A 72,089-nucleotide genomic window follows, 5' to 3' on the forward strand; every position below is an offset into this window, starting at 1 on the left:
GCAAGTTAAAGCTGTCAGAAAAGAAGAATTCACTAGCTTCTTTTACTTTGTTATCAATGGCAAATAACAACACACCACTTACATGAACTACATGTACAACTAAGTGCATCACACAGGTCTGTAAAACTAGACTAGTATTTAGATTTGTAAAGAAAAAATTATTCAAATCTTAACGGTCAATTTAACTAAACAAATAAAGACCCTGTTGATTTCAAAATTTACAGGAGGTTTCCAAATAGTTTTTTCTTCGATACCTAAGTTTTCTCACCAATTTTTCAAAAATTTGCAAGCAAAAGGGATTGGCTGTCTTTAACCCGTTGAGGACGAGTCCCGAGTATACTCGGGCAGGTGTCTATGGGAAATGCGTATTGTAGCAAAATCAGTCCGTCCTCAACAGGTTAAAAGGACACACCACTTTGTGTTGGGGGGAAGTACAGTAGTGTTCAGTCAAAAATATGTTGACGCTACAAGTTCTCTTCACGACTATGATGTGCCTGATCACTTGATTATGTAAAAGCCCCTTGCTAACATTTGCAGATTAAAGAAAAAAAACACAAACAGCTTCAGTGTTTCAAAATAGCTCTAAAATGTGAGTTAGGGATAAAAATGACCAACACAAAAATGTTAGTCAGTATGATCAAGGTTGTTAAATTATTGTTAAATATACAAAATGTGAATGATGATTTTATTAAAAACCATTTCTAGAATAAACCATCACCATGACAGTTTATTGAGAAAATTAGTGATATCTCCTTTTATTTGTGGCTTTACTGCAATTTTTTCTTTTTTGTATGGGAGGGGGTTTTGTGATACAATTGAACTAAACATATACATCAAATGTGATAATTTGAACATTTTTTTAATCACTGCTCCCAATATCAAATAGTGGCTTTAATGACATTGAAGATGCTCCTCCGTACTACACAGAGTGTTCAAGGCTGTAATGTGGGGAAGGAAGAGACGACAAAAAAATAAAAAAAAAAGTGATCAGCTTCGCAAAGAAGCTTCCCTTCTCCTCTTGATATCAGCATGTTCACGTTGGATGGGGGAAGAGGAAATGAACGGAGGGATTTTCCCCTCCGTTTTTGCATGTTTAGTGTCACAACAGCCCCAAGGCTTATTCAAACAAACACCTATCTCACTCATCTCCCTGGTATGCCTTCACTGACTGAATGAGCCTTCCAAACAGAATGGTTATGGCAAGTACATCATAGGAAAGCTTAACCCGTTGAGGACGAGTCCCGAGTATACTCGGGCAGGTGTCTATGGGAAAATGCATGTTACAGCTGTATAGCAAAATCAGCCCATCCTCAATGGGTTAAGAGTCTCATACAAAAAAAGAAGAAGAAGAACGAAAAAAAGAAAGAGAAGAAATGGCAACAATAAGCAGAGAGGGGGAGAGGGAAAACAAAATATGATCACCTTTCACTCAACCCCTTAACCCGTTGAGGACGAGTCCCGAGTATATTCGGCCAAGCGTCTATGGGAAATGTATGTTGTAGCAAAATTAAACCATCCTCAACGGGTTAAACAAGAAAATAATTGGAAAATATACTTAATTTATCACGTTTTCTTGAAGCAGAGCATTAAATCGCTATTCAACAAAAGGGGTGCAGGTAATCTACCAGTAAATGATCTTAACAATTCATTTTGTACAGGATGCTGTGACTATCATAGTCTTGAAGAGCTGGAATAGGTTTTAGAATTTTGTTCTCACTTGCATGCAGATCACAAGACGACTGCGACCTTGGGATGAAGAGAACACGCTCATAGTATTTTTGAGTGCTTTCCTGTGCGTGGTGGAAAAATTATGTACTGCATGAGTCATGAGTATTACAAGATCTATTTCTCATTCAAGCAACCTGCTTCTAATGATCTAAATCCAACAATTGACACATACATTTTCATACTCCTTTTATGAATCACTGCTTCAAGTGTATAAAAAGGATGAGTTATATGAGGAGGTACCATGGAGATAGTTTGATAAGATAAAAAGAAGATAATCCCATCATTGTGGGCAGAGGGGCTGACATATATAGAGCATAATTATTTAACCCGTTGAGGAAGGACTGATGTTGCTATATCACGCATTTCCCATAGACACCTGCATGAGTATACTTCGGACTAGTCTTCAACGGGTTAAAGTGACTACACAAAGGCAGATTGATGCTAGATGCCTTTGTCTGATGACAAGCATTTTTTAGACCCGCGCTCCTCGACGAGTGGGTCGCGAAGCTCTCGCAGATGGGCGCAGCCAAAAATGAAATAAAAAAGATTAATATGTGATCTAACTGGACCTCAAACACTTTTTTTTCCTTTTTTGTAGGAGCCAAAGTGGGCCTTGGGTGAAAAAAAGGTTGGAAAACACAGTCTTAGACCATTATGGTAGGACTTTGACTGGAGGGTCAGAAAATCAACCGGTAAAATTCATATGGCCCATAATCGTAGACAAGGCTCCAATGATGTCATCAAGCTATGGCTGGAAAACTGCAGATGCCCCCCCCCCCCCCGATACATGGGGAGGCGTGTAAGCGTTACATCCCACTTCCCATCATCGCGTGGCATTTTATCAGGCCAGCCAGGCAGGTGGGTATGCAGTACGCACTGGAGCTCTTGTATGCACTTAAAGGGATGGTCTAGTATTGGTTGAGATGGGGCTTGAGGTTTCCATGTTTTTTTGAGGATTATTTTTTTGAGATAATGAGAAACCTCTTATGAAATATGGAAGAGCATATAATTCTAAGAGGAATTCAAAGTTTATTTGATGAAAATCACTTTTTAACCGGCTGAGATATCCGAAACAAAGCGATCCTAATAAAAGGTGGGAGCCACCTTTTATTGGGATCACTGAGTTGTACTTTGTCTTTGGATATCTCAGTCATTTCAGAACCGATCTTCATCAAATATATTTTGAATTCCTCGTAGAATTGTATGCTTTTTAACATTTCATGCAGTAGTTTCTAAGTATCTCACAAAAGTTAAAAGCTGAATTCTGACCTCAACCAATACTATCCATCCCTTTAATACACACATAATTTGTTTTTGACCCTAAGGCAATACAATTTATGATGTCATGAAACCTTGCCTAACTCACTCCTGAGAAGGCGTACTAAGCTATGAGCGTGTAGGATGAGGTCATACGATATCTACCTGAGATATAGACATATAGGCCTAAACTCTCTCAGGCATTCCATCTACACTGAGGACCCAGCGTCATGAAGCAAACTACCAAAGCTCTGATCCTGAATTTAGGAATGAAATGCTTGTGTTCTTTCTCAAGTGATAAGACTTATGTGGAGAAGGCATCTAAAAAAACACAAAAACCCTATTTATTGTCTCCAGGGAAAAGACTTCTGAACAGAGAAAAACATGTTATACTGGACTGCCTACGAGATTACCTGAATAGGATCGATCATGCAAACAATACAATATCCCAGAATCGAGAGGCATACATAAAGACTGTATGCCTATAGGTCATATCATCATGCAACATAGCATGCCGCCACTGTGCGCATTACATACTTGCCAGGGGCGGATCCAGGAATTCCGAAAGGGGGGGGGGGCGGCAAAAATATTTCTGGTGCCACTTCCTTTCATCCGCTGACAAGCAAAAAAAAAGGCCTTCAGCGCAATTTTCTGCTCCCACTACAATGGGCTGACAAAGATGGTTTCTTCAAAAATTAAAAGTGGTTGCCCTCGCCCCCTTTCATTTTTTCTTTTTATTTCTTTTGTTTTAACAAAAAAAAAGGGGGGCATCCGAGGCGCCCCCCTCTGAATCCACTTATGCTTGTGAACCTGACATGTGAAGGGATAAATAAGTGCTTGAAATGAGCATGAAACAATGTTGAGGGCTTCCATGGACTGATATGCTGTTTGTTAATAGCAGTTACCTCCTGTCTCAATATTTAACCTGCTGAGGACAGGCTGATTTTGATACAACACACATTTCCCATAGACACCTGTCCGAGTATACTTGGGACTCGTCCTCAACGGGTTAATGGGTTAAGGTCTAGGAACATTTGGAAATAGGAAGCTTGCTAGGTTGTTTTTTTTTTCGTACTGAAACATACAACTCAGCCATATTAATTAACCTATTTAATTTACCTTGAATTTACCTTAAAGTGCCACACTTCAATGTTCACATAGATAGATTGCAAAGTGTGACAGGGTTTAGGGGCTATGTAGCCCATTAGTAATCCAAATTGGACAATTTCTTTTTGAATGTGAGAAGTGTTGGTGATTGGATGACAACTTCTTGGAGTTTGTTCCAACTGTCTACCACTCTCTGGTTGAAGAACTGTTTTCTTGTTTAGATTGTATGACAACTCCCATGCATATTGCAGAAGCCATTTCTCTAACAAATGCATATGTGTGGTGGATCACTTAACCCGTTGAGGATGGGCTGATTTTGCAACCACACGCATTTTCCATAGACACCAGCCCGAGCATACTCAGGACACATCCTCAATGGGTTAATTTACAGTTTCTTTTGGTAGTTCTTTGTTGGTTGGTTGGTTGGTTTGAAATGAAGCGAGATAAATAACATATTGTTGGAAAGCTCAGTGTCGGGAGAACTTCACGATTTCATAAATCCAGAACATCAACGCTTGGCGATTTTCATCAAGCTTTTGTAGGAAGGAGTCTCATATTGTTAGCGGATCATGGTTATTTTTATTTCATATTAGTATCGACATGAGAATGCGCCACTCTTATTCTAGCAATGTGAGTCTCAAGAATACCATGATTCTTCCACTCATTTGTACTAAAACTAGATCAAGGGACGCTTATTGTTCACGCTAAGTTCCTCTTCAAATCAATCAACAACAGCAAAAAAAAAACAAAGAACCCGCCCCCCCCCCCCTCATAAAAAAAAAAAAAATTAATCAACAGCAAGAAATGTAATCATCTCCCAAACCGATTAAAAGAAGTTTCTAATCGGAAATTCCTGTTTGGTGATTCCACGCTCATCAGGCTTTTTCCAGTACCAACTGTTTTATTGAGTTTGACCCTGCACTTCTCCCAAAATAGCTTATACCCTCCAATCAATCGCTCTATACTAAAAGCTGTTTAGTAAAAAACATCTCATGGAAACTAGGTCGCAACGATGACACTACATCATTTTTTGTTATTCATTCACCATATGATGTGCATAACATATGGAGTTCCTGAACTCATAATTTGCTACAACACAGGAAAATCCAAGTTGGGGGAAATTCCCTTTCTTTTTTTTTCTTTTTTCTTTTTTTTTTCTTCTCTTGTTATACAGCACGCTCTCTTCTCTTTCATCGACAGAAAGTGCAGGAACTGCCCTGCATTAAGTCCCCATCTTCAACATAGGGCTTGGTAAAATTATCCCTGAACGTTTTCGCAAGCGAACTAAACCTTGAAGCTTGACTTCCTTCACAAAGTCTACTGCCAACGATCATTGTTGTGTTTTCCTGGGGTGATCTGGTAGGTAATCTGTAAATTATGGCCCCGGTGGTTGTGAGTGGGTGGTTGGGTGGGTGTGTGGTAACCTGCTGAATATAAGAAGAATTCTACAGCTAGAAGAAAGTGAGCACACGGGAAGTGAGTGGCCAAATTGTACCCCTTTCAGTAACTCTCTTGGCTTGGGCCAGACCCGAGCTAAGTTGTAAAATTTTTAGTTTATGGATGGGTCGGGCCAATATGGCCCGCACCAGGCACGGGCTATTTTGGCCCTGCTGTCAGCTAGCACCAGGAATGGGCCAGGCTCGGGCCTGGTGCCGATGGAAGAGTGTATGAACGATATCAGCGCCAGGCTCGAGCCAAAATTCCTTGCGCGGTCAAAGGTCACAATTACCTGGCCTTGCCTCCGCCAGAGCACGCATTCAGTTTACCATGGTAGTTATCCCTTACGTGGCCGAGTTCGTGAATGGGTCATTGTTTAAGTAGAGAAGCTCTGCTATAGTTACTGAACGCGATTTTTACTGCTTGGAGCGGACTAGCTCGGGCCAGGAGCTGGCCAAAATGTATGAGTTACAGAAAGGGGTATTAGATGCCCATGGATACAACATCCTACATTCTCAGATTGCCATTGTACACAAAGAATGAGCTCCATGCATATCCATCAACTCATAATTACTGGCTGAAAAATGATTATTAACATTTTGTTGTTGTTGTTGTCTGCTGAAAAGATGCTGCTTGAATACAGATGAAATGTGTGGAGCAAATAATGAATCTATATATACATCACGGTCAACGATCATGAAATTGCTTTTTTTTTCCAAATTTGTGTTTGGTAAGTTTGAAAGCCAACTATACTTTTTAGCATTTGTCTATGTGGACTGGATGACTAATTCAAACTGTGTACAATTTCTGTTTTTTCAAGTGACTTGTTTGGCTTTTGCCCTTTTATCCACCCCCCCCCCCCCCTTTTCCACCATTGTTGAAAAACTCATGAAATAGATACTGGCCACCTCAAACAGCAGGTTTGTTTATACTCTTGATCAACCCAAACCCACTCACACTTCAAAATCAAAACAAATAAACATGTTTTTGGAGCTTTTCCAACATACTAATCCCTAAAGGAACTCTCCTTACGTATTTTTTTTTCTTTTTCTCTTTGATGCAGACAGACAATTTCGACTGTCTCTTAGGATCTGAATACAATTGTGGTGCTGCGAATGCTCGCAGGTTTCTTGAAAAGGAAGCATACCATGTGAAGTATCAAGACCACAAAATTTAAACAATGACTTCACACAGTACTTTTCTTTTCTTTTCTTTTGTTGCAGTCTTCTTTGATGCAGCAGTAAAGTTCAGTTTTTGTTACCTTCACCTTCTATTCCTCCAAATGGATGATTCACAAAAGAACACCCAAAATATAACAAAATAATAACACAACAACAACAACAAAAGAAAAAGAAAAAAAAGAAGGAACTACAGTATGAATGGAATATGAACAGATAATTGAAATTATGTGAACATCTTACAAATGTCCTTAAAATCTTAACTTTTGAGTTGTTTTTAATCCCCCCCCCCCATGAAAAAAAGGCATCTAACAGGCTTATGAAGATGATAAACTCAAAATAGCAATAATTATAATCATGTTGCAGCAACCATTCATGAGTAAATCTCATCAGTTATTCAGCAATTATTGAAAAATTAATACTATTCCACTTCACTCAAGAGATGCCTCTATTAAGATGCTGCCTACGATTCCTGCCAGACACCATACTCTCACAAATTTCCTGTAACTTTGGAAGTCAATACCTTTTTATTACAAATTCATGAGAAATCAAAAATCTGCCTTTTTGTTTACATACACAAGTTCTGTATCTCGGGAGTCAAATTTGCATGATGAAGACAGCCATTTTGAGTTAAGTGAATGCAAAATAATCAGCTGCAGCATGATTGTCAAGCCATGATACAACTTTGGCATCTCCAAATATCTCTACAGCACAAATGCTTATCTTTTCTGTCTCACCAACAGTTCCTTGAGTTTTCAATCTTCCTTCATAAGAGACAATCCATACCATTACAGAAATGAAATTAACATTTGAAGCAGATATCAAGCAAGAGTATGGAGAAACATTAAGAAATAGGAGATACACTCCCATACCAACTGAGAGCCACACTCCTTGCCGGAAAAAAAAAAAAAATCAACACTTTTTTTTTTCAGGATGCACTACCCCTTCCTCAAAGTGGACCAGTCCATGGGCATGAATATTCATGACCAACTGGGATGTCCAATGCAAATTCATTCATGAATCTTCCATGTAGGACATGCCCTGTCTTTCAGCACTTTCCTAGTCTCTCTCTGTTTTTGTTTTCTTTCTTTTTTTCATCTCTTTCTCTCTTTGCTGGAATGGCACATTCTTGCTCCTCCTCCTCCTTCACGCCACATCAGCGTAGACGATGATGTTTCGGCCCCGCCTCTTTCGGAGTGGGTTGAGCCAGCAGACGATGCGACCGCGGCCGAATACATCGTGGAAGTTGTCCATGACTGTTTTGGTAACTTTAGGTCTGTGAAAACAAAGAAGGGGAAAAGGGAGAGGGTTACTGTAATTATAAACATATTTTTTTTTCAATTTTGTTTCTCTTCCTCTGTTTGAAAAGTTGCTGGGATTGTCTAGTACATGATATGTATAATACCAACAATGAGTAAAACGATAATATCATTATCACCAAAAGTTAAGAGGGAATAAAAAGAGCATGAGGCAGAGGAATTGGAATGATGAAACAATGGCTGAAGATTTTAAAAATCTTTGGGAATGTCCTATTTTTTTGAAATAAACTGTGGAATAACTTACCACATTAACATCTTTAGAGACAAAATATCATGCAAGTGACTACTGTGTTACAACAAAAGCTTCTGTTCCACACAGTGATGTAATTTGATTGGGTGCATTTCTGCAACAAACAATTAATATTAATGTTTATACATTTGAACACTCATAAGCATTTGATTTTAATTAGTCTTAACACCTGAACAATATGAGTAATTGTGTGCTTGAATGAGTGGCAGAAAGTTTCAGGCAACCCCTACTACAGTTTCCTATGCTCACTGAGCTTGAAACGTACAATATAGCTGAAACAGACCCCAAATTGTGCTTGTCCATTCAGATCTCACAAACATACCTGCCACTGTGTTCATTGCAGCCATCATTTTTTGCACTAAGTGGTGAGTCCAATATAATTTGACAAACAAGGTACAAAAGAAAAGTAGAAAATGAAAAAACAAACAAACAAACAAAGAAACACACTCAAAGGCATTTTTGTATTCCCCAACCTCCGATTTCTTGCTATCAATTTTTAAAGGTACAGTGTATGAACATTATAGTAAGTGGATATTCAGGAAATTATTTAAATTGGAAATAATCGTAATAAGTGGTCATGTGGTTTATAGTACCCTGCCATCAGCAAGACTCCAACAGCATCTGTGGTTTTAAAGTTACCAGTCACATCACAGATCAACCACAGCATTTTTTTTTTTCCCCCAACGATATCTGACCCCGTTCCACTTTCATGCCACCTTCCTCGCCCTTTCATTGGTTCCTCGTGGATCACTGCAGTTTGGGGGCCATGTGCTTGGGTAGGCTCACAGCAGAAATTGACATTAAGAGGAACAAGAAATGCTGTTAACACGAGCTCAACATGCTCAAAAGGGAAAGCCCCTAAGGCAGTTTAAAGGAACACATCAGTCCAGCTCACATGCAATGATTGAGGGGTAATACCTCCTGCTAAATACATAGCAGAATGATTTTTTTTTTTTTTGGGGGGGGGGGGGGGGAAGAAGAAGATATAGCTGTAAGTTGTACTTTCATTTCTTTGAGGGAAATTTACAACACACATATCTGTGGATTCGGAGAATGCAGAAATATTAGTAGAACATATCAGTGACATTTGTGGAAATTTGGACAATCTGTTCAATAGTGATGGCTTTGTAATTTTTTTTTTTATTTCATTAAATCCATCTCACTTCATCACTGACTTGGAAAGATAAAATATACTGTTTTCATAATATCAATGTGGTACTGCAATTGAAAATGAAAATATTTTTCGCAAAATTTAATGTATGAAATAAACACATTCCCTAGACCTTTTATCAAATCAATATATATGATTTTATCTAATAATATTTTCTCGACCTTCTGAAGGAGATAAAGTCATGTTCTCTTTCACTATACTAAAAAAAGATGTGTGTAATTCTCTTTTTCATTCCTTTAAATCGTGATTCTATTGTAAAATAACAAACTTCTGCACCCTTTCCATCCTGCGAAGACAGAGCATATGGCTTTGACAAACTTTCACAATATGGAACTTTTGGATTGCTCAATTTTGTCCCCCCCCCAAAAAAAAAAAAAAAATAAATAAATAAATACATAAAAATTAAAAAAAATGATGCAATCTATATGGTCATTATATCTGCCTTATTTCACTGAATCCACATGTAACTTTTGGGTAAATGTCATGTCAGAGGTCCACCTACTGTGTTTTTCTATCAGTCATATTCCAACTTTATTTTTATGATTGATATGTAACAGAAGGTGGATTAACACACTATTTTTTTTTTCTGAAAGCCACAGTTTGTAAAATAAGAAAATAAAAAAAATCATTTTTTTTTTTCCAGACCCATTATATTTTGAACTTTACAGAGTAAAAGTAATGACTAAAGATACTTTCACTGCGAAAAGAACAAATCTTGCAAAATCAAACAGCGTGAAATGGCTGGGTGGGACAAACACAGAAAAGACAGCTCTGACTCAAATCTGAGTGATACTTGATTAAACGGAGATCATAAGAAATGAACAACTTTAAACAAAGGACTAATGCGTGCCATTTTGAGACTTATTCTGAGAATCTCTTGATGGGGGGGGGGGGGGGAGGGTTGGGGTAGGGATGTCTGGACAAGAGAAACAAAGAAAAGGAGACAGAGAAAGAGGAAGAAAGACAGCTAGAGAGAGAGAGAGAGAGAAAAGGAGCAATTTACGTACAAAGGGTTGAAATTGTCTCAAGTAGTGCTTGGTGACCCTTTTGCCCCCCCCCCCCCCCCCCCCCCCCAAAAAAAAAGGGACAAGACGAGAGAGAATCTGAGACACAGTCTGGAAATTTAATTCGAAGCGACCTTTTTTCCATGTTTGCGGATGCGTATCATCGGACAAAAGCAAAACCAAGAGTGATCAGCTTTATCCCAAAAAGTGTGGTTGTTTCCCCCAAAATTGCTAAAAATATTTCCAGGTCTCAAAATTGCGGCAGCCTGAAAGGCGCGCAAAGATACAACGAAAGGCTTTTATCAGATTTCCCTGAATAAACAGAAAAAAAAAAGGTTTTGAAGTTCGCGGCTCATGAATGAAATAAACCCTCAACAAATTTTTCTCCCGCCGCCTCGGGCTACGCATGTATGCCCTTTAGTCTCTTGATTTGGAGAACGGGAATATTACAGTAGATTTTTAATTGGAGGATATGGTGTCTACCAGATGGATGTGTAGATACAAGAGTCGAGAGATCACGCAGAGTACATGGGTTGTTAGACTAATTCAATAGAGGGAAATCAGCGACATTGATAAATCCGCAGATAAGGGCCAATATTGAATAATATGACGAGAATCTTCAAATACATATCATCCTATTCTCTGTTGACGATTATTCACGATTCAAAACTTCTATGCTCAGCAGTCTATGACTGGCTCCATGAGGAGAGAAAAAAATGCAATAAACAAAAAAAAAAAAAAACCATACACAAACACAAAGCAAAAAACAACACTTTCTCCACGACACCTAAAGTCTTAAGAATGGACAGGCACTAGTTAGATCATTTTGACTTTCAATAAAACCCATCAGTTTCAATGACGTGACAGTACTTGAAAGTTTGGAATCACTGATTAATGAGGGTTTTTAAATCATATAATCCAGGTCACATAGATGATAAAATGAAGAAGAACAAAAACAAAGAGAAATCAAATACTCTAGTAAGAATTCTAGGAATCCATGAGGACTGCACAGTTCCTAACATAATCATTCACTTCTAGTAATTTTATTTATTTACTTATTTAATTACTTTTTGTGGCTGTCAATGACAAAACTCTATTGACCTACATGGTAAGTACCTGGCTATTCTGTCCAACTTTGGTCTTTTAAAATATTCAGAAGATTTGTTATCCAAAGTAAGAGGATATTTTTGATGTTCTTACTTAAAAAAAAAAACAAGTCTAATGAACATTTGAAATGCAGCAGAAATATCACAAGAAGAAGCAAAAACTAAGAGCCATTTGAATTTTGGGAGTTTAATGCTAGTGATGACATAATTAAAGATAATATAAAGTTTTGATACCTCAAAAGTTTCCCTGAGTTTCCTTGTCTTAGTTTGTGTTTCAGGTTAAAGTACCTTTCATATAACTAACACTGTGAGACTTACTCGCCCCAAAGTGCTCTCATGTCTTAGTAATCATGCAATAATGGTTTCGTACAATACGTGTATATTGATTGTCGCGGTACCGCGTTGAGTCAAACTAACGGCTTGTTCGAATTTTTCAGAGCCCGCTCTGCTCTGGTACGAAACCATTATTGCATGATTACTAAGACATGAGAGCACTTTGGGGTGAGTAAGTCTCACAGTGTTAGTTATATGAAAGGTACTTTAACCTGAAACATGAACTAAAACAAGGAAACTCAGGGAAACTTTTGAGGTACCAAAACTGTATATCATCTTTAACTAATCGGAGAGCTGACTTGGAGTGGTTCAGAGAATACCATTTAATCAACTGGAAAACCTGGTAAATGCTTTACAAAGTTTGTGGTGACTACAAAATCTCACTGAGTGTAATGGGTTAAAGATGTCTGTAGATTCGGACATTCAGGCACTGGCAACCTTTTCTGTTATTGTTATTGTTGTTTGGAGCACATCTGGATACTAAAGTTTTACAGGTTCTGTTTACCTTTGGGAACAGTGATTTTAAAAATGTTCAAGATATCACATTTGATGCATATGTGTAGGTCTGTTATATCAAAAAACATCCTACCATATAAAATTTTCACAGTAAAGCCTAAAATATAAGGAGATATCAGTATTTTTCTCATTAAACCATAACTGTAGATGGTTTTTAAATAGTCTGGCAAAATTTTTATTATAACTATTGTTCACATTTTGTCTATTCAACAATACTTAACATTGATTATATGGATTCAACTTTTTACAGCGGTTGTTTCTATCCCAAACTCACATTTTGGAACTATTTTAAAGCACTAATACTTGGTTTTTCTTTCTTCTGCAAATGGTAAATTATGCCTTTAATCAATTGAGTGTTGCTATTACATCGTCAGCCTCACTCAAAGAACAATTTCTGGTTGGGCTATAAAGGTCTCTCAAAGATCAAGTGTTACAACATCAGGTCTGGAGCGCAGGATGTCATGAAATTTGACTCCCTCCATTAATATTTTCTCTGTTTTGTGAGTGAAGTATAAGTCAAATCACTGATGGCTTTCAAGTACTTGAAATCTTCAGTGTTAAAAGGAAGAGGAAGAAGAGAAAGACAGGTCCATTCTTGCTAAACACTACAAGCACAGGAATGGAACTGAATAAATCGAGCAAAAGGAAACATTCCATTATGAATGAGTCTATCATGAAAGCTCTATTTTCACATGAGAATGCAAATTTATCACAATGTACAGCAGCAATAATAGTTTGTGTAGATATAACTATGATTACTGATGCTAATCAAAATCATTTCCAGTGATACCACATCAATAGAGTGATGAAATACATAATACATTTGTACAAAGCCATGATCGCCATTTACAAACTAAAACAGACTAAACTGATATCAGAACTAAATACCAATGAATTCTTAAAAGCATTTTCGAGAATGATTCCTACCTTTTTAAAACAAAACACTGCACAGTGAAATATCAAAAAAAAAGACAAATCTATGAAGCCTGATTCAGCTAGAGAGAGCAGACTCGACATTAACTAATCATCATTCTTTTTTTTTTTTAGTCAAGATTTCCAGAGTCCAAGATTGTTCCAAATTGACAGCTTTGCTTATCGTCGCTGGGGCGACAAGACCTCGTATCTACAAAATGTCAAATGTTCAGGAGAGCCAAAAAACATGGTGGCCAAAGCACTGTGGCGAATGGGATAGCCTTTCCTTCGACATGCCGTGGTGGCTTCATTTTTCGAGTAAGACAGTTGGGATTTAGACAGGACATCACTTAATCCATTATTTGACCATTAAATCCAAAAAGTCATTTTCACCAAAACTGCAGATAAAAGGTCTTGTCACCCCAGCGACGTTATGTTAGCTATCAGACATGATAAAAGTTAAAAAAGTAAAGAAAGCAGAGAACATTACACCTGAAACTTGTACAATCCACCTCAACAAGGCAAATTCAAACCAAGCGTAATGCACTGGGGAGCTATAGGGCTCCTTCATGCACAACGAAGTGGCGTGTATTTCCTGCACAGATTGTTTCGAGGGATTTAGCCTCAGCTTCAGGCGTGTCATAGAAACATCTGTCTCTTTATTTTTTCTTCCTCCTGCTATTTTTCATTTGTTTTGTTATTTTACTTGTACAGCTTAAACCTCACTATTTTATCCCCAAGTTGATTTCTATCCTTGGGTTAGTGTCAGGTTTAGGTAAGTTCCTGACCACATGAGCATTGAGAATTAATAGGGGTTTCTGGGATGAACAGTGTACTATGGCTTTCCGTAGTTCAGTTGGCAAGAGCACCAGTCCATAGCAACCCTGATGTCTGGGGTTCGAATCCCAATGGAATTCCATTTATTCTCTCATTTTTCATTTTATATATATAAAAGAAGATTTTGGCAAAAACCTGAAGAGAAATTTAGATGAAAAAAAATGTGAGCTGATGGAGATGTGTGACAGAGGATAAATCAATAACCAAATGGAGAGAAAACTGTGAAAAAGGAGAAAATTGTAAAAAAGGAGAGTATTCATACAAAGTTGCGAATGTCCATTGGCTGTTGCAGTCACACGTCAATTTACGTTGATGACACAAAACTCTCGTCGTTAACCAGCTTTTATTTCCTTCCTCAAGTGGAAGCAGCAAGAAGAAAAAAAAAATTCAATCATCACAAATATCCTAAAATAGTTTCTCCACAAACTGCCCAGCCCCGGGAGGGAAAAAGCCTCTACTATTAAAATCAAGAAGTACTTGTGCCAAATAACATGCAGAGCAAGTTGTAGGAAGCCAACATACATAACATTGATGTTATTTGACTGGTTTACTATTACTATGGCTTGGACTCACTAAACAAAACAGATGTTGGGTTCATACTGAGCTGGCTTCATTTCAAGTTGACTGTTAAGTGAATGAAGTTAATGGTCTGTGTTAACATTTTCAGCATGCCATGTGAACATACAATGCAAGTAAGGGTCCATGTGAACATAGTGGGCTGTGTGATTGAAATTAGCAGGCCATGTGAACATAGTTAGGTGCCTACATGAAAGCAGTTAATAGCTCATGTGAACACAGTTAGGCTATGGTTGAACCCATTGACACCTTGACATTGACACCTTGAATTTTTGACATTGACACCTTGAATTTTTCATGCAATGTCACCTTGTAAGAGTCTTATGTACAGTGTGGGCCTCCAGTGTTGTGTTTTTGGTCCACCATGAACCCAGCTAGTTATCACCACAGGCAGTAGCTGCACTTTCTGTTACTTACTTCAAATTTTTTTGCTAGGCACAAAGACATTATTGCATGTGACATACTAAACTTGCAAAATTTCACTGTCAAGTCGTGTTCATTGATAAAAACTGTGAGACTGAAACCCCGGTCACACAGCGCTTTATGGCTTAATCACGGCCAAAACACGTCAAAAAGTGGTCTCCCGTGAAGCAGACGATGTTGTTCGTGTTGGTGTCGAGTATAAGACGAGCTATGGTTGATTTATAGACGTGACAGGACGCAGGGAAAAATCTGAACGGCGTCAGACGCGGTAAAAAGTTTTGAACTGCTCAAAATTTTATTCCACGGACAACCACGGGCGGCACACGTGGTAAAGACGTGCAACACACGTGAAACACATATGATAATCCGTGTTCCGGCAGTGATTAAAACTTGGGGAGACGCGGTAAAGATGCGAAAGTTTAGCGGTCTGTCACGGGCAGAGCACAGTCATATGACGTGTGTTACGCGTTGGTATAACGGGAAATAGCGTGTGTTTAGCGGCTTATTGCTGACAAATGGATTTTTCCGTGTACACACACGTGGCTGGACGTGGTTAGCCATGCTTAGGTAGTGCTACAGCAGTGGAACAGCCGCCAATGGCCATACCCCGTACAAAGCGCGGCCAAACCAAAATTGACCAAAAAATTACCACTTATACGACCACGTCCACCAGATTTTCATAACTTTTTGTACGTGATTTGGAAGTGGAGTGCTGTGTGACTGGGGCTTTAGCTTTCAAAAGCATCATAAGGCTGATCACAGTCAAGGTTTGAAAGAGAAAGCCACTGGAAAATTAGCTTATGTGAAAACAGGCGACTCCTGTAAAAACGAAGTCCTTGGGATGAGCTGTTTTCTTTGGTTATATTAAAGTTTCGTTATAGCTGATCAAACAAAGTGTATAAAGATATACAGATGATAACTTTGGGGCCTGAATTTTTACTTCATTATAATGAAATATTATTATAACCTTGTTTGTTATTTACAGGAGTACAACTGTAGAAGCAGAAAATTATAGGAACAGGATACCGAGAGTTTGAGCAATTTCTGATGAAAACTGAGAAAATTAAGATTTTTTATCATTGCGATCAACCAAACACAAATTGGCAATTCAGCGATTTCACACACACGGTCACCCTCATGTGCTCTGTACTTTCAAATAGGTAATCTCGATTCTTCCATCAAGTAAATGTCCAATCGTGCACGCACCCTTAATACACAAACAACGTAAATATTTTTCTACACAGCCCCTACATAGAAAAAATATATTCCATCATCAATAACTAGAAAAGGAGAAAGTTTATGAAATTTCATACACACTGCACATGGAAGGTGGGCTCAGATGACACATCATTGAGTGGCAAATTTGTACGTCACTGATCACAACTAAGAAAAAATCTTTAAACTTTCAGCATTTTGATCAGAGTTTGCTCAAACTTTCAATGTTCTGTTCCTCTCATTTTCTGCTTCTAATCACATAAATCAAATTTTCAGGATGGACTTCCCCTTCCCCTTAACCCGTTGAAGACTAGTCCTGAGTATTCTTGGGCTGGGGTGAATGGGAAATGCATGTTATAGGAAAATCAGTCCATCTTAAACAGCTTAACCCATTGAGGACGGGCTGATTTTGCTATAACACGCATTTCCCATAGACACTTGCCTGAGTATACTCGGGACTCGTCCTCAATGGGTTAAAGGAGCATGTTAACCTACAGTTGTCTCATCAGTGGTAGCTACCATTGATGGTCAGGTCACCATGTGAACACAGCTATAGATTATATATTTATGCTGAAATTAAGTTCAGCTTTCCTCCTACATATGAGGAAGAGAAGAAAGAACTACTTAAAATATATGAGGAGAGAAAGAAAAGGTCTGTTTCTTCAGACTAAATTACGCTCTTACACCAACCTACTGCCTCTTATTGGGTAGTCGTTTACCACATTACAAACAAATCACTGCACAATGAATGAATACAAATATATGATTTCTTATTTCACTTTTAAAATGAGGTAAAAGCAGTGGTGGTTATTTATTTATTACCAGAAACTGCTTTGAACCAAATGACACACATACATGCACTTCTAACAAAGGGTCTGAATTTGGAGTCTATACCATGCCTTGCATCATCTTGGCCTCCTGTCATGGACAATTACATACATGTAGACATCAGTGAAATGTCCCCTCCCATCCCACTGTACCCCCTCCCTCCTACCCCGCCCCTCCATCCATGCTTCTCAACTAGCGGCCAAGGGGAATTCCTCACATGATTGACTGTTTATCATTTACTGCTCAGTTATCTTGACAGCAAAGTTCAAGTGCTCTATGAACTTTTATCCCCTTCCTCGATCCACATCTCCACCCCCCTTATTTCAGTCTTCCCATAATCCATAGCATCTGTGAGAGAGAGGCCTGCCTTTCATCGTAGTTTTGGTCGAGATGGGGATTCAGGTTTCAATCTTTTTTGTGAGATAATGAAAAACCTCTTATGAAATATGAAAGAGCATGTAATTCAAAGAGGGAATCAAAGATCGTTTGATGAAAATTGGTTTTGAAATGGCCGAGATATCCAAAACAAAGGGATCCTATAATCAAAGATGGGACCCATCTTTCCTTAGGATCACTTTGTTTTACTTTGTTTTTGGATATCACAGCCATTTCAAAACTAATTTTCATCAAATAAACTTTGAATTCCTCTTAGAATTGTATGCTCTGTATGATTAATTCATAAGTGGTTTCTTAATAATATCTCAGTGGCCAAAAAGTTAAAAGCTCAATCCTCATCTTAACCAATACTATACCATCCCTTTAACTCATTGAGGATGAGTCCAGAGTATACTCGGACAGGTGTCTATGGGAAATGCGTGTTGTAGCAAAATCAGTCCGTCCTCAACGGGTTAAAGACCTGGCATCTGGGGATACCTTGGAGTGGGAGGCTGACCCAGCTCAGCTATAATCAAGAATTGTGTACAGCTCTCATTGGGTGCGTTCAAGCGGTCTCCTAAAGCGAACTGTACCGTACCGTACCCACGCCAGAGGAGCGCTCGAACGCTCTTAAAGTGTACCGTACCGTACTGTACCGAGCCAAAAGTGGACCACTTCCCGTTGTGCTCCGAAAGCGTACCAAAAGCGTACCAAAAGTTCGCTGTAAAGCATGCGTGTATCATGCGCATACGTCACAATGCAAAAACATCATTCTTTTTGATCGGGACAGCTGTAAGTAGTTCAAGCGCCAGGTGGATGACATTCTTGTTACAAAAATGTGTGACCTTTTCTAAAAATAACTCGTGAGGTACGCTTTCTCGACAGAGTGCTCAAACGCTTCAAATCTGGCACAGTTAGGTACGGTACGCTTTGATTCAGTTCGCTTTGGTTCGCTTTAGAGCGCTCGAACGCACCCAAAGATCTCTCTGTATTAAAGTACACACACAGCCAGAGAATCTCAACTGCAGTTGACCATTACCAATGATCGTACACTTTGATGCACACATATATTACTGTGAAAGTAAAAATTTTTACACATTTCGCGCAACCAGAAACTAGCGCGAAAATAAAAGCATGCGAATATTTTGCTTGCCATACATGTATGTTGCAGTAGTTGACGTCATGATTCCATAGAATTAAAAACATGCGAAACTCTTCTTGACTGGCCGATTGCGAAAAATTAGTTGCGGGAAAATATCCACTTTTACTGTAACAGTAGCTGATGCACGGCTGACGGGGGCTATTTTTTATTATTATTAGAATGGTTTATTTGGTTTAAAAAATTGCAAAATCGTAGCGTGAAGGCTAAAATACATTGCCATTACATATAAATACTTCCAAATTTAAATAGAACACACTGAACCGTCGTACATAACATCCACATCATTTGTGGTCTTTAAATGTACCTGGTAGGCAGCGAATGAATATGAATTCAGCCGAACCACCCATATGTTTCCCCCACACTACTGGCTCTTTAACACTGGGGCCTCTTTTTGCAATTTTGGTCATTATCGAATTGAAAGTAAAAAAGCAAAAACAAAAATCACTCAAAACCAACAACACGACACCCGTACCCTGCAGCTCCAATCAGCACAGGATGACATTCTGTTTCCTGATATTTTAGCTTGCTCATCTTCAGCCTGACGCAACTTTTTGTCATACATTTTGGCCATGACTTCCCCATGCATGATCCCACTCTCAAATTGTTGGAGCAATGCAAATATTACCTGCACGCCTACAAAGCCACTGTATTTATGTATACACCCTATACACCAATCGGTACCCGGAGAATCTTTGTTGTTCTGATTATGACAAACATTCAGGGAACCGTTTCATGAAAGTTGTCAGCCCTGACAAGTCAGTCTCTAACAGTCACCATCATAACAGTCAGTGTCCAGAGCTTCTGAGCCCATCAAAATCACAGATTTTACTGAAATTGTTGGAAGAGATTGACAACTTTCATGAAACGGTGCCTGGGTAACTCAATAAGCAATATCTAAGTCTTCTTGCTTACTTTTTTTTCCCCCCAAGCACTGCACCTGTAAAGCCTATTGTCTTTTGAAATATACTTGTCAAGTGAAAGCACAATTTTGAATATTACACATGTACTTCTCCTGCTTTTTTTTCTGACAGTTTTCAGTGCACCCACATAAGCTTCTCTGTTGTCATTTTCTTTTTTCTGTCAGGGACTGTTTCTGACCCTGACCCTAGATGCTAAACATACCACTTTTCTGTCCTCTGCCTAATTTCTGTGGTTGCGTTGTTTGTTTGCGAAAGCAGGTAATCAAAATCTTTCCAGTTGGCTGCGCTACTCCACCACACGGCTATTTTCGAAACAAAGACACGAAGAGAAAAGACAGGAAATATGTGATTTCCTCGATGTAGCATCATGAATTAGGGCTGAAATGCATGTGCAGCCCTGTATGTAAAAGTCATTATGAAATATAGTACACGTATGTCAAAGACACATGTTTTTTTTTCTTCCAATTAAAACCGGTTTTAACAGAACCTCTTAAACCATAGTTACCGCGACAACATCCGAGCAAGCTCTTTTTACCCTACCTGTTTAAAATGGTCCCCGCAAAACGTTGCTTGGTGGTTGGCGCGGTAAACTTTGCCATATTTCACTCTAGCTACATTGTAGAAAGGGTGATTACCCCGTCCAGTCCAGAATTGTCCTTTAAAGCTAAAGCAGCTATAATAGCTTTCTTTTTTTTTTCATAATTGAGCCTTCACCCCCACTTGTGATACACAAAAATAAGTTGTAAGTGTGATGAGCAAAGATATATCTCAGGCATATAGCATGCCACATGTGGTGCATGCAAAGTGGCATCTATTTACAATGTTCAGAATGTTCTAATGTGTAATGTCAATTGCAGCCAAACAGCTACACCTGTACATGAATTACATTCCACTTCTTTGTGTGGCATACAGAAACGTTAAAGGCGAATGTAGGACCCCTCCTAAAAATCCAGCCTGCTGCTAGCCAGCAAAGAATCCATATGGCATATAATCATTCACCCAACATTTTTTACCCATCTGCACCCCCCAAACATCACAAAGTTTCCAAATTTAGACACCGAAAGCAATGATCAGCGGGCAAAGCTACAAAATCAATGTCTTGGCCTCGCATTGCTAACACCAAGGCATGCAAATCACGTGCAAACCATCATCATTGCCATGACAACCAGTAATGCTCTCCCTGGATGCGTGCTCGGGGCTCTGTTTCTAATTTAGAGGTACATGTACGCTTGCAAAGTGTCACTAACTTTGCAATCACAAACTTATGATCAACGCATGAGTACCTTGTGATCAATTAGATTGTGGGGCGAAGACATCACTAGCCTTGCTACGAGGTGATTCGGATCTGAATTTGGATGACTGATAATCAGCCGCATTGATTGATAGGATGCCTAACAAGTGGGTGATGTTGATGATGATTGTACTTCAGGGGATCGGATATGAGCTGAATGGCTATCGTCAATCGCTGGGGGTACTATGATTATTTTTGTTGTTGTTGTGACTGTTGAGGATGGCATTCCATACCCTATTACAGGACATGCCCAGCTCTGAAAATTATATGTATATCTGTATAGCATATCTATTCAAACATACATGCAGAATACTGTACACGCTGTTATTTTCGCGTACAGATATTTTCGCGAATGAGGAGGTCATAGACATTTTCGCGAGATGCTGTTTTCGCGAATTGACGCCGATGCTTACGTTAATGCTCTATTAACACAGCGAATAGAATTATTTTTGCCTGTTGTTAAATTTGCGATCTAACTGTGATTCACGTGATTCACGAAATTCACGGAAATTAAACCCTCGCGAAAATAGCAGCTTATACAGTATATGTATTTATGTATATACGTATAATACACATACAGAAAAGAAACTAGGGTGCTATTATTAATCATGAACTGATCTACAGAACTCGACATGAAGATGGATATTTCAAGCAAGTAATTTTCCGGGGGGGGGGGGGGGGGGGGGATGGTAGCTAAGATTACAAAAATTGTTTCTGTGTGAATATCATTGCCACCATAGAAGGTTGCGCTTATACAGTCAGATATGGAAATACATACATGTATGCGACAAAACAGAAAAAAAAATCCTCACCAACCTTGGGAATATATGATATAAGCCATGAAAAAAAAAAAAAATCTTCAATGCCTTCTTGCGGTTGAAATCAAATGTTTGGGGTCCCTTCCCCACATAAAGGTTATGCATTAAGTTGAAAGTATGCACACACGATAAAATTGATGTCTACTCCAAGATAAATTGGTAAACCACTGATTAAAAGCATTGCATTACACTTGCAGCAGTAAACAACGACTTACTTTGGGCATCCACGAAAGTCTCAAAGTAGCTTAACATTTATGTGCAAAATGAGAAAATACATCACAACAAAATATCAACCAAACTCCCACATTCCAAACTTTCCATGGTGACCAGAACTCATCAACAAAATTTGAAGGCACTTCTTTTTTTTAAACAAAATCCTTGCGATACCCTTCTAGCAAACATCACGGCCACTTGAAGTCTATTTCAAGAGAAACACATCCATTTAGAGTGAGAAAACACCAGAAAGGATGAATTCAAAAGAATACGATGTATGTATAAATGACAAATAAGAGCACCAAAGGAACCACTGATAATTTCTCCTTTGGAGCCATTTTTTTACTCTTTTACAACACTTTACTTCATGATTTTTTTTTTTTTTTTGTCCAGTTTTGTAATCATCAAGAAATCATCTTGTAGATATATGAAAAGATACCGGAGTGCCTTTTCAAAGGGAATAAAAACCCAACCCTTACTGATTAGGAAGTGCCTAGCTTGGATGCTAGTATTTCACTGAACATATTCATACTACATACTCATATTACATGGAGTGAGTACTTTGAGATATCCCATGGAAAAAACAAAGATAGCTTAGAAGAAGTATGAACACATGGTATGGGATAGAATCCCACCCTTAAACAGCCAGCATGACAGAGAATCTGGCTTTAGCTCAAATCTGAAACTTCTACTTGATATCAAGTCTATGTTATTTTAAACATTCATGTTATCCCCCATTTTTTTTTACAAAGTTTTCCCATGAAAGAAAAAGAGATAGATAAGTAGACGAATGGATACCTTTTTCACACGGGAAGAACTCCACCCTTAATCACTTACTTCGAAATCCCCTATTACCTTTCCAAATGCTCTGCTTTCCTTAAACACCAAGCCCAAAATCCTAAACAGGAATCCAACCCTCTCTTGGCACCAGCACTCGGTATAACCCGCTTTCCGCCAGCAAGATTCATTTTTCTCCCCCTTTTTGATCTCTCTACCATATTCCTCTCTCAGGGGAATAGGGGCGGGGGGTGGGGAGGAGACCCATGTATGTATGTATGTATGTATGTCTGTATGTATAGATGGATGGATGGATGGATGCATGTATGTTTGTTTGTTTCTTTGTTTGTATGTACAGTCAAACCTGTCCACAGCGGCCACCGAAGGAAGATCCCAAAAAGTGGCTGCTAAAGACAGGATCTTTCACCCATTGAGGATGGACTGATTTTGCTACAACACACATTTCCCATAGACATCTAGGGGGTGTTTCATAAGCTGTTCTTAAAGTTACGAACGACTTAAGAATGACTGAAACACGTTCTGATGTGCTACATGTATACTTATGAAAATTTCAATGACTCAGCACAAGAACTGATCACCAGTCGTTCCTAAGTCATTCATAACTTTCAGAATAGCTTTTATGAAACACCCCCCTGCCCAAGTATTCTCGGGACTTGTCTTCAATGGGTTAACATGGCTTTTCTCGGGGGGGGGGGGGGGGGGGGATTTTTTTCATTGGCTGTGTACAGCAGGTGGCAGCTATGGACAGGTGGTCGCCAAGGCAGGTTTGACTGTCCCATTCTTTTTTAAATATGTATGTATGTATGTGTTTAAGTACATGTATCCATGTATATATGTATGTGTGTACGTATGGTAGGATGTGTACCAGTAATGTACAATGTATGTATTAAAGGGTGTGTACAGTTCTGGTCGAGGTGAGGATTTAGCTTTTAACGTTTTGTGAGATATTCAGAAACCACTCTATGAGATGTCAAAGAGCATGCAATTCTAAGGGGTATCAAAAGTTTAAATCGGTTTTGAAATGGCTGAGATATCCAAAAACAAGGTGAAACAAAGAGATCCTAATAAAAGGCGTGGCCTGTCGCCTTTTATTATTATCACTTTTTTGGATAAGTCAGCCATTTGAAAACCAATTTTCATCAAATAAATGTTGAATCCTTCTTAAAATCACATGCGCTTTCATATTTCATAAGAGGTTTCTCATTATCTCACTTAGGAATGTTCAAAACATGAATCCCCACCTCAACCAGTACTGTACAGTCCCTTTTAGGTAATAAAGCAGATAGGTGTATGTATACTGCTGCCCTTTTTATCATTACTAGGTAGAAGTTTGGGAACTACTTTTTCATTTTATATTCACCATTTACGATGTACTTCATCTGTAACTTCCACTACTTTCTACTTAAATGCTTCCCTGACTTTTGCTTCATCCTTACTTTCACTTCAAGATTGCTGTGGGGACAGACACAAGAGAACATACAGGCAATCACACAGCAAAAAAAAAAAAAAAAAAAAAAAAAAAAAAAAAAAAAAAATTGGGTCAGAAACAATGCATCATGATGCTAAGAAATTTACAAACAATTCTATTGACTAGGTGTCCCATATCTCACAGTCATATTCACACAGTTACCGTATCAGCAATGACAGGCACATTAGCTCCTATTCTACGAGTTACTGTAAAACATGATATATTCGTGGCACGAAATTTTCGCGAATTGGAGCCGATGGCCTTTTTCGTGGCAAGAAATTTCAATGCATATAGTGTAGATAAGAAATTTCGCGTGCATTTTGATTTCGCGAATCTTGGCGCTCGTGAAATTAAAATGCATGCGAACATTTCTCGTTTTACAGTATGTCCACAAGATGCTCAATGCTTATGACTGATGATGGGACTCATAGCTTAACCCATGGAAGACTAGTCCCGAGTATACTTCAGCAAGTCTATTGGTAATGTGTGTTATAGCAAAATCAGCCCGTCCTCAACGGGTTATATAATGGCTAACAACCAGCTAAAATCCACAGCAAAATTCAGAAGTGTGGTGTGCCAGGTGTAGTGACCCCAGTTACAAGTGCAAAGAGTGTTCGTGCAAAATCGCTGTAGTAATTGTGCGCAAATGATTTCAGGTGCTCATTGCCGAAGAAATTTAGTGCTCGCGGGAGTCAAGCTTACTTACAAGCATGGTGAGTTGCATTCACATGGTCCTGCTAACTACAACACTGCATAGAGGGTGCACCTATCATTCTATTGAGCTACGTGCATGGTATGCATCTTAACCACAAGATTTCTTGCGATTAGGGGAGCAGCACCAACCATTAAAGTTTGCTAGCTGTAGTTACAAAGGAGGTATCACACATCTCCTTGGAGACCCTTAGGGTACCTTTATTATCAAAGGTTGCTAACTGCAAGTTACATTTGACTCATTGAGGACTAGTCTTGAGTACACTCGAACAGGAATCTATGAGAAATGCACGTTATGGCAAAATCTGCTCATTCTCAAAAGGTTAAGTTAGGGCAACTTGGCGTGAACCATGGGTAGATATGAAAGATACTAGAGTAATGGTCTCAACCAAATTTCTATCATTTTTTTTCCCATTTCCAGATTCTCCTCACTCTCATGTCACATATTCAAAGCATGATTAGCTAGTCAAGACGTAGCAGACATTACAAAAGATTGGAAAGAAGATGGCTCATTTGGAGTGGGAATGACAAAGAACCGAGGAATGGCTCTTTTTCTCTTTTCTCAAAGAAAATCACATTTAACCAGACCACACTTTGATTGTGAAAACGTTCATACTGTAGACAACCCCCTGACAGGCATTGTCAGATGTCATTGATCTGCAACCTCCGCAAAAATCCTGAAATTCCAGCTTTGGCTAAATTCAGCATTTATACTCTTTTTGAATATCCCCGAGTTCAACACTCTGTAGGTTAAAACAGATGCACAGACACACTTACGCACGAGCTGGTAATAGAACTTTTAATCTCTCTCTATCTCTATTTCTCCCTCTCCTTCCCTCAACTCTGCAGTGTCCTAATTCATATTCTCCACAGATTAGGCAAAGGACCCAGCTTTGCCCGTTTGGAAACTAACGATCTTTTCCTTTGAGCTTCGGAGGAAAGAAAGAGGGAAAGAAAGGGAAAAGAAAAAAGGACACAGGAGAAAGGTACTTTCCTTTTTTAACAACTGGAAAAGCAAACAAACATGCAGAGCGGAGCCTCTCCCCTGTTCCCCACAGCTGATTTTCATTAAAAATCCAGTGATTCACTTCTCCGATAAAAGAGAATTCCAATGCTCCGCTTTCAAGCTCTGAATTGGGTCAAATCTGACAGAAAACTGGGGCAGAAAAAGAGGTTTTGGTTTTTGTGTTGATTTCTAAACAAAGATAACACATTTTCCCCTCCTCTACTTTTTTATTAGTTTGTATGAAACTCATTTATTATAGTTGCTTATGTGGTAAGCATGCCAGGTCACCTTTTATACTTCATACTTCATATGCCTGTAATTGTCTTGGTATGAGATCTTTAGAATTTAAAGTGAAAAAGAAAACACATGATATTCTTTTTAAAGCGGAAGAGAAAAGTAGGGTGCTCTGATTTCAAATGATAAGAAAGATGTAGGAGATACATTATCGGGGTTTCTAGGGCAAGAAAGACAGAAAAATGTTTAAGAACATCAGAAATCTTGGTTCTTACCTGTGCATGCAAAGATTAAACCAGGAAGGGAATTTAGATCATTTCTTTTTTTTATTCTTTGATTCTTTTCTATCTACCATTGATCCTGGTTTGATTGACTGATCTGGTTCATGCACGGGGAGAAGTCCCTGTCAAAACCAACATGGCCAGTTTGGAAATGTGTTAGGAAATTGGTCTCATTCAAAGTCTCCTTTACCTGAACATCGACAGTCTTGCCAACACACAGACATGCCAATTTTATGAGAATTTTGATAACATTGATGACAAAAATGACAAAGATTATAATGATGATGATGATGATGATGATGATGATGATAAACAAGATGATGGAGATTATGATATTGATGTGATGATGATGATGATGAAGATGAAGATGACATTGATGAAAATGAAATGACGATAATGACAATGATGATGAACATAAAGATGAAGCTGTTTATGTTCAAAATGGTGATGAAGATGATGATGAAGATGATGTTGAAGATGGCAAAGATAAAGATGATGATTGAGATTTTCATCAAATAAACTTTGAATTCCTCCAAGCATTGTATGCTTTTTCACATTTCATAAGTGGTTTCCCATTATCTCACAGAGAGTTGGAAACCTTAAAGGCATAAAATCGTGGCGAGTGGTTTGTGTGGCACGGAGACGAACGCAACACGCTGCCTCCCCCATTCTGTATCAAATGTAGTGACCCCGAATGAGAATAGCGCTGGCTCAATGGGTCAGCGAACAACACTCTAGACTACAAGAGTTCTGTGCTACAAATCTCCTGACCCAAAATGGCTGTCCGACCGAGCCACGAGAGCTTCCGAATGGACGCACACTCTCAGTGCGCATGCGCATGAAGAGAGGCCAAAAGAGCCACGCGTCTTCTGGCCTCTCTCCTCCAATCACCACAGCTCGCGGTCACAGTGTTTGTGTATGATGCATACACACACACGCACATACACACACTTGTCTCAGTGGCAGCATTGTCCAAAACATTTATGGATATAGCAGCGAGTCTGGCATTGCACAATTGCATGCACAAACTTCGGTCGTTCGGAGTTTACGTACCAGTAGGGATGACGATCGTCTGACTTTAAGCTTTATCTCAACCAAAACCAGGAAATGTGTTCTTCCTATACATTAGTACACCCCCCCCACCCCCACACACACACACACATTATACAGACACACACATACAGAAACACAAATGAAGTGTCAGCATACTTTATGGGTAGCAGTTGTCGGAGAGACAACTTCAGAAAGATCACTCCTGGTTTTCGTAGTTTTTGTAATTTTGTTTTTAAATCATGACTAAGCCCATATGCGAGGTAAACTTGGTTCCATGACATTTGATCCTGCTGCAATTAATCCCATGAAATATCTGCATGCTAAGCCAAACATAAATCATACCCACTAACATAACCCTAACCCTAATCCTAACCCTCTAATCAAATTATAAAACCTAAAACTCTATCACAACGTCACCCTAACCCTAAGCCCTTGGAGAAAATAAGACCGGAGCAACTGTTGCAGGAGCAAAATGTCATGTCACCGAAAAACTTACTGTTCATGGAGTGGTCTGTTTCCGTATATCAGTGATTCCACGGTGGTTTTATCCTGCACAGAATAAAAACAAAAGAAAAGAAAAAAATGATGAATAGATATAGCACAACAGAGAGCGCAGACAAAAATATGACATTGTTTGTAGAAAAGGACAAAAAATGAAAGCACACCAGTGCACCGAGGGATTGCATCATGCCTTCTTAAAGTCATGTGCCTGAAAAATGGTTACCAGCTTTAAAGGGACGGTACAGTACTGGTTGAGGTGGGGATTCATGTTTTGAACATTCCTAAGTGAGATAATGAGAAACCTCTTATGAAATATGAAAGAGCATGTAATTTTACGAAGGATTCAACGTTCATATGATAAAAATTGGTTTTCAAATGGCTGAGAAATCCAAAAAAGTGATAATAATAAAAGGCGACAGGCCATGCCTTTTATTAGGATCTCTTTGTTTCACCTTGTTTTTGGATATCTCAGCCATTTCAAAACCGATTTTCTTCAAAAAACTTTTGATACCCCTTAGAATTGCATGCTCGTTGACATCTCATAGAGTGGTTTCTGAATATCTCGCAAAACATTAAAAGCTAAATCCTCACCTCAACCAGAACTGTACACACCCTTTAAGGTGTTTCCCTTGCGAATTGCCCATGAAATTACTGGCTTAACATCCTCAGTGGAGGTCACGTAGGTCCTGTTCTGTAGCTGCGCCTTTAAAAAGTGTACTTTTATCGGTTGCATGAATGAGTCAAATCACCAAAATGTTTTCAAAAAAAATATAAAGGTCTCCCCAGATGATGGCATTTAAGCTTTCATTTTTCAGATAATGTGATTGCTTATCTCTCAAACCTCAAATTTTCATGCATCAACACCAATCATCTATGTGTGTGTCTGCAGGAGTGACTACAACATAAAAATCTGACAGAGCGACAACATGAAAATCTGCGCATCTGTCAACACATGCCCACCTTTCTTTTTTTCTTTAAAGATCTTGCATCGTCTGGAGATAATAAACTACACAGCAGTTGTGGTAGGTCCAAAGATACAGATCCAGATTAAAGCCACTGTATCAGATCATAGACCAAAACCAGAACCAAAACCATCACAAGAGTGACTGTCAGTCCCACCACATGACATTTGCCGTAGGGTACTTCATGTGTCCATGTTCATTTCTAACGAGGCGTTGCAAAATGAATGTGACATGATTTTGCAAAGCTCAAGCACTCCCTCGGACTGTTGGCACATGCATGGTGACACAACCAAAATGTTTCGCCAAGGCAAGTTAAGAATGTCACTTGTCCGTTACCAGCAACAGCAAAACACAAAATGCAACTACTTTAAAGCACCAAAGCATCAGTATTGAAGAATACACAACAATAACAAGGAACAACCCCTCAACCTTGTTCCCTATCTTCCACCATAAAAGACAAAAAAAAAAAACCCCCAAAAACCAAAAATGCAGAAAACAAGGGTAGACTTTACATAGCTTCTCAGGTAATCAAAGTACATTTCAACACTTATGAAAACATCACAGATGTCTTAGAGGTATGCTCTTACTGTATTTGTTGTTGTTGTTGTTCCCAGTATTACTCTAAAAGATACAAAATGCAGCATTAAACTTTACAAATTTGTTTTCAAATGCACAGACTCAAAAGCGGGAGATTTCCTGCTTTGAGTTCATTTTTGTAAAAATCTCCTACCCTCCCACTTGAGTTTACATTTCTCCCGCTCAAGGCTCAATAAGACATATTTTCTCCTGCTTCAAATGTAGCTTCCTCCTATCCAGCGTTAGCTTTTTATGTGTGTTGAAAAAAATAGACTAAGACAGCACCAGAGAGCGTCTACAACCGTAGAGCTTCCAGAGCCCTTAACCCTAAAAGGGCTGGGGGGGGGGGGGGGGGGCAGGATCCACCCCCCCTCGACAATTCTGTGATGCGAGAAGGCCTCGTCATGAGGCTTCTCAACTTTCTTTCTTCAAGTCTCGCCCAACTTTTGAGACCAAATTTGCAATGTCCGCACGTACTTTTTTGAAGCCACGCCCATTTTTGTAACAGCATGTCACCCCAAAACGGGCACAATTTTGTGATTTTGTGTACATTTCATATGGAAAACAGTGCTCTGTCATGAAAGTCATAAAAACCTGATTATTTTTACAATTAATCACTTTCATTGATTAATTTCATATTAATTATGGTAGAAAAGTGGTCAGTGACAATATCCAATAAAAAAACACCAAAAGTCAAAAAACAAATGAAAAAAAAAGTTCAAAAACAAAATAATACATAAGAAATTCCGAAAACAATAGATTTCAATACTGTACGAGCAGAAATTTTTGCGTTCAGATAGTTTCGCGAATTGCTACTTGGAGGACATTTTCGTGTGTTGTTAAATTCACGGTTGCGAGGGTCTAACTGAACTTAAACTTAGTTATGAGTGCGTTGTTATTTTCGCGTGTTGTTATTTTCGCAGTTCAAAGGCGATTCGCGAAATTCGCGAAAATAAAACCACCGCGAAAATTTCAGCTGGTATAGTACATAAGAATTGAAATGACTTTTTGGAAGTTTTTATGATGTACAATTATTGAACATGCTAAAACAGCTACAAACCAAAAAGTAGACTCCCAATGTTTTTAATTATGCTAAAATATGATCTTGGACTTAATTTGCGTAATTAATCAATTAAAATTAGAAATTGATTGTTTCAAAATATCTTATGACACAATCTTGTAGATTATGACGTGGGTGTCACGCATGCCAAATTTCGTCGCGATCGCACCACTGATGGCCGAGATATCGGGGTGGGGGTGGCCCTGAAGCAGGCCCCGAAACCGGCCACAAGGAACATCCTGTTTTGCTCTCCTGACGGACGCTATGCGCACATAATATTTTGTGCATTTTCATGCAATCAGAGTCTCCAATGTGCGAGGGGCTCCTGGTAGGAGAATCTCCAGTACATGAGATGCTTGGGGTTGGAGCCTCTGGAAATGTATATTCTTCTCATTTCAATACAGTGCACTCCCATTATAACGAACACTGTTATAACAAAATTTTGGTTACAACGAAGTAAAAATTTAGGCTGCAATATTATCTGCTCTCTGGTTACCCACGCCGATGAAAATCGGCAGGGGGTTATGTAAAGGGTTCCGTATGTTTGTTTGTTTGTTTGTTTGTTTGTTTGTTTGTTTTTTTTGTTTGTTTGTTTGTTTGTTTGTATGTTTGTTTGTTTGTTTGTTTGTTTGTTTGTTTGTGTACAAGATAACAAGAGAACGGGTAAACGGATTTGCACGAAATGTTCAGGGAATGTTTGGATAATGACAGGAAAGAATCGATTAGATTTTGGTGATAATCGGTTGACCCTTGCAAATTCTGTGTGACCTTGAAGTTTTGACCCCATGGTATAGTGACCATTCCGAAAATTTCCCGTTTCTCACTTTGCGATTTTCCGCTACCATACGAACACATAAACTCCCCAACGATCCGACTTCGCTGCTCAAATGTTCGTAAGAATTCCGAAATTTACGTTTAGGCCTATTTGAGGGACTATGTCCTTCTAGATTTATGAAAGTTCGTTCTCCGTCATCACAAACTGGCCCGTATTTTGATGATTTTTCAAATTAACATTGATTGTTTTTTTCGTTAGAGGAGCATTTTGCTCGGTCGCAGTCACACTGCACGATATGCGTGCTCAATGTCAATGCGTGTGCAAGGCCGCTGAAAATGCATCGCGCTCTACACTGTTGGTGCAAAATTGCACCGGGGACGTTGCGGCGCTCGTTGGTAGCCGAATACTGGTGCAGTAGACATTTGCATTCAACCCTTGCATTGAATAATTCCCGTAGACACTAATCATAGGGGTAATTGCCTAGGGGGTACGTAAATTTTGTTTTTCTTTTTTGCTTTTGTGGATACCATCAAAGATCGTACACTCATACGACCTTTGATATTTGATGATTTTTCAAATTAACATTGATTGTTTTTTTCGTTGGAGGAGCATTTTGCTCGGTCGCAGTCACACTGCACGATATGCGTGCTCAATGTCAATGCGTGTGCAAGGCCGCTGAAAATGCATCGCGCTCTACACTGTTGGTGCAAAATTGCACCGGGGACGTTGCGGCGCTCGTTGGTGGCCGAATACTGGTGCAGTAGACATTTGCATTCAACCCTTGCATTGAATAATTCCCGTAGACACTATTTCATAGGGGTAATTGCCTAGGGGGTACGTAAATTTTGTTTTTCTTTTTTGCTTTTGTGGATACCATCAAAGATCGTACACTCATACGACCTTTGATATTTGATGATTTTTCAAATTAACATTGATTGTTTTTTTCGTTAGAGGAGCATTTTGCTCGGTCGCAGTCACACTGCACGATATGCGTGCTCAATGTCAATGCGTGTGCAAGGCCGCTGAAAATGCATCGCGCTCTACACTGTTGGTGCAAAATTGCACCGGGGACGTTGCGGCGCTCGTTGGTGGCCGAATACTGGTGCAGTAGACATTTGCATTCAACCCTTGCATTGAATAACTCCCGTAGACACTAATCATAGGGGTAATTGCCTAGGGGGTACGTAAATTTTGTTTTTCTTTTTTGCTTTTGTGGATACCATCAAAGATCGTACACTCATACGACCTTTGATATTTGATGATTTTTCAAATTAACATTGATTGTTTTTTTCGTTAGAGGAGCATTTTGCTCGGTCGCAGTCACACTGCACGATATGCGTGCTCAATGTCAATGCGTGTGCAAGGCCGCTGAAAATGCATCGCGCTCTACACTGTTGGTGCAAAATTGCACCGGGGACGTTGCGGCGCTCGTTGGTGGCCGAATACTGGTGCAGTAGACATTTGCATTCAACCCTTGCATTGAATAATTCCCGTAGACACTAATCATAGGGGTAATTGCCTAGGGGGTACGTAAATTTTGTTTTTCTTTTTTGCTTTTGTGGATACCATCAAAGATCGTACACTCATACGACCTTTGATATCATCACACTCTCGGCTTGCTATAATCAAAATATCCCGTAAGAAAACGGCGTATTTCTCGATTTTTAGCGCTTTTTCCGCGACCCGTCGTGTAGACAATACTCTTAAAACTGGACTTAATTCGCGCGCGCTTGGAAAAGTTCCGATTCTGCACTTTTGACGGTGGAATTTGGGATTTTCGATGGATTTTTGGAGGAGACTTAAGGACTTTCCTGTACGTGAATGAGTGTTAATACCGTATGTGTAATGATGTGATTTGCGTGTGATGTGACTGTAGAACCAAAGATCGTACACTTCAGTGTACGATCTTTGGTAGAACTCACTGGCTGGTGATAAAGCACACTGGCAATTAAGTGGCCGAATTCTGGTAGATGACCGAATGCACATTATGTTTACCCCGACTTTGTACTTAGGCGTGGGTCTGCCGCCTTTGACGGCCCCTCTCTAGTTTTTATTGTTTTCTTGTTCGGTTATAAAGAAATTTCGATATAACAAAAGAAAACTGCCGGCCCCGAGGGCTTTGTTATAACGGGAGTCCACTGTTTCTGCATTGCCCTCCATGGAAAACTCATGTTTGTTCTTGTGAAGAAGGAAAGAAGGACTTACTGATGAATTGGTTTTCATGCCATATTTGCCATCAGAACACATGCTGGTCCAAGCTTAACCCTCTATACCATGTCACATAATTCAAGAGTTAACTTTGAGGTAATGATGACAGAATCTGACAGAGGTGTGAGTTGGACAAATGAAATATTTGATGATGTTACAGTCTTATGAAATACGACATCGGGATACTGTAAAACTGGTAATTCTTTCAGCGTTGAAATTTTCGCGCATCAAGAAACTAGCACGAAAATAAAAATATGCAAATATTTGCTATGTTCCAGCAGTTCATGTCTTGATTCCCCGGAATTAGAAACATGCAAAACTCATCTGTTCCAGCTGAGCATGAAAAATTACTTACACGAAAATATCCACTTCTACAGTAACAGTGAGCAGTGGGATTACATAATCCACACTCGAATAATGTGTGTAGCACCTACAGTAGTTTCAGGATGTCTGAGCTGAACTGTGGAGCAAGCCAACTATCCAACTGTCACTGACCAGCAAATAAAGCACAGTGAGGGTTAAAAAGAAATAATTAAAGGCTAGACGGGCACCCAAGGGCTACCCATTATTTGTTCTAATCTCATTTTGGTGACTTTTTCTTCTTTTTTTCATTCTGAAATGCCCTGAAGTAATCATGGCAGCGATTCTACGATTGTCCTACGTAACTTGTACACGCTGGATCGGGCACTGGGCATTCCACACGGACAGACTGACCTTCGACAGTGCAAAGGTAGGCATTACCTGAGGACGACCTAAATGAAATATCTGGACTCAATTACCAGTGACCCAGCCCAGCCACTTATCATACCTTCAGGACTTCTTGGCAGCTTGTCATCTCCTATTTTACTCTTGGCTTGGGCACAAGTGCAAAGCTCACAAACCCGCAGAAGCCACACCACAAGTGGCTAAAACAATGCATCCCCAGAGAAATGGCTTCAGCTCGTCTGACCGCACCCAAAATAAATATGATTTAATTTCAGAGAACCAATCATTTCGAAATGCTGTGAAGAGGGGAGAGACAGACAGAGATAGAAATATAGAAAGATGGGAACAACATCAACAACAAAAATGGAGCTAGACATTGAGACAGAAAAAAATCCCTTTATTTAATTCATTTTCTTCTGATTATGTGAGCTATCAAAAACCAAAATTTAGAAAGCTAACGTCAAAGTCATGTCTTCGTGCCAATGTACTTTGCTACTGTTTACTTGGCGATGCATCATTTCTGATAAAACCTTTAATATCAAAGAACAGATGAAACAATATCATGCAGTCTCTACTGGTAAATATGTATGGTTATCACCTGTAAAAGAAAAAACAATCCCATAAATGTTCCAATTTGTTTTGTTATTCATTCCTGGATACATGCATTCTTCAGTATCATCTATGGAATCAAAGGTAGAGGTATCTATGATGTATTTTTCCTTCCCCCTCAAATTTCCATCAATATTTAACCAATGACAGTACTGTGTTCTGGGAACCAGGTGTCCAAATCAGAGTTTAAAACAAATCATAGGATCATAACAGCTCTTAATGATATTTTTCACTGTAATAACTGAATTTTGGCATTGCACTCATGTGTCATATTTCCCACGCTTCAGTGGCCTGCTTCCAACTATTACCCTACGTAAAGATAAAAGAATCCATCTAGAGCCCCCTTTACAGAGTTAATGCAGTTGTTGCCCATTTAACATCCCAGCATTTCTATGGAGAGTATTTCTTTGATATCAGCCTCTTTTTGCAGAGCAAAAGGCAATGAAGCCCACTGACAGTAAAAACCATGAAAATGTGTGTCCAAAATGTCAGCTAAGTCTCTCGGGTAAGTCGATACCGAAAAGGCAATGCAGAGCTGCATGCCTCATCACAGAGTCATACACACACACACACACACACACACACACACACTTTCCTGGGCCCCATGTCATTAAAAAAAGTTGCTATAATAGCAACTCTAGCTGGAATGGCAATTTGATGCAGTGACAACAAGATTCTTGATGAATTTGTTGCTACGAGAAGTTGCTATTCAGGCAACAGTTGCTATGCTAATATTTGTGTTTAATGAAATGGGAACCTGGTCTACTAGGTGACAGGCCATCCTCTCAAGTTTAGCCAAATTCTTTGATTAATTGCATGCAGCTGCCAAGAATGATATGTACGTGCTGAATGTCAAAATCTACTGAGCAGAGATAGAACACCAACTATCCAACATAGAAGAGAAGATTAAGCACTGACACTGATCTTCAAGGAATTTTTGTAACAAATCTTGTCGTAAAAAGCTGAATGCAAACTTGTCATCATGTTACTGTGATAGAGGAGCAGTCATTAATCTTAATCAATATTTAGCAAAAAAGAAAAAGATCTGATATTTGTATGATAAAAATCTGTTCAAAGATTTAAATCTGAACCACCTGTCCAAATATCAAAGTACAATATCAAGAAGCTTTAGAAAGTTGAAGCTACCAAGCAAGTGACCATGCTGTTTTTAATATTGCATTGAATGCCTACTCTCCTTTTAATACACTCAAGTGCATCTTCACTTCTAGTAAAATCATTAACAGGAAAATCAGAGAGCCAGCGTTTGGTGAATCTATCGATCTAACTCCAGCATGGGTTCCACAACATTTGCTACTGTGACAATACTGCCCCTGTGAAATATTTGAATGCTATTAAAGCCAAACATAAAAACCTACCCCCAAACATAACCCTAACCCTAATCCTAATCCTCACATCAAACTAAACCTAAAAACCCTAGCACAACCCTAACCCTAACCCTACATCCTTAGAGAAAATAAGACCGGAGCAATTGTTGCAGGAGCAAATGCCATGTCACCTGAGCATGATTTCTAGAGTACATGTTACTGTCTAATATCCCCACCTTAATGCCCATCACAAATGTGAGACCTGGCATATGAGGTAGAGGGATTATGATGTTCTAGGAGGATCACTGCCAACAGTGGGACAGAGATAAGTACATACCATGCTGATGTTGAAAACCTGGGTGATGAACTGTGAGATGCAGAAGAACCCAAGCAACATTCCCGAGCCGAAGCACCCGTACATGAGGTAGCGCTGGTGCCGCCATATGAATGAATCCTGTGTGTGAGACATCACATAATAGAATAGCAACACTTGGCGTGGCATTGATGAGAGTTGTAACAATGGTGGTATAGTGGAATATGCTTCATGAGGTCTTTGGTTCAAATTGTGCTTAGTGTGTCCATCCTTGGAGGAGATAATAATATTAATAATAATAATAATAATAATAAAAAGTAGAAATTACGTGGTGCGTAATATATGTCCCCGCCGGAAGTAGCATTTTGTAGCAAAATGTACAATATAGGTCAAAAATCAAGGTCAAAGGTCAAAGAAATCAAAGGTCGAAATTCTGTGTACAAGTTTTGAAGCCCTCACCTAGTGCCATCACATAAAGCAAACGGAATCGAAATCGGGTTAGAAATGGCGAAGGAGTAGCATTTTGTAGCCAATGTACAATATAGGTCAAAAATCAAGGTCAAAGGTCAAAGAAGTCAAAGGTCAAAATTCTGTGTACAAGTTTTGAAGCCCTCACCTAGTGCCATCACATAAAGCAAACGGAATCGAAATCGGGTTAGAAATGGCGAAGGAGAAGCATTTTGTTGCCAATGTACAATATAGGTCAAAAATCAAGGTCAAAGGTCAAAATTCTGTGTACAAGTTTTGAAGCCCTCACCTACAACATTGTAGTGCCATCACATAAAGCAAATGGAATCGAAATCGGGTTAGAAATGGCGAAGGAGAAGCATTTTGTTGCCAATGTACAATATAGGTCAAAAATCAAGGTCAAAGGTCAAAGAAGTCAAAGGTCAAAATTCTGTGTACAAGTTTTGAAGCCCTCACCTAGTGCCATCACATAAAGCAAACGGAATCGAAATCGGGTTAGAAATGGTGAAGGAGTAGCATTTTGTAGCAAAATGTACAATATAGGTCAAAAATCAAGGTCAAAGGTCAAAGAAGTCAAAGGTCAAAATTCTGTGTAGAAGTTTTTAAGCCCTCACCTAGTGCCATCACATAAAGCAAACGGAATCGAAATCGGGTTAGAAATGGCGAAGGAGTAGCATTTTGTAGCAAAATGTACAATATACAATGTAGGTCAAAGGTCAAGGTCAAAGGTCACAACTGAAATTCTGTGTACAAGTTTCAAAGCTCCCATGTAGTGCTATCATATAAAGCAAACAGAATCAAAATTGGCTCATAAATGAAAGAAGTAGCAAATTGAAGATTTTGATCACACACGGACGCACACACGGACAGACACACGGACGACCCCACGGTGATATACTTGTGTGTCTACCCCTTTGTTCTCCCTTTTGTTAAAATAGACACACAAGCAAAAATTTTAGCCACACAAGCCTGACGGAATAAAGGCCATCTATTGTGCACTATTGTTCTCCTAGCCACGCAAGCATACTCTCGTTAGCACGGACACACGGACGCACGGACACACGGACACACACACGTACGGAGCCCGTTTCATAGTCCCCTGCTCGAACTCGTTCGGCGGGGACAATAATAATAATAATAATAATAATAATAATAATAATAATAATGATAATGATAATACTACTACTACTAATAATAATAATATTGTAATATTTATGTTGCCCAGATTCCTATGAAAATGTACCTAGAGAGAGAGAGAGAGAGAGAGAGATTAAAAAAAGAGAGGAAGTTTTGAATTAAAATACTATCTTCTTTAATCCACTACAACAACATACTGGTGCTCAAGTTATAATGTTACACAGTGATAATGTCGTCGGGTGCCCGTGCATTGGCCGTTAACGCAATACAATTTGTATTGCGTTAACGGCCAATGCACGGGCACCCAACGATGTTCAGATTCTCTTCACTTATTCACTCTAGAAATATGACTATTACAGCAAACTTTTGAGAATTTTGAACATTACAAAGTTCTACTCACTTTATCACATACAGAACAAGGCTTGAAGTAGTAGAAGTGCAATACATCCAGAAGCAAGGCACAGCCACTTAGCAGGAGACCGTAAAGTAGAAGCAGCACAAAAATCCACTGGTTGTCTTCCCCTATGCAGTTATTAATCCTGGAGGTGAAATAATAAAACACAAGAAGAAGATTAGAATGACAGGGAAGAGGCTGACGAAACAAAACAGAAAGGGAATTGGTAATCCTGAGTCCCATTGAGCAATGTTGTGTGTAATCATACCATCCTCTCTAGTAAAAGGCAAAACACTCTGTCCCTGGGATAGGACATCTTTGAGAGAGTCACAACTCATGAACGTAAAAGATCCTGTTTCATTTATTCATTGCAAAGAGAAGGGTGTTTAACCCGGTGAAGTGGTCCTGCCTTACATCCAACCGGACCCCATGGAAGACCAACTATTGCAGCTGAATATGGGTTATCCAGCCATCTTCTCAGATGGAAATTAAACAAACAAACAAACAAACAAACAAATAGGATGAATACATTGGATAGGAGAAAGGGAGAGAGAGAGAGAGGAAGATAAATTAAAAGAGATGAAAGGGAGAGAAAAAGGTAAAAGTACAAATAAAGGTGCATTACAAGGTACATGTCAACAATGATAAATGATGAGACAAATTGGGAATAACAACGGGTGAAATAATTATTAAGGACGAGATCACAAGAGAGTATTATTATACGTACAAGAGATGAAAAAGCAAGAGAATGCAAACTGCAGAAAGAAAAATGGAGAAAGAAGACGGGAAAGTGGGTGAGGAAAGGGATAGAGGATGGATGATTTGATAGACAAATGTAGACGGGTAAAGAAGGCAGAAGACACAATGTAAATGGTTGCAAGAAAAGATAGAGCTGGAGAGAGAGAGTGAAAGGAAATGAAAAAAAAGAGAGAAGAAAGAGAAAAGAGTGATGATGGATTAGGAGAGATGACAAATGGATTCTGACAATTCATCCAGTCACATAGGAAGTCAGGAAAGGTAATAGAGAAGGAAAGTTAAAAGGTATAACACTGCCAGTATATTGTCTAACATGCCAAAACACAATGATGTATATCACACACACACAAAAAATCATACATTTCATATCACAAATGTCCCAGAAATTATCACATGAGCATTTAATACACTCTTTGAGTCTAGCTGAACAATGTTGTGTGTAAGAAATCATGCTGTCTCCTCTAGTTAAATGTAAAACATTCTGTCCCTCCGATGGGATATCAAATGCAGGTCCTGAGTGCCCCGGAGTCATGACTCAATAGTCATACATGTAAAAGATCCCACTTCATTCATTCACCGCAAAGAGCAGGGTGCTAACCCAGTGAAGTGGTCAACCCACATACCTTGCACCTACCCAAGAAAATGGGGGAATGACGGCGACCCCTTGTGGTTCACCCCAGATGTCTAGTGACAGGCATCAAATGGTATCAACCAGGCATTTTTTGCCTGAAGAAGAAGACTCCCCTAAATCAGGGGCGGATCCAGGAATTCTGTAAAAGGGTGGGCTTTACAAAATTAAAGGGGGTGCACGTGCCCCCTATTTTCCTTTTCTAATTTCTTTTGTTTTGAAGGTACAGTTTACCATAGGGAGCAGTGATTTAAAAAATGTTCAAGAAGTCACATTATGATGCTAATGTGGCTATAGGTCAACTGCATCAGAAAACATCCTACCATATAAAAATTTTGCAATAAAACCTAAAATATAGGGAGACATCACTATTTTTCTCACTAAACTATAACTGTAGACAGTTTAGTCTAGAAGCAATTTTATTATAACCATTGTTCACATTTTGTATACTTAACAACACGTAACATTGATTATACTGATTAACTTTTTACAGTGGTTGTTTCTATCCGTAACTCACATTTTAGAACTATCTTGAAGCACTAAAGCTGGGTTTTTGTTTCATCTCCATACGTGGTAAATGACACCTTTAACAAAAAAATAAAGGGGGGGGGGGGTGCACGTCCGGTGCGCCCCCGCCTAGATCCACCACTACCTAAATGGTACCCTAACCAATAACATGATGGAATGATTGGATGATTGTTTCGAATAATCAAAGGACTACTTAAAGGACAAGTTCACCATCATAGACATGTGGGTTGAGTGAATGCAGCAATATTTATAGTAGAACACATCAGTGAGAGTTTGAGCAAAATCGGACAATCCGTTCAAAAGTTATGGATTTTTGAAGTTTCTGCTCAGTCACGGCTGGATGAAGACTACTATAGCTTGTGATGTCACATGAGTACAACGATATAAAGAAAGAATAAAGAAAATTCAACATATTTCCATTTTTCTCGCATAAAAAAAGAACACTCGACTTCTCTCTTTCAGAAGGCAGGGAGAATAATATTACCCTTAACATACGTCAGTAGCAAGTCGAAGAACTGTGCACCTTATTCAAAAAGTAAAGTTTCGTGAAATTCTCTTTTTATTTTCCTTATATAGTTGTACGCATGTGACATCATACACTGTAGTAGTCTTTTCTTCCAGCAGTGACTGCGCAGATACTTAAGATATTCGTAACTTTAGAACGGATTGTCCAATTTTCCTCAAACTTTTACTGATGTGTTCTACTAATATTGCTGCATTCTCTCAATCCTTATGTATATGATGGTGGACTTGTCCTTTAACACTCCCACAACCCCCTTCGTCTCCGGTGTCAACATCTGAACCTCATCTCCTGCTGCTCCCATGTGCTCATCACTCCAAGGGACAAAACCACAGCTCACATGATGGTCCTTACATTGGTAACCCAATACACAAGTTTTCAATTCCATTGAGAACATCACACTAAAAGGATCGCTGAGATAATTCAACCTATCTTCTTGTACACATTTTATGATAGCCCTCTCACATATCAAAATTCCTGACCAGTAAAAAAATTTAGTCAGAAAAAAAGAGTGAAATTTTGTAAGCGCTACTGTGAAAATGTGATCAAAATCGGATATGAATTAGGTAAGTTGTAAAATTGTTAAATTTTGTTGTTTTTTTTTTTTTCTGCAAAATAGTTCTCAAACAGTTGATACAAATATGCAAATGAGAGAGCTGATGATGTCATCAATTTTCACAATTTTTGTGTAGAAAAAAAAAATGAAAGAAACTACATTTTTGTGCTACAAAAGTGTAAAATGCAATGTTATCCCTGGCTGAATAACATCAGATGATAATTGGTCAGATATATCAGGGTTCGAGACTGGGGCTTTTTTGCACTTGAATTGAAAAAAAGTGAGAATTTCAAGATTTCTAAAACAAACTATAAGGTAAGTTGTGAGGCGATGACATTATCAACTTATATCAACTGTTTAGAAGTGTTTTGTAACGGTTAGAGATATTTCAACATTTCATAACTTCCTTGATTCCAGTCCGATTTTGATCAGATTTTCACTGCTGCGCTTATAAAATTTTACTCTTTCTCATCAGACAAGTTTCCTTTAAACTGGTAGGTTGACAGAACCCAAATAAAGTGGAAAGTCAGGAAGGCTGACTGGTAAAACATCATCCTTTTTCTTTTCTTTTCGGGGGGGGGGGGGGGGGGTGGGGGGGGGAGTAGAGGACACACAATGAAGGCAGGTCTCAGATTATGAGAGGATACAAGTGCGGACCTCGACAAAAGCGTTTAGTTCCTGCGAGAATGCCTTCTTCAGGGGATGGGGGGTGGGGCTATATTTAGAAGCACGCGGCGCAATCACGTCCACTTCCCATGCCTCCACATTAGGGCAACATCCCGCACGGCTGTGCTTCCTTCTTCCTTGTTGATCATTGCCGTGTCCAGGTCCAAACACCAGGGCGCACTTTCCTCTCAAAACCGTTTGGGAGGGGTGGGGGTGGGGGGGAGAAAGAACAAAGATGCTTGAATAGCAATTGCCTGGGAAAGAATACCCACGCTGGTAAATACATAGGAAAACAAAGAAAAAAGAAACACTAAAATGGGGTGGGAGAGAAAATTGAGGAGGAAGAAATGAATGAATAATAAGAAGACATTGACAGTGCGATGAAGTCTATGTATTAGAGTGATTGTAGATGTGCACATAGATTCAAAGAACAGGATAGGGGACAACAATGAAACATTCAACAACAACAACAAGTAAAGCTGGTGCAAAGGATGCTGTACAACGGAAAGGGTTATAAACTGTACAGTGTGGGTGGGTACATAAAACATATTTATGGAATATATACACTGCTACCAATCAAGGCTGTATTGACATACATTCATGTGAATATCTACACACACACATTCAAACACTCACATTGTAGATGACAATGAAATGAGAGTGTACTCTCAACCAGTCGATGGGGATGATAAACTAGACAGAGAAATAAAATACTAGTGGATATACAAAAAGAGTTGGATGTCCCTTTCAGAGAATCATGGATGTGACTAAAAAGGAGTACTAGTTAGTTAAAGTCATTTAACCCTATAAAGCCCAAGGGGCATTGTGCCCCCCTACCATATTTTCGCTTGCCACTCCTACACCATTTACCCGATTTCAACCAAATTTGGTGACTTTCCTAAAATCTTATTGCTAACATTTTGATGTATAATTTAGATATGTTTGACATTCCTGGTTGCCATGGCAACTGTAAACTTACAACCATGTTAGTCAGATTTTGCATGATTTTCTGTTTAAATTTCAGTATAAAACAATATAATTATGGATGAAATGGGGGTTTTCTCAGCTGTAATTTGCTGAAGGACCAAAATGTGAAGTAATTATGGTTGTGAATTACCCTGAAATGGTCTTCTTATTATTTCCTTTATTTTTTATATGACATAGGCATCAAACAAAAGATATAACAGAAATAATCGAAAATACAGCATTTTTCAAAGACTACCTTTTTTGTGTGTGTTATCTTCACACAAGATTTGCCTGTAATATTATTTGTTTATCATATCATTCTGCAAACTCAAAATTTCAATATTTTGGAAATATGAATATTTTGGAAATATGAAATATGAATATATGTACCCATTCCAAGAAATACATTATAGGTTTCATATATTTCTTTATATTGTAATGAATTGCACCCCCACATGTTGACCTTGAGAAATTTCAACCATAACAAATAGTGAAGGTTGACTTGCTTTTTCTTTGTAGTAAATATGAAAATGATTGATATAAAATGAAAACATATATACTGGGAATAAAGAAATAGAAAGAAAAACATGATTTTAGCGTATTTCCTATGTATTTCTCTATATTTTGGGAAATAGCACCCTCAGTGGGTGACCTTGAGAAATTTCAAATGTTGGGTCATGTAGAGCATGAGTTGCTCTAACCATGTGCCAAATATGATGGTCATACATCATATGTGACCGTGCACCTCAAAACGAACATAAAGTCGCACACACTGATTTTGCGTGAGGACTGAAAATAAGTGAAATGGGTCAACCTAGCCGAACTTGACTTTTTCATATTTTCTGAAAGAGCGGGTCTTCTTTTACATTATGCTAAAATTTGGTTTCATAAAACGGGCAGGAAAGTGTGTTTTTTTAGCAGTTTATCTCGAACATTTTTGGTAGAATAGTGTGATTAGGTGTGTCTTTAGAATCCCTTTTTCATTTCTGAAAAACCTTGTCCACACTCTTCACTTTCAACTCTAATAACTTTTGAAAGGATAGTGTTACTGCTTTGAAAGTTGGCATTAATTGTGGATAAAATGTGTTAATGAGGCATACTTAATTTCAGTTTAATCTGTTAATCCCTTCATTGTTGTTACTCTGGTGGTTTACTTCCTGTTTTTTTGTCCCATTCATCGCACAGCCAGCACGGTTTAGTAAAGATTAAGCTCTTGAATAGACACTGTACTTCAGAGCCTCTTTTCTCAGTTCACACTTTTCCTGAGTTTGTGCTTTCTTTCCAATATTTAGATAGGTTAGGAGAGTCCATTTGATTTGAGTTATACATCATTTTAAAGCTTAAAGTCTGTTCTTTCAGAATATGGTCTTAACTAAAAATTCATGTCTGGCGACTTTTTGTTTGTTTTGAGGTGCAGGGTCACATATAATAAAGAAGTTATGTAGGGGGGCACTTAGGGGTCAAAACAGCTTTGGTTTCATAGGGTTAAAACAGGTTATCATAAGGTATTATAACCCGTTGAGGACGAGTCCAAGTATACTCAGGCAGGTGTCAAAGGGAAATGTGTGTTGTAGCAAAATCAAACCGTCCTCAACGGGATAAGGATACAAGTGGATTAAAAATCATCTGCATTATTCTTACTGCTGCTTTAATCACGAATACAGCAACAGCAATGTAGACTTCTTGCGGGAACAAACATGTTGCTGCTTTAATCACGAATACAGCAACAGCAATGTAGACTTCTTGCGGGAACAAACATGTGCATGCGCTCCCCCTGCACAACCGGCCCCTTAAATGGTGAGCATATGCTAGAGGCTTATGTCTGCAGAAATATCACTGTAAAATAGGCACTCATAAAGAGAAGTGTGGATCTTGCAAAGATAAGCTAATGAACGAGGATGTCAATTAAAGTAAAATAGAGGACCTGAAAATAATCTGCAAGAAGCTACATTGTAGTTTGCACATAAAAAGGAGCTGAAATTTGATTCAACCCGACCCTGAATTCAGGCTTTAACCTGAAACTTCACTGATATCCCTGTATAAACATAGTATTTCAGGTTTTATTCACATAACTTAGATGCAAATCTTACAATGATGAATATTGTAGACCAGTATGTGGTGTATTTCAGTGTTTTTCATCTCGCAGATTTTGCAAGTTGACACTCCTGAAATTAACCCACTGAGGACGAGTCCCGAGTATACTCGGGCAAGTGCCTATGGGAAATGCATGTTGTAGCAAAATCAGCCTGTCCTCGATGGGTTAACATCTAAATAAATATTGTCTTTTGTTTTTTACACAATTGTACTTTACATCTTTACATCAACTCCAGTGTGAAAAATCACTCTGCTTTCTCCTGAAAAGGGACAATAATTATTTCTTATTTGATCACTGTGGGTCTACTTCACGAATTCAACCACTCACGAAATCGTCATGCCTATAAGTCCCAATTTGAGAAATATTTCATACTCTCAAAATACACGGCATAGTGTATTAAGTATGGTAAGTGACGTTACACTAGAAATAGTGTAGAACCATGTGACAAGACTTGAGACTTGCAAAAAAGGAGACGCAAGTCCAAACTTTCTGATACACACATACATATACACACACAAACATCTCACAGAGACAAACATCTCACAGAGACAAAGTTAAATATTTGTGACCCATGTAAAATTGCTCTGATCTACCTGCAGTTGCAGATATATGTTTTCATGTACTTTGTATAGGCCTAGGGAAAAAAAAACAGAAGGAAATTAACTTGGTGAATCGGCCAGAGAAAAAATAATAAAAAAACCCCCATAGAATTAGATTTTTGTTCAAAAATCAGTGGATTAACGTTTTATTCAAAGTACCTCCTTTCTGAATTTAAAAGTCAACAGATCAAATTTTAAAATCATAAACTTTTTATTTGGTTTTGACGTTACTTTCAGGATGTTTCAAATTGCTCTACTGCATCATCCATTTCTCTATGTCTATTAAATCTCCTTGGAGATGTGCTTTACTGAATCTTCACTTCATAGCTGTTTCTTTCTTTTTTTTTCTCAAAAATTTTTTTTTTTTGTCTCGTGCATAACTTTAATACTATCTTTGTGGTAGGGTTTGGAAACAGAGTAGGACAAAGTACTTGTATATTACTGGAAACCTTAGAGTGTGAAAGAATCAAAAGAACACAATTTGTATTTGAATACTGAATTTGAGAACTGTCGGATGACATTGTCAAGCACCTGTGGTGATGGTAACACAAAAACATACACACACATACACACACACACACACACACAAACACACACATACCACCAAAAAACAGCAAACAAACAAACAATGAAGAGAAAAGAAGCACTCTGTCAAACCAAAGGTAATTAATACCTGGTACAAGAGCATACAGGAAGCATATCATGCAAAGTGACCATCATCTCACATCCGACAACATTCTGTCGGGAAAACACCGAAAAAAGCAATCCAAACATTATATGAAGAGTTTGATTGCAAAATGAGTTAACTCCACTTATGTTCATTTGAGATATTTGCAAGTAAAGCTGTTACAAAACATAGAAAATGATAAGAAAATATAATGGGATGTTTTTCGTCATCACTTCAAGAATATTCCTTGTTTTGACGCAAGTGCGGCATCACTGGAAAGGTTTATTTTGCTCTATCTGGTGATGGACTCACTTTCATATCTTTGACAATGGCACTTAACCCGTTTTGCAATCAAACTTCTCATATATCACATGTCACAGGTACATGTAATGCCATATTTGGGAGAATGTGAAAGTGACAGGATCATGTGACTAAGTACTGATCTCGCCATGGGTAAGCTTTGAATTCACTGTTCTTTTATTGTGGACATTGACCACAATACAAAATACAATGAAGGTACTTAATGGATATTAAAGTCATAATCACACCATTCAGCATGCTTAAAAATAAACATGATCGCATGATAGTGCAACATTTCGCTACGTATGTATATTTATGTTCATCTATGGGTAGAACATCTGATGTGTTCTACAATGGGAAAATATATGTACATGAGTCAAATGCGAGCCATTGTTGCATTACCCTCACAAAAGTGCAAGCATTAAAGCTGAGAAAATTGCAAGTTGGTTTTGAAAAAATAGGAAATTTAATTCTGCTGACAAATTGACTTTTAAGTTTAAAGTCTTTAATAGACTCAGGACAGGGGGCAGTGGAAGATACTAGGGGACACTTAAAAAACAGAGGAAAACAGGCCCATACAAGCTGTAATTTCTCACTTGTAAGGGTAGATATGGTAGAATATTTGACATAAGATTTTATACAATCTATCTTTTCAAATTGAAATTTGCTGAACTTAGGCTAGTTCCTTTGAATTAAAAAAAAAAATAAGCATTAACTCTGTAGCTTTCTACTCTTTCTTGTACAAATGCAGCAACAAAAGCAACGAATGTCAAAGAGGCACTGACAACTTCCATTGAGAACCCCACACTGTCGTTATTAATATCGTAATCTCAACAAAAAGCTGAAGTATGTGGGGCCTGAATAAATAAATTCTGCTTACGCTAGGGTCTCTGTCAGGAAACGTTCGGATTCAGATTTGTGGTTTTTCTCCCCTTTCTGATCAAGGAGAAGCGGCAATATTTGCATAGTACACAACTGCGTCCTTGACATAGAGTCTGTAAGCGAATGCTGTTATAGCATTCAACTTGTTTATCCATGTCTTAAACAGGAAAAGAGGTTTCATTGCATATTTTCATTGCAGGCCAACATTGTGTTTACGATAGAATTAGATTGAACGAAATCATAAACTTGCGCAAATTCACTTTCGTCTACAAGTGCAGCCTCTGATTTCCCAGTGTTTGTATAAGTGTAAGTATGATATCAAATTGCATGATTGTCATATCTGGAAACATTCTTAAATAAAGTTCTGCAGGGGGGAAGGGGGAATCAGTGATTGTTGTCTATATTTACTTCCTATTTGAGGAGCACAGTTTGGTAGCAGACTGTTTTCTTGTGTAAATCTATTATTGATCTATATGATGGGATTATTACAAGGTTTACAAAGTTTTTTTACTTGCGAATCATCATGCAAAAGATAAAGAGAGAAAATATCTTAATCATCTCCCATTTACATTTATTTTCTTTTGAGAGCAAAGTTTAATAGCAAAGAAGAAAAAAAGACTGACCACTGTAATTCAAAGAAACACGGAAAGTGGTAATTCATTCAAAAAGTTGCCTTCATACAGACGGGCAATTTATGACATATTGTATTCTTGGTTCTTGGTTCTCCATATATTTTGTATACATGTATACCTTAAATCCACTGTACAGTATGATGAGTTATGCTGTCATTTTTTTCTACCATTTGAAGTTCTTGCTTCTTTCATGGATAGGGAATTTGCATGAAGTTCCTGTAAATCACACAAACATAGTGAAAACCTGTTGGATAATTACTACAGGTTTGTTAGATATCAGACGATTAATGCCATACTCATGAATTTTGTGATTCCCATGAAAACCCACTAAGAAGAAAAAAAAAAAGGTCAGTGTGTAAAAACTGTCGTCAGGCCAAGTCATTGATACCTACAGAGGCAAAACTGGCCAGTGAACTAAAGCTGACGAAATGACCATTTCACAGAAACACTTCCTATGGTGTATACATTATATGGGCCGTGCTGCCAGAAAAGGCCCCCTAGCACTGTCGCGCAGAAATGCCAGAATACGGCGCGGAAGTTTGACTATTAAAGCAATACATGTATTAAAAGTTCAGTTAGCTAACTGCACGCACATGCATAAATGCATCAAAAAGTGGCAGGATTTGGACAAAACATGCTTTTTGAATGTCATAATTGGGGCATTTAGGAGTGGAATTTCACAAAATGGTTTGGCATATCTATCTACGTCGCGTCACAGCCCATATATATATATATATATGCTCTTAAGTGGGAAAAAAAAAATCTTATCTCTGTTTGAAGCTTACCCTTCAATGATGGAAAGTTAATTCATCAGAGCTCTGTCAAAGTTTGATTCTTTGTTTGTTTTTTTGTCATAGAGATGGGGTGATTGTTAGAGGTCACAGATATTGAATCAAAGAAAGCAAAGGAAAGGTCAGGCAGCCATTTTAGACTTTTGCCTGATATAAAGAGAATCAGCCTCTGACATCACTGAAGAATCAAAATACATATAGTGTACTTTGTACAGATTAGAATTATCTTTGACTTAAATAAAAAGGGTAGGCTAATCAATCCAGTGCTTCATGGTCCAAGTGTAACTACTTGACAATAGAGGGCACTATTTCACTACAATGAACTGTACTCTAGGAGCTCAATACAAAACTCTTTTTTTTTTTCTTTCTTTCTTTCTTTCTTTCTTTCTTTCTTTCTTTCTTTCTTTCTTTCTGTCTTTCTTTAGACTTTGGACAGGCAGGAAACTTCACCATATTCTACACTGGAGGTCTCAAATACATTGATCAGTCTGGTCTCTGTTATTCTGTTATAAAAATACAAACGTGTAGGCCTACTGTGTTGTAGAATGAGGAGAGTTCAAGTCATGAAGAAAGAAGCAATACAAATTTGATAAAACATGACCAGCTACTAAGTACTGATGAGGGTGAATTCCTCTATATAATACCCACTGCATTTTTAGAGACTTGATCTCCGTTCCTTTGTAATTTAGGGGGACTTAATTTGTTTTGGCATAGATTTTGAACCCGAGGAGAGCTTGAGTGATCAAATAAAAAATAACAAGAATAAACAACTTTTAAATGTCAGGACTGCAGCGAAACAAGTTGGTTTAAAGGGGAAGGCTAGTAACTGATCAGTGGGAATCAGTGGAAATGCTGGGAGATGATTGTTCCAATCCTTATGGGATTCATTCAAGAGTTCATTGTATATCTATTGTTGTGTGAAAATGATTTGCTTCAGAATGGTCTCATATTCAAGTAATGTGCAGTTTAATGCTTCCAGGCTAGCGTCCCTGGTCAGTGACGGAGCATTAATCTGCACATTACTTGAATATGAGACCGTTCTGAAGCAAATCATTTTCACACAACAATAGATATACAATGAACTCTTTCATGAATCCCATAAGGATTGGAACAATCATCTCCCAGCATTTCCATTGATTCCCACTGATCAGTTACTAGCCTTCCCCTTTAATTCTTAGATTTATAACAAATGAAACACACCTCCGAGAGCTGCACGCTAACTCTTTGCTGGTCCAACCTGTCTGTTGGACCAGTAGGTACCCGGTTTTTTCTTTTTTATAGGTCCATTCCTGAAAAAGTTACTGGTTCGACAGTGATTTTCACCGGTCTGGATTGTTGGACCAGTGCCACTGTGCGGCATTGCCTACTAACCTTTAGTACATGTGATGTAGGTTATCTAGTCTTTTTATAATATTTGGTGTTTCTCATGTGTGTCTTTGGAGTATTATCAGACAGTGTATGGAGTGGCTCCATGGTCAGTGCAAGACTTTGGAGAGGTACAGTGTACAGTCAAGACTGACATGCTGGCACTATGGGCCACTTGCTGTGTTATACAACATTCAACAATAGAGGGTGCTATCTCAATGAACATCACAACACACAGAGGGAATTTGCCACCACAGGCATGTTACCTACTTATGCTGAAATGTTGTCAAGAGAGAAAATTATGTTTCATAAAAACATAATAGAATGGGAAAATAATAGACATGAAAATTGATAGGCCTATGCTTGCAAAGCATAACAATAAGAATTTTTATCGAGACAGAAGACATAGAACTCATTTACAAAGTAATAAAAAAGGTAAGAACAAATATTGATTCAACAGATGACAATGACGGGACCAACCCCCAAACCAAGGGAAACAAGTAGGTATACTACATTTATTAGACAGGTAGCATCACAGGAGCGGATCTAGGAATTCTGTAAAGTAAAGGGGGGGGGGGGGCGCGCAAACAATATTTCTGGTGCCACCTCCGGGTTTCATCTCATTTTTTTCTTGTCATTTGTTTTGTTTTAACAACAAGTACAGAGGGGGTGTGTGCCCGGTGCATATGCCCCCATCTATTTGATGCAGTCAGAGTGATGACTCCCTTGTATGAAGCGAGTCTAATCACATCTACTGAGCGTGGCCTGAACCGCAGCCAATCAGCAGGGCTTACCATGGACAGTGGTGATCCATTCTACGCACACAGCGATTGCACCTGCTGCAGTGATGGGACTTGAGAGGGCGCTGTATCAAACATTTCTTGCAGTGTGTCCAGTTTATTTGATCTGTGCAGAGGGCAGAGAATGATAATAATAATAACAATAATAACAATGATAATAATAATAGTAATAATAACAATAATAATAATAATAATAATAATAATAATAATAATAATAATAACAATAATAACAATGATAATAATAATAATAATAATAATAATAATAATAATAATAATAATAATAACAATAATACTAATGATAATAATAATAATAATAACAATAATAACAATAACAATAATGTTAACAATAATAATAATAATAATAACAATAACAATAACAATAATAATACTAATAACAATAATAATAACAATAATGGTGGTTTTTTTTTCAACATTCTTTATTATATCAATAAACAATGTAACATGAAAGGCCTAGGTTGTCTCCTGGATTAAACAGGAGGCACAAGGCAAAGACAAAGGACAATACAGAAAAACATGTAAACACATCTTACATAGTATAAAACACACTCGACAAGTACAGAACATAATCACAAACAAATTAACCAAAAATACATTCATACACAAACAAATTAAAATATGCAATATTTAATTTCAAAACATACCTTTCTATCATAATAATGCAACTTTATCTCATTCTATTTTTTTCATCTCTTAACCTTTTATCATATCAATCGTTCTCTTTAACCTTTCTCTCTGTCCCTCCCTCCTCCTCCTCCCTCTCTTTCTCTCTCTCTCTTCTCTCTCTCTCTCTACCTTTCCCTCCTACCCTCTTTGTACCTTTCTTTTACTCCATTACCCATTAATTCATTTAACACCTTATTAATTTCTTCTCCAAAAACTCCACTTTAACTTTCTCATTAAAAATAACAACAATCCATTAATACCAAATCATATCACATCAAATCTTATATAATTTAATATATTTACAATAAACTAAATCTCCAATTCTTCTTTTTCTTATATAAACCTATATAACATAGTAGTAGTAGTAGCAGCAGCAGTAGTAGTAGTAGTAGTAGTAGTAGTAGTAGTAGTAGTAGTAGTAATAGTAGTAGTAGTAGCAGTAGTAGTAGTGGTAATAGTAGTAGTAGTAATGATGGTAACAACAACAACAACAACAATAATCATCATCATCGTCATATCAAAGAAAAACAAACAAGCAAAATAATCTATATCTACAATGTGAGTAGCAATTTGCAAAACTAGGTCTGAGATATCGTCAGTGGGTTGGCAATGGATATAAGCACAAACTTTGTGATTCGTATCCTATGATTGCATGATACATGTATACATGTATACCATGTCATTGAGTCATGGGTTCAAGTAGGATGTGAGGTTGGTATTAAATTATTTGTATCACAGAATATATTTGACTATCAAAATGACTAAGTTAAATCCATTTAAAGGCACATGTAGGTTATCTAGTCTTTTCATGGCTTCAGGTAGGATGTGAGGTTGGTAATTATTTGTATCACAGAATATATTTGACTATCAAAATGACTAAGTTAAATCCATTTAAAGGCACATGTGGGTTATCTAGTCTTTTCATGGGTTCAAGTAGGATGTGAGGTTGGTGATTATTTGTATCACAGAATAAAACATTTATCCATACTTGACTAAGTTAAATCCACTTAAAGGCACAAAGTGAGAAAATGGAAAAAAAAAAATTTTCATATCAACTTTATGTTGGCAATGAACTCCACAAAAATATGGCTGTATTTCTATCATTACCGATATATGGTCATTTTGCAGACATAATCTCAAGGGTGATATAATATGAAATATTGTACAAGTGAAACATTTAGGTGATTAAGTTTTGCATGCTGGAACAATTTCAGCAATATTCCCTTGTTTGTAATAATTATCACAAGTACATGTATGGGTACTACTTTTTGCACATTCTAAATACTCCTAAACATACAAGTTGTGTGTGCTCTTGCCTTTGCTCAAGTACAGTAAAGTGCAAAGTTTGCAACCTTTCCACAGTGAGAAGCATTCCATGTTTCCACTCTATAGTTGTACCCACCTGCAGTTGTTGCCCGGTTGTGCAGTGAAATGAATCCTGGATCTGAGGTCGATGACTTGACAAGTGATACGAAGGTCAAGGCAGACAGACAAAGGAAGACTGGAAACAGAAAGATATAAAAAAAAACAAATAAACAAACAAAAATAATCAACAATTTCTGTATATACCTGTGAAAAATGTCCTTCCTCAAATACATGTAAGCATGGCATTAAAAAAAAGAAAGAAAAAACTAACACAAAGAATTTTTATTTTCTTATTTTTTTTTAAGGGGGAGGGCTGGGATCATAATATCCTATTCCCCCCCCCCCCCACCCGTTGAAGACTAGTCCTGAGAATACTCAGGCAGATGTTTATGGGAAACGCATCTTATAGAGAAATCAGCCCGTCCTCATCGGGTTAACAGGCAAGTGACCATTCATTGTACAATTGTACTTGCCCAACTGTGTTTCTTTTTCTTAGTTGTCCTTAGCAATTGAGGAGGAGCAGCTTTGTAGCAACATGATATAATAACGATTAATATCACCACAAAAAGAACTCATACTCTAGATGCAGAAAATCACAGCCCTCCATTTGATCCCCCCTCCAACTCAGTGATGTTATTGCTGTTTGTAGCATTAACCCATTGAGGACTAGTCCCGAGTATACTCGGGCAAGTGTCTAAGGGAAATAGGTGTTGTAGCAAAATCACTCTGTCCTCAATAAGTTAATCGATAATCAAAGGTTTACACATGTGAGCATAGTCCGTAGTAATGATGTGCTCTGAGCAAAAGAGGGCTTGCTGTATAAGTTGTTATTTTCGTAAAGGTTTAATTTATGCAAATTTTGTGAATCACTGTTGGACTGTAAATTTAACATCACACGAAAATGTCACCTTGTGCTAGGGTAATAGTGCACTTAAAAATATTCCTGGTGTCAATTCGCAAAAACAATATCTTGTGAAAATGTCCATGACCTCCTCATTAAAAAAACAACAACAACAACAGCTAATACAGAAATGCAGTCATGTGACCACTGGGACAATATAATATGATGTCATCATATTTAAAAAGACATAGATCCTCAATCCCTCGTCTGCATTTGCTCAACTTTTCATTGTTCTTCTGACTGCTACCTCATGTTAAAGACATAATGCAGTATTGCATTTGCTTGAAGAAAAAAAAAGTTATGATTATTATTAATATTCTCTTCTTTTGTACATTTTGAAGGATTCAGTAATTGCATTATGTTATGAGAATGATTGGTACCGTTTAGTTATGAGAATGATTGGTACCATAATGCCAAATGATCGCAATGGTATAAAGTGAGCATAAAAAAGATGAACATTCCTTCATCTGCTGGGGAGAAGACTACAATTCAAATTAGATGTTTTGTTCTCCCTCTGCAGCAGTCAGCATAACCAAAAACTTTTCTCACAATTTCGGATGTTACTCTGAGTGATATCCCCTAGCATCATGCACCGCATCTAATATCCCTATACCTGTGCACGTACATTAAGCGCAGCAGGCATATTCTCTTTGTACCCTCTTACCACGTGCATCATGTGCACTAGTATAGGGCATGCTCTACGGTGCACTTTACTTGATTGTAGAATGACAAATACTAAATTATCCCGAGTGCTGTTTTGTTTCACCGAGGCCGCAGGCCGAGGTGAATAGAACTGCACGAGGGATAATTTATTACCAGTATTTGGAGTTCTACAGTCGAGTACTGGTGCATCAATAGAACATGCCCTAATTGTTAAATAGTAAATAGGTCCCCAGATCTACGTGTATTTTCCGTAGGTCTAGGCCCTAGATCTAACATTAGACTCACCGTTCTGATTTCTTGCACGCAGAGTTAACCGCAACCTTGTACAGCGCGATGCTAGCACAGCCGCGTATGCGTACTGCACAGAGCAGACTCACATATGATAAACTGCTACATTCTGTGTCTAGTGCCCTATGCGTGCATACGTCGAAATGCTTTGCCTTGTCCTACTACATCCCTCGCTGCACGAATCTCTGCATACATAAAGCATAGGCGCGCTATCAAGCGTTCAGTATAGTGGCACGGCCGTTCACTATACCAAAGTTTTTCCACAATCATGTGATGTAATCCAACCAATCATAATGCAAATTTTACTCTACCTATTTACGATAAAGTTATGATCATTGGTGATAATTTTTTTACTATGTTACAGGAACTTTACTACAATCATTTCTGAACATCTATGGACTGCACTCCCTCACTGAGATTTTGAAGATTACACTATTGTATATGCATGCCCGAATGACAATTAGGAAATAAAATCCATATTGTTTCATTTCATCAGTTTTTTGAATTGAAGGCAAAGTGATCTAGTTAGATATCTACATAAAAGTACATAATATCTACATAAAAGTACAGATCGCTGGATGGGAAGAATTGATTTCATTATTGTCATCTCAAAGCTTGTATCAAAACAGAGGACTTTTAAGAGGAAACACACAAAATGTGAACTCAGAATAAAAGGGAAGGTAACAACATTTTACTTACCCCACAGGGCCCATATTCCGAGTTGCTGATCTCGATACATTGGGCCAAGCACAAGTGTGGGGATGAAATAGGAGTTGTAGGCCCACAGAGTAGTGATAAATGTGAGGTAGAAACAGCCTCTCGTTTCTTTGAGCAGCTTGAGGCCAAACGGCAACCTGTAGACATTAAATGACTGCCGGTTCTCATCTGCTTCTCTGAGGACCACCTCCTTCTCGTCCGTCTCCCCGGTAACCAGTTTATAGACGTTGTACTCCATCTGTGTAGTTCAGGCATATGTACAAAGAAGGTATCTCTTTGACTTTGTGTAGATAGATAGGACAACATGGCTTTGATATAAAAATTCAATCAACACACCAACATACTTGTAAATTGCAAGCCTTTGATTATACAGGGCTTGACAACAGTTTATTTGTAATATATGGTTACTTGATCTCCTGCGTTTGTTGCCATTGCCTTGGTAGAGGTGTTGTGTTGTATTGTGTGTTTTTGTATATTGATGTGTGTGGACATGTCATAGTGTAAACAAACATGGATTTCATTTGTATATCAGTTCGGGAAACCCACTCACAAGGGGGGCCCCTCCTTATAAGTAACCCGTCCCCCTTATAAGTAACCCCGTCCCCCTTATAAGTAACCCCGTCCCCCTTATAAGTAACCCCCGGTACATGTACTCAGTCGCCACGTCTGCACTCAAGCATTGCCGCGCCGCCACGCCTGGCGACACTCACGGCAGTAATCGCTCGCATTTCAGCATTCGCATGGGTCGTTTGACATCGCATTTAAATCCATGATTTTAGATATGATGCCTCGAACCGATTTTGCTCAAATTTTGTGAGTAACTAGGAAACTTGTGAAGCTTTATGGACATAATCAAGCGAATTGCCGCAGTCCTTTCATTTTCACGTTGCATTGCAAAAAAGCGTGGAGACTCCTTATAAGGGGTGCCCCGGGGGTTACTTATAAGGGGGACGGGGTTAGTTATAAGGGGGACGGGTTACTTATAAGGAGGGGCCCCCCTTGTGAGTGGGTTTCCCGAACTGATATGTAAAGTAGAGAAACCCTCTATCCTGTTAACCAGCTTAGAACTAGTCTAGTTTGTGTAAAGTAAATTAGTAGTAGATCCATTGACAAACAAAGACTCCTTCAAAGCAGCAATCCTCAACTACATCCAAGAGCAAAGAAACTAATTTCTAAACTTCTCTCTCCGTGCATTTAACACCAGCGCACCCCCTGTCCGGTTGGCCCCCTCCTAGTCCTAGGCTAGCTAGGGGTAAATTTAGGGGTGTTGGTTGGACAGTAACATAGAAGATACTTGATACCGAATTGTTCGTTGGATGAATGACAGATAAGTCAAGGACCTTGCAACAGAGAGTGAGATAAAACATAACCTCAAATGGATACAAAGAGTTGGAGCTATGCTATGGATTACGGTATGGAGCCTGTCCATAGCTTGGTCAGGGTTTCACTTTCCCACATGAAATTATATGTATGGGACTGTATTTACGCAGCACAACGATTAATTGATAAATAAAGCGATTTTGTTGTAAACATAAAGCATTCCTGGTTCACACTGCAAACAAATCGGCTTGCCTTGGTATACTTGTGCGTTAACATTCACATAAAAGAACACAAACGTACTCTCCAGCAATCTCCCGTATTTTAGGATGTCCTTGATCCTCTCCACTAGCACACAGACAGCATATTAGGATGCACCTGGACGACAGCAGCATATCAGCGGATCGCATCATATCACCAGTCAGTCGGCCGCCTGGGCGCAGCGGCGGCGAAGGCTCGCTGACAGCCAGAGACGAGCGACCTCACTCGCACACCTTTCTGGGCAAGCCTTGCGTGTGACTTGCGGAGAACTTTTTTTTTTTTCCTACCCTACGGTTCCCTCAGATGGCCCCGCATCTGACAGTACTTACCACGTATCTCGCCCGTAGTTGCCCGGAGGTGCACACCAGCGGCGTAGCCAGGATTTGATCTTGGGAGGGGGGGGGGGGGGGGGGGGGGGGGGAGGTATGAGAGGGGAGTGTCCCCCTCCCACCGTGAGAACTTTTTTTGCATTTTGATGTTGTAAATGGTGCAATTTGAGGCATGGTTTTTTTTTTTCGCGTTTTATCTACCGGTACTTGAAACAGTCCCACTTGTTTAAGGTAGCAGTATATTTTGCTGTAGATTATCATTGAACAATTTGCCTATAAGATGGTATCATTTAAATAAACTTCTTGTATTAATTCTTACAATGAATATCATGAACGTTGTCTGTAAAAGACATTCAAACAGAAAAGGCATGCACACAAGGGTGTAGATAAGAAGCATTTCTCCTCCCATGGTGCACACGAAGATGATTTTGCATTTTCAGACCTGAAATTCAGCGATCTGTTGCAAACTTTTGGTGCAATACTGAGAATTTTTTCCAGCGGCCCCCCAAATGATAATGGAAATAAATAGGGCTTTTTTAAAGGGAAGTGCTAAAGTCACGGAATTTAGCTCTTATTCCGAGTGTGCATCACTAGGGGAGGGTGCACCGTGGGAGGGGGATTCCCCTCCCGCTCGATGCTCGACGGATCTTAAATTGCGTTTTTAGAATTGAAATAAAGCGATCTGAAGCCCCCTTTTTTTTTAGAAAATTCGAAAATTGTCATTCCCCAAAGTGTAAGTCTATAGAGGGGACCAAGCAATGGGAGGGTGGTAAGATATACCTCTCCAATATTCGAGGGAGCTTTTTTCAGTTTTAGAACTGAAATTCAACAATCACAACAATCTGGCGCACACTTTTGTTGAAATATCTGGATATTTGTCAATCAGAAAAGTATAGCAAGTCTGTGGAAGGAGATAAAGCAGGAGGATGTGGGAGGGGATAAGCCCTATTCCCCCTCCTAAACGACGGAGATTCTGTATTTTGTGATTGCAGTTAAACGTTTTGGTACACACATTTTGCAGGAAAACTGTCCATGTTCGAAGTGTAGCCACAGCCTATACTTGTATGCATGGGGGGGGGGGGGGGGGGCGAGCAGGGACAAGGCGTCAGCGAGTGCTATCACCACCCTTCCCGTACGAGGGAGCTTTTGCCTTTTTAAAGTTGAAATTGAGATATCTCGTATACGCATATTTGATGGAATATTTGGGAAATTATAAATAAAAACACAACTGATCTGGGGGAACTGAGGGAGGAGAGGGTTGATTAAAAGGGGATATTCCCCTTGTACAGGAGGGAACTGAGTTTTCGAAATAAGTCTTGTGCACTCAGAATTATTCGGATTTTTTTTGTGGTAAATCTGAAAAGTGTAGGGCTTACTAAGACTAGGGAAAGGGGCACAGAGGGGGACCCAAGAAAGAGAGATTTTGCATTTTTTTTTTAAATTGAAATTCAACGATCTGGTGCACACTTTGAGTAAAATATTGAAAAAAATTATGATCTTACTTGATGAAAGGTCGAAAAGGGAGACGCGCTTCATGCACACGCACAGTATACGCGCATTTTTTTTTTCGCCTTCCAAATCCCCGGTCCAAATCTTGGGGGCGACCGCCCTATCGCCCCCCCCCCCCCCCCGGCTACGCCAATGGTGCACACGCAAGTCTGATTTACCCGCAGCCAAGTTTTAGCATGACCAAAACTTTTTCCGGGTGAGTCGCGGGGATTGCACGCAGAGGTCCATGCAGAACACCAATAGGAAGCCCGTAGCTGCCGCAAGTCACAAGCAGTTGACTCGCCTAAAGTACGTAAGTTGCCCGTGGATCTATGCCTATGCGTCTGAAGCGCGTGTCATCTGCGGGCATTCTACGAGCACAATACGGGTGTTTTACTGGCAAGGAATGGTTTCGAAACTGCCTATATCCGTGTAGCTGGTCAGTTCTGCGGGCGTGGCGCGAGTTGTACGAGCAAATTGCGTGTATGCGGTGGGTCAGGTACTGCCTTTCTGCTGGTAAGTTATGAGTCGGCTGCGGCCCACATAATGATATTCTGTGGGACTTCTGCCATAGGTAGCCTATAGGGATTCCTTCACCGAGTCCTGCGTGCTGGAAAATCCCCACACGCAACAAGCCCGCGTAGCTTGTCTGGACAGGTGTGACAGCTCGACTCCGGGTAACTAAGGGCGAGATACGTGCTAGGTACTGTCATGTGCGTGTCATCTGCGGGTAGCAAAAATTGTTCTTAGCAAGTCGCACGCAAGGCTTGCCCGGAAAGGTGTGACAGGGCAAGTTCCACCACCACCAACACCACCAAGTGCTGCACTAAGACCCATAGGCCTACCTATACTGTACCTGCGGGTTCATTCACCTTTACGTGTCATAACTTTCTTCTATCATGGCTGCGTTTTACTTTCACAACATAATTTCCGAAAACATGTATAAACTACTGAAATAATTTTAGTATAATGATTACTGAATAGACCTCATTAATGGCATTATATACCAAAGCTTGTAATTAATGATTGCAAGCTCTGCAAACCATGCACCAACATGACCAATCTATTTCGAAATAGTCAGCATTCAGAGGTAAAATCATTCCGTTATACGACATAAAATCTCTCCAAAGAAGACATACATTGATGGAATATGTTTATTTACTTTCAAAGCAGTCTTAGGTTTGTTTTTTTGTTTTTAACTATACTCGTGTATTAAAGCTGTGACAAATATAACACCTCCATGATGCTTTACACAGTTGACACTGAAAATTAACCGTTATTTTCGCCTTGCAATATCAAAACTTTCCTAAAGATGGAGTAATGCTTTGGATGTATAGAAACTGCTAACATGCAGACCTACACGCTATCACCATAAAATAGCTCACTACGATCGTGACGATTGCGACAATGCTGGCTAAGTTTTGAAACTCGTAAACAACAAGCATCGGGCGAGAATCACAATTGAGAAAATGTCGTGTCCGAAGCCAGCTGTTACCTACCACTCCAAAACGGAAGAAGAAGGAAAATCGTTAGATTAAAGGGACATTGGTAAGTGCATGCTATAAAAGATTAGTTGCATATGAATTCGTTGTCCATTCTTTTTGCATTGAATGTTTGACTGTATCAACCTTTGGTTCTTCATTATTACATTCTTTCATTAGAACTTTGAGATTTTATTAAAGCATGAAAGCTTAATACGAAGGACTGCATGGGAACTGCAATAAAAATTTGTCAAAATCTTAGACAGGAGAAAAGGACGATAAAAGTGATGGACAAGTCCTAAATAAAAAGAACGAAATAATGTCAATATATCATTTAGGTTCTACATTCTGATATACAATACGGTCGGTATATAAGAAAGTGTGTGTGTGTGTGTGTGTGTGTGTGTGTGTGTGTGCCTAATCGTGTGTATTTTTTCATATGTGCCGTAAAACGGGTACTTTTTATTCGTTCTTAAACTTGGCCAGAGGTGTGAAGAATTTTGAATGACCACGCGTTTGTCCGCCAGGTTTGTTGTTTCCCACAGTGTGAATTAAATGACAAGCTCTGTAAAGGTCCAAACTGATCAACATTCTCAGCCGGGTTAGATAAAGAACTTCATGTTCGAGTAAGTGCTGCTCTCAAGTTTTTCGTGTGTGACCATCTATTATACCGGGAACCTCGTTGCATTTTAAGGGGGACATGAAAGTCTTGATATTTGCCTGTCTCCTCGGGGGTTTGCTGGTAGCGACCCAAGCCGCCGGGAGCGAGCATCGACGAGAGAAGCGGTTTTTAAATCTTGCGAAACTGAGGGCCCGACTGATGGCGATGCGAGGCCAGGTCCAAAGCAAGGCTAAGTCAGCAGCATCGAACCCACCCTCCTCCTCTGCCGCTAAGTCCAAACCAGCTTTCACTTTCAGAATCCCCGTGCCCATTCCGCCTCCGCCTGCTCCTCCTTCGTCGTCGAACGAGCGGTCTGACTACTGCCACCCGGAATGGACAAAGTTCGGCGAGAACCAATGCGTCAGCGTCTTCAACGCGGAAAATTTGCTGCCCCAAGACCTGCAAGATACCAACATGGGCAAATTGTCGGCAACGAAGGCGGCGGAATGGTGTCAAAAGTACCAATACCACCAAGTCCACGGGGACTTATTCCTCGTCTCAACTGACTCGAATGCAGTAAGTAGAAGTCGTATCCTATCAAGACCTCGTAATACTCTCGAATGCAGGCCCGGTCAATCTCAAAAATTACATCTATCCGTGCCATCTTTGTCCTGTTTTCACGGAATTATACAATGTGTACCAAAGAAGAAGAAAGAAAAAAAAAACAGTGGCAGAAACATCTCTTTACATACAGCTACTATACCTACCTTCACTGCTCTTTTTTAAACGTTTTTGAAACGAATACCTTGTAAAAGGTAAAAGCCAATTGTCCCCAATTATTACTTGGTATCCCTCGGAGGGCGTCTCTTTTCACTTTTAAACGCAAGCTGAAAATAGTAATACGGAACATTAATAGAAAGCGCCGTTTCAGTTCTGTGCGTCTTATTCTTAATGATGTCGAACTGGATGTCAGATTAAAGATGACCTAACATGGCTAAATAAGAAAAGTAGTTATTTCTGTATATGTACGATATGCGACGCACCTGTAACCTTTATGCAAACGCAAACGATATCGATGTAAATGAAATCTATTCATCCTCCATTTCTGCTGTTCTCCTTACTTTTTTCGGGGGGGGGGGTGCCTTTTTTCTCTGTCTTTCTCTTTAGCCTGTTACTGCAACACAAATAGCTAAATATTGTAAACTATGGGACACAGTATAAGAAGTAGAACTTTGATCGGTCAAAATCGAAACTCATGAAGATTAAAAGAGGACGTTTGAAGTTATAAATTTCACGAAAAGTGATATCGGTCGCAACAGCTTTCCTACATGAGGCGAACAAGCACAAACTTAATGTTACTGTCACTTTCGTTTTAGGCTGAATTAAGAATAGTAATAGTACTACTACCACCACTACTACTATTACTACTACTACTACTACTACTACTACTACTACTACTACTACTAATAATAATAATAATAATAATAATAATAATAATAACAATAACAATAACATGTGTTTCCTTCTATCGTAGAATGACGCTCCCAATAAGCTGGTTCAGAAGCTCGCCAAAGATGCATCGATGTCCGGCCGTATTTGGATCAATACGCCGAAATCTCATGCCAACGGTAAGTTTATATCAATTTCAAGTAACGTTATCAGGATGATGTCTGTAGAGGCTTACACAAACACGCACAAACACTCACACAAAGACATAATCTGTAGATATTGATATCAAAAGTGAGCGAAACCTAGAAACAAAATGCAAAAACAAAATCAAACTCCTCAAGTCTTATTGATCTATTTTGTAAGTTAAGACTTTACATAAATGGTGAAAATAATGATGGCAATATCATTAGTGCTTTGATATAGTTTTAAAATGCGAGTTAGGGACAGAAACAAACACTGTAAAAATTTGAATCCGTATGTTTGATGTGAAGTACAATGTATTGTTAAATACACAAATTGTGAACAATAGTTGTAATAAGAATTCTTCCAGATTAAACCGTGTATACGGTTATGGTTTAATGAGAAAATACTGATATCTCCTCATATTTCAGGCTTTATTGCGAAATTCTATAAGCTAGGATATTTTGTGATACAACAGACCTACACATATGCATCAAATGTGATATCTTGAACATTTTTAAAATCTTTGCTCCCAAAGGTAAACTGGACCTTTAATTATTTCTACCATTTTATTAATCTCGAAATCTCGTTTATTAAGTGTGTGTGTCATTAGAAACAAGGAAAAGTAGAAATTACGCGGTGCGTAATATATGTCCCCGCCGGAAGTAGCATTTAGTAGCAAAATGTACAATATAGGTAAAAAGATCAAGGTCAAAGGAGTCAAAGGTCAAAATTCTATGTAGAAGTTTTGAAGCCCTCACCTTGTGCCATCACATAAAGCAAACGGAATCGAAATCGGGTTAGAAATGGCGAAGGAGTAGCATTTTTGTAGCCAATGTACAATATAGGTAAAAAATCAAGATCAAAGGTCAAAGAAGTCAAAGGTCAAAATTCTGTGTAGAAGTTTTGAAGCCCTCACTTAGTGCCATCACATAAAGCAAACGGAATCGAAATCGGGTTAGAAATGGCGAAGGAGTAGCATTTGGTAGCAAAATGTACAATACAGGTCAAAATCAATGTCAGAGGTCAAAGAAGTCCAAGGTCAAAATTCTGTGTAGAAGTTTTGAAGCCCTCACCTGGTGCCATCACTTAAAGCAAACGGAATTGAAATCGGGTTACAAATGGCGAAGGAGTAGCATTTTGTAGCAAAATGTACAATATAGGTCAAAAATCAAGGTCAAAGGTCAAAGAAGTCAAAGGTCAAAATTCTGTGTAGAAGTTTTGAAGCCCTCACCTAGTGCCATCACATAAAGCAAACGGAATTGAAATCGGGTTAGAAATGGCGAAGGAGTAGCATTTTGTAGGCAATGTACAATATAGGTCAAAAATCAAGGTCAAAGGTCAAAGAAGTCCAAGGTCAAAATTCTGTGTAGAAGTTTTGAAGCCCTCACCTAGTGCCATCATATAAAGCAAACGGAATCAAAATCGGGTTAGAAATGGCGAAGGAGTAGCATTTTGAAGCAAAATGTACAATATAGGTCAAAGGTCAAGGTCAAAGGTCACAACTGAAATTCTGTGTAGAAATTTCAAAGCTCCCATGTAGTGCTATCAAATAAAGCAAACAGAATCAAAATCGGGTTAGAAATGGCGAAGGAGTAGCATTTTGAACATTTTGATCACACACGGACGCACAGACAGACGGACAGACAGACGGACAGACGGACACACGGACACACACACGTACGGAGCCCGTTTCATAGTCCCCTGCTCGAACTCGTTCGGCGGGGACAATTAGTGTGCTTCCACCTTCAAACGGAAAAATCTTCCTTCCGGATTCATAAGCGGATCCAGAGGGGGGCGCCCCGGGTGCGCGCCCCTATTTTTTCTTAAAACAAAATAAATAAAAAGGGAAAAAAATAATGAAAGGGAATGCGGGCGCTCCCCCAACCCTTTAATTTCTGAAGAAGCCATCTTTTCCATTCAAATTCATGAATTTCTTCCGTCGAGATGTTTTCATTGCAACTGATTGACAAATTGCCCTACATCGACGTAAAATAAGCACTGAATTGATCAGTGTTTTAGTAGTAGCCATGATAAAAAAAATCATGGGCGTACATACTCGAGCAGGATTCGAACCTACGACCTCCTGATCACCGGACAGGCGTCATCTCCACTAGACCACCGAGCTTTCGCCCGAAAGCAAGTGTTGGTTCTAATCCTTATAGCATGCAGCGGGTACTGCTTTGTTATTCAAATTCATGAATTCATCTTTTATCTTCGATTGTAGTGGAAGCAGAAAATTGCGCTGAGGCCCCTTCCTTTTTCTTTTTCTTTTTAGCCGATGAAACCCGAATATGGCACCAGAAATATTTTTGGTGCACCCCCCCCCCCCCCTTCGGAATTCTTGGATCCGTCCCTGGGATTGCAGTATGAAAGCAAGAGATACAATATGAAAGAGCACTCCAAAGCAAAGTCGAGGAATCGCAAGAGAGAGAGAGAGAGGAAAAACAAATCACGACCATTTCAATGTCATTGAATTGTGTTGAGTTTGGTACCCAAAATGAAGCCGTATGAAAAATCGTTATGGTGTCGTAAAAGTGACGATATTTCTCTTTAAATTTGCCAGTTTCTGTACAAGAGATGCCTTGTCATCAGTTTCTTGACAACGAGGTCCCGTTTCATAAAACTTGTTATCAACTTGTTACTTGTTTCTTTGAGTGGTTCGCAATATAAAAGCTTGCTTTTTGTGGACCTCTCATTTTTTTTTTAATTTCTCAACTGAAGCATAACTTTGTATATTTTTTTTTTTGCCAGTATGCATGCATATATCTTTATTTGTGGTTATCCTTTGCAAAGTCGAATGTATACGTTTATGATATAATTCCTGATTCATTCTTTGTCATGTTTTGTTGGAAAAAGAAGAATGAAAATAAATGAATTCAATTCGTAACAACTGCCACATTCATATGGCGCATTTGCTCTCAGCCGATCAGACGCAAGGATTTCAGTAGCTTATAACAACTATCGTAAATTGTTATTGATAACAAGTTTTATGAAACATTGCCCCAGATGATTTTTTTTTCTTCCTTTTTGTGTGTATGACCAATAATAGTCCTAACACCGAAAAAAAAAGACCGCCAGGCCAGAGAAAGGCAGACCTTTCACAAATCTTAAAATCATATCAGTCAGAAGCGGATCTAGAGGGGGGTGGGGGGGGGGGGGGGGTTGCAACCCCCCCCAAAAAAAAACAAACAAACAAACAAAAAACAAAAAACAAAAAACAAAAACAAAAACAAAATCCGGGGACCATTTTTTTTTTTAATCTTATCTTTTTTTTAGACTTGTAATTTTATTTTTTTCTATTTATGTATTGCACATGGCAATGACCTCTATACCAAAAATAGTGGTGTTTTAGATGCAAGAAAACGCCATTTTCACACACAGATTTTCAAAAATTCTCCCACACCCCCCCCCCCCTTTATAAAAAGCTAGATCTGCCCCTGAATTCAGGCTACTGTAGGGTCACAGGTAAATAAAGACATTTGCTGCTGCTGATGACGATAATAACGATAATTATGATAACGAACTGATGATGATGATGATGATGAAGATGATCGTAATGAAAAAAAGTAGCATGCGGTATTAGAATTAAAAGACATTTTGGTTCAACTAATATTCTGCATTGTAATTGAATGTTGCAATGCGTTAATTATGACTCGAGCATGGACGAATTTAAGCCCGAGGTGTGAACCGATTCCCGGTAGGATACGTTAGACGTGAGTGATAGACGATTATATGAGGGAATAATGATTACATCGATTTGTATAGATATAGAAAGTAGAGAAATCGGCCGATTCAATAACGGAGGGCACGCGGCTTGCGGTGATTGTAAGATGAGGTGCAAAATTCATAATGATATCAGACTTGAAGGCACTTTTGAGATAATAAACACCTTCCTCAATAAGATCCATATAGCGTTCGGCATTAAAGCAGATGATCATGCTCCATTGTTGTCTGTTAGTTTCGTTTTTCGTGCTTCCTTCCTCTCCTAGGTAGTTGAGATGCAAAGATATTGGTTCCGCTGTCACACTTTGCCGGATAAGGCAAGCGCATGAGAAACGAATGTCGATTTTTTTTTTTGGCATTCGTTGATATCCGTTAAAATGCGTTTCATGTCCTTTTCATCCCTTAGATGGACGGATGGATCTTTTTTCTAATTTCCGTCAGAATGGCCAGAAAACTTTGTTCATGCACAAAGTTTTTTTTTTCTTTCTCTTTCTCTCTCTCTCTCTCTCTCTCTCTCGCAAAAAACGGATAGCGCGGTCCAACCCATGTCCGATAGTTGTACGTTTTCTCCTGTATCTGTACTGTATTTTGTCGTTTTCCACTCGTGTCCATCCGCTAGGCGTCCTATAGAGTCCGTTGCTGCAAGAGATGGCACGGATGGAACGGCTATGTACAGCACATCAAACGCCTACGCATGGTTCTCTGACGTTAAGTGTACGTCTCATGTGTCACACATTTTGTTCCTCGTTCGTTTTTGTCCTGTCGGCATGCGGTTCATATACGTTTCATATGCGTTTGTGCACGTTCCACTGTCCTTCACACAATTGCCTCACGTGCGTTTTGTTCGGCCCCTGGACCGTGCATATACGTTCCTCTTAAACGGAAACTTAACACTGTTCACCGGATTAACGATTTCAACAACAGTTACTGATGAGCAAAATATCGGCTGTTTCTTGTACGGTGGGCCTATTCGGCAAAGTGTGACAGGCGCCAGGTGCGCGATTCCAACTTAATACACTGGAATTGATACTGAATACATTCAATTATACCGAGAAGAAGCCCTGTCCTACCAAATGTGCCTACTGTTTGAGTCATGGTGCTAGCTCGTATACATTCTTATTTTTCCACAGCCTGCTACACGATCGACCTAGAGAGGGGCGTGGTCGCCGAGGAAAATTGCGCCATCGAGCTCTACTACGCATGCGCAATGGATGAACCTGTCGTGCCTGAATCGGACTACGTCCGGAAGAAGTAGATGTAAAGCCTATTGAATTAACTGTGATGTTATGTGGCAGTCCTATAATCATCGGCTCTCATCACCGATGAACTATTGAAATAAATCTAGGACTTTCCTTTCCTTTGAGTGGTTTTGTTTGCTTGCAGGAAATGAATAGAATTGTTACAACAAATCAACCATTAGAGCAATCATCATGAGAGCAGTATATAACCCACAGCACTGTGGTAGCAGAGTAATTCTTGCTGTGAAGAGTTAAGCCAAAAGAAGAACATAATAACTTACAGAACTATAAACTATTTCAACGTCAGCTGCCATCTGAGGTGGAAAGCTATAATTGTACTTTGGTTATTTTCATCGAAGGTCAGATAGCTCCGAGACATTTCTGGAACAATTTAGGGAAGGAGGGGGAGAAAACACCTATTGAATTTTTATGTTTATGTTAATATTCATATTCTCTACAATGCCACTGGAGAATAATTGAAAATTAGTATACATAGAAAGATCCTTCATTCAGTCAAAGATTAAAAATACATCATGAAATGAGAAGGAGGTAAATTGAGGACATTGCACTACCTCGACATTAAGTCAGAACAGAATACATGATTGCCAGCGACTCTTGATGTATAATCTGTATCTTATATCTCAGTTTAGCTTCATCAATTCATATCAGGAAAAAATAGAGAGTGTCAAAAGTGAGTCAGGTATAACTGGACAAATCAACTTGATCAAAATGTAGTTGTCATTCGTTTTCATCACAGAGAATTCATCGACAACTTTAATCAGTAAAACTCCGGGGAATATTTGAATGATTTTTTTTTTTAATTCTCCTGCTTTATTTATACAACATTGCTGCGGGAGTAATACGACTCAACACTGACGGCCGCACTGAGATATAATCAAGACATGTGGTGTAAACACAGATAAGCCTACGCTAACGCCGTAAATGAAACATAAGGAAACAAAACAAAGGAAGAAAGTAATAAAGATACACAGATGCAAAGGCATATAGAATAGCAAAACAATCCGCACATCAGAGGATGTCATATGCCTTACGAACTCTTACACTTTGGCAATAATGTTATCTTTTTCTTTTGTTTATCATCTGCTGCAATGGCTATGATTCGTCGGAATAAATCTACCATGAAATACAAAGCTGTTTAATCTAATACGGCGCTCAGGAACATGCACACCGAACGCACAATGAAATGCGATTTTCGTTCTATTTGAGAACACTTTTTTGTTTTGTTCCAATGAAAATGTCACAATATCATATTGTCGGTAATTGCGTTTGAAAATTGCCATTAAAAGTCATCTTACCAGCTCCAAACGAACTACTGGATTCGATAAAGTCTTGTCATTCTGAAATTTCTGATGTTAATGAATGGTTGCGTCACAAGGTAAGGATACGAAATACAGACAATAATATTCTTCGTGGTTGTCTTCTTCTTTTCTTTAAAATCATCCATACAGAATTCAGAATAATGAATGACCTATTATGTAAGTGTGAGTTCGTCATGTGTTTACTCACTGCATTCATATAATACAGCGACTTTTGGTGACAATATCGTTAAATCGCCGAAAGTGTATTCAACTTTCTTCATCTTTACCAGCATGAAACGCGGCTTTGATGTGCCTCTATAGAAAAAAAGTCTACTATTATGGCCGTTAATTAGCTGTGTGTGACAGCTAAATTATACGCAGTATACCTCACAATATACGTACATTGTACATACATATTTCATTGATTCTCCAACTTTCAGGGGCAGTTATCACCATATACATCCCAAAAGATGATGAAAATAATAATGATGATAATGATGATGATGATGATGATGATGATGATGATGATGATGATAGTAGTAGTAGTAGTAGTAGTAACAATAATGATAATAATAATTGCTATTATCGTTATGATAGTTATGACTGTTACCATTACTATTATTATTATTATCATTATTTTAACGAATGTTATTATCATCATTATCATAATCATTATGATTGAAATAAAGATGTCAGTAATGATAACAGCATTGGAACTGCAACCTAAGGACAAGTAATCTAAAGTTTTAATAAGACGTCAAGCACGTGTGACAAATAGCTTAACATGTTTAAAACATTGGAATGCATTAAAGAATCTTTTATTGAGTGCCACATTTGGACGTAATTACAATTTAAGGACGTAACATGAGCCGGCTATTCATTGCTCATGCGAGACTCCTCACTCTAAAACGGCTCAAATTCAATCAATTTGCCAACTCCAATTAACAAGCCGACGAGTTTCCGTTTACGCCTGTTCCAAATCAATGGCGGGGCTGGTCTCAATAAAACTGCACGCGGGAATCGCTTGTGCGGTAAACTGTCATGCTCACCCTACCAGCACTGCGCCACTGCATGGCTTAGCCACCAGATGTCGCCTTGGAAATATCATGAGCTAATCTCGCATCTGTTGTGCCGTGCTACCATTTGACACATGGGACATTTCTACCTGAGTTAAGAGTGTATGATTTATGCTCGCCAATGCCTACATGCACGACATGCGTTGAAATTAACTTTAAAAAAGTTATTTAGAGGTTAAAAAGATAGATAAAACACAGACACATACACACACACAGACACACACACACACACACACACACACACACACACACACACACGCACACACACACACGCACACACACACACAAACACATACGCATTAACTTGTGTAGGAGGCATACATGTTTGTGTATGATTGCAATATGTGGTTTGTTGCTGTTTTGTTGCTGCTTTAATTGTTCATTTGCTTTTTTGACGTCCTTTGAACGTCATGAAAATCATCAGAAATTAAAAAAAAAAAATGTCTGCCTGTCTCCGGTTCAAAGCTCTTCATGTGAATAGTTAAAGCTCCTCTATAATAAGTCATTTTCACGAAACATTTGATCGAGTTGGTCTAGTAACTAAGCGAAGCCGGAACGGACGACATGATGTGATTTTAGACCATGACATGAAGAGTCGACCTTGGCCCACGGTTATTTTCAGTCAAGCAATTTTACCCTCCGTGACTCTGACATTTAAACAACACGGGGACTCTTCGCCTAAATGGGCCACAATGGGCTTAAAGGACAATAAATACTATGGTGCATCAGTTTCAATGTAGACACGCAGACGAACAGTCATGTTGTATAAGCTTTGTCTTATCGATAGAAGATATTTGGAATATATAGAAACAAGGAGTCACCTTTAACATACAACACAAAGAAGAGAGATATAGAAGGAACCCATAAAGAGAGGGGGAAAGATTAGATTGGTCGACTTGGAGTGTAATCGACGTACCATTCATATAAGTCACGCAAATACCTTTAACTAATTGCGAGATAATGTTCTAGCAAATGCAAGCAGTATTCTTGTATAAACCAAATGAAATCCTTTTATTTTCACACTAATTTTATCTTGTTTTCACACAAGAATTTTTTTTTTACCGATCACGCGGTGACGCTTCCATTTCAATTCTTAGGTGCGTGTAAAATGTGTGTGTGTTTATGTGTGTTTGTTTGTATGTGTGTGTGTGTGTGTGTATGTGTGTGTGTGTGTGTGTGTGTGTGTGTGTGTGTGTGTGTGAGTGTGTGTTATATGTAAGCCATAATCATATAGTGTTTCTGTGAGAACATCGCCACCTTTTCTTTGAAACACTATTTCACTACAAACACTGTTGCGTGTTCAGGTCGTGGCCAATATTAACTGTCACCTTGAATGGCTTTTTCTTTTCAATGCGATAAACAAAACGACAGAAAAAAAAAGAAGAAGAAAGAAACGAACTGATAAACATCCAAACTAACATAGAATTTACTAGGTAAGTTTTTAAAAAAAAGAGAGAAGCAAATAATACCACGCCTAACTTCTTGCTATGATACAGGGGGAAAAAAAAGATAAAGAAAGGGAGAGATAGAGAGAAAATCTACTACCGTTTTCATATCTTACGAAGATATCGTTCTATAAAAATGCACTTAATGTTTGTTAGTTAGTAACATCGCCGTGAAGGAACGCCACCCATTGCGGTATATAGGGAGTTTTAGATTTTCACGACGCGGACGTTCATAGGAAATAAGAAACTG

The 72,089-nt window shown here is 38.8% G+C and overlaps 1 protein-coding gene across 1 annotated transcript; it reads right to left on the reverse strand.

Moving 5' to 3' along the window:
• Window positions 1-7,655: 7,655 nt before the first annotated feature.
• LOC139710898 (palmitoyltransferase ZDHHC21-like) lies at window positions 7,656-56,167 on the reverse strand. Its single transcript, XM_071622820.1, has 7 exons — window positions 55,912-56,167; window positions 53,398-53,496; window positions 51,306-51,417; window positions 38,567-38,705; window positions 36,586-36,702; window positions 28,024-28,076; window positions 7,656-7,983 (listed from the first exon to the last, which is right to left on the reverse strand). The coding sequence occupies exons 1-7, from the start codon at window positions 56,165-56,167 to the stop codon at window positions 7,854-7,856; spliced, it is 906 nt and encodes a 301-aa protein (XP_071478921.1). The 3' UTR covers window positions 7,656-7,853.
• Between the last annotated feature and the right edge of the window lie 15,922 nt (window positions 56,168-72,089).

The sequence above is a fragment of the Diadema antillarum genome, unplaced genomic scaffold (genome assembly GCF_040938485.1).
Source record: "Diadema antillarum isolate AM-2024a unplaced genomic scaffold, OU_Dant_1.0 seq00001584_RagTag, whole genome shotgun sequence".
NCBI lineage: Eukaryota > Metazoa > Echinodermata > Echinoidea > Diadematoida > Diadematidae > Diadema > Diadema antillarum.

Bases quoted from the DNA above. Each gene is read 5' to 3' on its own strand.
- LOC139710898 (XM_071622820.1), bottom strand. From the start codon at position 56,167: ATGGAGTACAACGTCTATAAACTGGTTACCGGGGAGACGGACGAGAAG. The intron at 53,497-55,911 runs GTAAGTAAAATG...TTCTGTTTCCAG, and splicing joins CGGAATATGGGCCCTGTGGG to TCTTCCTTTGTCTGTCTGCC. The intron at 28,077-36,585 runs GTATGTACTTAT...TATTCTGTGCAG, and splicing joins AGGTTTTCAACATCAGCATG to GATAAAACCACCGTGGAATC.